At 36.6% G+C, this 72,089-nt stretch overlaps 1 protein-coding gene across 1 annotated transcript; it reads left to right on the forward strand.

The window, feature by feature from the left end:
* The first annotated feature begins 757 nt into the window (after window positions 1–757).
* On the forward strand, window positions 758–37,951 carry RAB18 (RAB18, member RAS oncogene family). Its single transcript, XM_043564027.1, has 7 exons — window positions 758–1,006; window positions 5,762–5,817; window positions 25,967–26,028; window positions 30,522–30,594; window positions 31,791–31,909; window positions 31,982–32,048; window positions 35,969–37,951. Exons 1-7 carry the CDS (start codon window positions 939–941, stop codon window positions 36,142–36,144), a joined length of 621 nt encoding a protein of 206 aa, XP_043419962.1. The 5' UTR covers window positions 758–938; the 3' UTR covers window positions 36,145–37,951.
* Window positions 37,952–72,089: the final 34,138 nt, after the last annotated feature.

A 72,089-nucleotide genomic window follows, 5' to 3' on the forward strand; every position in this document is an offset into this window, starting at 1 on the left:
TGGTTATATCCTTAGTGCTCAGGGTGGAGGAAACGCGCAGGGAGTATTCGATCATAAACGTTTTTCTTTGAATTTCTACTCATAAAACCACTTTCACAAGATTTCTCTGTGATTATCATTCAGTTCCACATTAAAAAAAAATTAACATTTATTTATTTTCAAGAGACAGAGTGTGAGCGGGGGAGGGGCAGAGAGGGAGACACAGAATCTGAAGCAGGCTCCAGGTTCCCAGCTGTCAGCGCAGAGCCCCGAGGGGCTCAAACCCACTGACCTTGAGATCATGACCTGAGCTGAAGTCTGACGCTTAACCGACTGAACCACCCAGGCACCTCTCACTCCGTTCTGTATTAATAATTGGTAAGACAGGCAGTCATGAAACCCTTTAAGAATGTAGCAACCAGCACATATTTGAACCTTATCAAAACTATGCAGGCTATAGGTCAGCCTTGTGGGCTAAAGTTGAACATATTTTTGCTTCTATCCCTCATCAGGTGGAGTTGGGGCTTAAGATAATCTGCCTTCAAACACAAAGCTTTTCCTACTGCAATGCAGCTGTTAGGAGCAGCTGCTGAAATAAAAGAGCGTTGTGCTCTGCAACTCAGTCCTTTCCCAAGTACACCACTGAAGGAGGGTTAGGTTAGGACCGGGGGTTACTAACAGCCTACAAAGCAGGGCGAAATCACCCACGGCTCTTCCACTCTGCGCTTGCGCAGAGGAGAAATTAAACTCCCCGGAAAGACGCCTGGGACTCTGAGTTTGCGCAGACGCAGAGCTTCCTCAAGGCGGAACTGGGGCGACCCGGGCTCCTGCAACCTAAACACCCGGGGAGAAAAGAAAGTGGCAGACGTGCAGCGGTGCGCATGCGCGGGCACTTCTCTCGGGTGAAGGGTTGAGCCGGACCGGGCGGCCAGCTGGGCTGAGAGCGGAGGAGGGTCAGGATGGACGAGGACGTGCTGACCACCCTGAAGATCCTCATCATCGGCGAGAGTGGCGTGGGCAAGTCCAGGTGAGGCGAGCCTGCGGGCCGTGACGAGGGCAGCGGGGCTCTGCCTGCCTCCGTGGCCTCTGTCTGCTGGGCCGCGACGGGAACGGTAAAGGCGGCGGGCCAGGCTGGGGGCGGGCTCCGCGGGTTCTTCCCGGCGTCTTGGCCGCGCGGTCCTGCGGCCCCTGTCCGCCCGGCGCCCGCCCGGTTCTCGGCCTGTGCCAGGCCCGACTTGTCTGGATCGCTTCTCCTCGCGTCGCGCCGAGTAAACAATTCCGAGGGCCGCCGCTCGGCCGGCAGGTTTGCTGCCGACGAGCCTAGGGCGTGGCGGGCGGGTTTGGCCCGAGTGAGGCCGAGCGCGGAGCCGGGTCTCGGCCCCCGGGGTCCAGGCTCACTGTCATTCACCCCGCGAGTTGAGTTGGAACTTCAGCGCTTTGGTTTTTGTCAAGCTTTCTCTGAACACGCAGGGCTCTGCACGGGAAGTTTCGCGACGCCTTAGGTCACATTCCTGGCCTATTTTGGTGCACCCCGTTGCCGCTTCTCTGTTTCTTTATGAGTCAGCTGTGAAAGAACTCCTTGGTCTTCTGACCCCTTGAGTAATTCACCTTAGCCTAAGATACTAGTTGAAGCGGCGGACCACCCTTGAGAGTAACGTGTTATTGTTGCCTGGCGTTCTGCCACATCATCTGGAGGTAAAAGAACAAAGTAGTATTTTGTGTTTTCTTTCTTGACTTTTTTTTGAGGGACGATGGTAACGGACGGTAAGTTCGAGTTAAATGTCAGTCAGGGAAGGCTCAGTGGGTGTTGCAAGCGGGGTGTGATTTCATTCAAGCCTTAGAACAGAGTTCCCCAAGGAATGTTATCCTTGCCATCTGATGATTATCATCATCACTGGCTTATATTCTAGGCTGTCTTGATTTTTAAACAATATTCACATTTCGGGAGCTGTAAATAATTCCATGGTTTAGCTGTGCCTCCTGCTAACCGTATCGTTCAAATCACTTCATCAGGTTTTCCTTTTGTTTAGATGCTTACGGGTTTGAAATTTTATTCTGTAATATGTTCTGCAGTTGTATATATTTTTAAAGTATGGCAATGTAGTTTCTAATTTTCCTCATTTAATGTTCTCAGTGTATATTGGAGCGGGGGATTGGCACATAACGGGGAATAAATTTAGGAATCTATGGGCTAGCAAAATAGTACGGTGTGTGTGTTATTTAAAGGTTTCAATATTTTTCATGATCACCATCTATTATATTTGAGGGTTAAAAAGTTAATGTACTGAACATTGTCAAAAGGAATTCTATAGCCTCGTGACCTTTCTTTTTTTCATAAGATGTGACTCTTATTTAGGTTAAGGCATATGAAATTGCTGATTTTGAACTCAAGAATGGTTAAATGTCATTTTCTGCAGTTCAACCCAATACAAGTTTGGTTGGCCCTTTTTTTAATGTATTGGAGGGATGACTATTTAGGCCCTGTTAAAATTTTCTGGAAGGTTAATTGGAGTGTTTACATAATTGAGGTTCTTCCTCTAGCATAAAATCTGTGAAATGGATTTACTGGTTTCCTTACTTCTCTCCCCTCAGACAAAAAACGTGTTTGGCTCTAATCTCCAAGCTTTTCTAAGAACTTAATGGTGAATTTTCAGCTGCTTACTGCAAAATTTTAACACCTTTAACTTCCTCTTTCAAGAAAGGATTGTGTTTAGGGAGAAAGTTGGCATCTGTCTATGTACCTATCTAGATGTAGATATACTAGACAAGCACTATTGGTGTATGTGATATACTATGGAAAACACCCTTGAACACTTTCTGGATGAGAATAAATGACTCTGCTAAAATAGAAGCCTATGCTTTTTCAGGTGAGTTAGTACAAAAACATTTGTCATGGATACAATCTTCAAGGGTTGTTCTGACCAGTAAGTTTCTATGATCTAGAGCTAGTAGAAGTGCAACATCACTTGTATTGTTGCATGACAAAGGACATCTTTTTTAAACATTTAAATTAATTAATTAATTAAAAAAAATTTTTAAATCTTTTTTAAAAATTTAAATTAATTAATTAATTAATTTAAATCCAAGTTAGTTAACATATGGTGTAATAATGATTTCAGGAAAAGAATTTAATGATTTGTCACTTACTTGTAACACCCAGTGCTCATCCCAACAAGTGTCCTCCTTAATGCCCCTTGCCCATTTAGCCCATCCCCCCAGCCAACATCCCTCCAAGCAACCCTCAGCTTGTTCTCTGTATTTAAGACTCTCTTATGGTTTGTCTCCCTCTCTGTTTTTTAATATTATTTTTGCTTCCTTTCCCTTATGTTCATCTGTTTTGTCACTACAAAGAATATCTTAACCAATTCAAATTAGTGGGTTATTTTTCCAGTTTATTTCAGACTGTTGGAGTATAATGAGCATGGGTGATAGCAGTCAGATCAGGATTGTGAAACTGGTGCTGCCACTTGTGTGACCTTGTGTGTGATACTTGAACACTCTAGGCCTTCATTTCTTCATTTGAAAAATGAGGTTCGAATGGAAATCCCTCAAACCTTAACTGATGTTAAATGTATGAGATTCTTCTGTGGCTCACAGTGGGGAAGTAAAGAAGTAGCGAAGTGTTTCAGAGACTGGAATGGATTATAGAGACTTTGTATTATCTAAATTGCTGTCTCTCCTCTCCCTCTTGTATCCCCATCCTTTTTGGCCAATTTCATTTGTAAATTAGGAAAGGCAGACTAATTATGATCACACTGTTTATTGGAAACTTGGTCTCCTCTCAGTGATACAGTGGTAGTTACTCCTTCCATCTCTCGCTCTGTGTGGAGGGTATTTTGCTCCTTTAACTTTGAAAATATGAAAGCTTAAATATACATCCTTTAGAGCTTTGGTTCTTAATCATTTTCTGGTTGTGGATTCTTTAAAAAATCTAATGGAGAAATAGATTCTCTGCCTAGAAGAAAGCAGAGCATAGAGTTTAGAATACATTTGCAGCTAACAGTGTACCCCTGGCTAAGTTCTGCTTATGTCGAAATGTGTTGCTTTGTACCATATCAGTTCCCTGTCCTTCCTGACAAAATACCATTAATGGCAAGTGTTATTGTAAGGATTAGCAATTGTGTAAGAAGAACCGCTGGCTCAAGTGTGTGGCATATTGTTGATGTTCAATAAATCATAGCCAATACTGTTGTTATTATTGTATTGTTCTGGTGTTGTGATTGCTACTACTACTCTACAAGGTTCTTATGTTTTTGTAATATTTCTTTGGTGACTGAGTATGGATACATGCCTTTTCCATTCTAAAATTATGAGTAACTAAATTTTTAGTGAAATCTTCACTTTTATTAACTTAAAATTTAATGTTGGGGAGAGAAGATTTTTACAAGTGCAGCCTTTTAAGATCCTTGTTAGTGCTGTCACCTAACTCATGTTGGAAGTAAAAACCGTACAGTCAAGAGGGTTCAATGTTAAGTAGAAAAATCTACAATTTGTTTCACTTTTGTGGTGCTGGTTTAATGGTAAACACGAGAAGGCAAAACCAAGAAAAGAAGTGTTAATCCCTTAACACCAGATTTTGAATACCAAAAGGCCATTATGTGTTGCAATATACTCTGGACAAAAAAAAAAAAAAAAAATCTCTAGCTGCAATAATTACAACCTGTAGAAATATGTATATAATTTTTTTTTCAGTTCAAACATCTGATAGCTATTTCCTTGATCTTACTAATGCATACAGGTGAATAGAACAATCTAGTCCTATTGTTGGAGATGATGTGAGGGAGGATTGATTAATTTCATAAATCCAGGGCTTTAAGAAAAGCTTAGATTTTATTTTTGAAGAGCTTTTAATAACTGGTACTTTACCTTACATTAAATAAGTAATTCTGGGAGATATATAATCTTAGAGTACTCCTAATGGTGTCTTTTGCTTTTATTTCATCTCTTCCCTTCTAGTTTCTTTACTGTTTCCTGGATTTAGTCCTTATCTCTCACCATAACCATGGCAGTTGTCTTCTGTTAATTTTCTTGCTTTTTTTTTTCCTGTCATTACTTTTCTCTACATTTTCAAAATGTAAGAGCATTTCTTGCCATTTTTTTTTAAGCTTTCAGTAGCTCCCTGTGGCCTACTTGATTTCATACACCCTACTTAGCATTTGCCAGAATATAGTTATTCTGTCTCTGGTATGATCTGTCTACCCTCACTTTTTGCTAGATCTTTTCGTCCCACTTAGGTAGTAGTCCTACTACTTGTTACAAAATGATAGATTTTCTCACCTGTATGTTTTTACTTGAATTCAGAGTGGATTACACATCAGACTTAAACAAAACATTAATTTGTTGTATTCCAAGAGACTTATTTTCCCCCCTTTTGTCCATGTCACAGTATAATGTTTTTGCCGATACTGTTTTCTCACAAGGACGTACCAGTACAGTTCAAAACCAAAACCAAAACACAGCCCAAATCTTTTCACACTTGGGAATTATGTAGGGGAGCATGGGGACTATATTAAGTAAACTATTTTGCTCTTGGGATTCTTTTATTGCCTTTTCAATAATTTAATTATTGGAATTAAATTATTATAATAATAAATAATTAAATTATTTTCAATAATTTAATATACCTGTATTGAAGCAGTATTTATATACCTGCACTGAGGCAGTATTTGTGGGAGCAGACCAACATCATCTATTCTTATTTGTGTCTAATTTGTAACAAAATGTAATACATGGTTAAGAAAAAAGAGAAATTTCTAATCTGTCTTTTTAACATCTCTTTTAGCCTGCTCTTGAGGTTCACAGATGATACTTTTGATCCAGAACTTGCAGCAACGATAGGTAAGCCTGTATTTAAAAATTCAATAGAGGGGCGCCTGGGTGGCTCAGTCGATTAAGCATCCGACTTGGGCTCAGGTCATGATCTCACGGTTTGTGGGTTTGAGCCCTGCGTCAGGCTCTGCTGACAGCTCAGAGCCTGGAGCCTGCTTCTGATTCTGTGTGTGTCTCTCTCTCTGCCCTTCCCCTGCTCACGCTCTCTCTCTCTCTGTCTCTCAAAAATAAATAAATGTAAAAAATTAAAAAAAATTAAATTAAATTAAAAAAATTCAATAGAAATGCCACATATTTTCTTGCCTTCAGTCTGTTTTATCTGATTCCTTCTAGCCTTCATCTCACCACCCCATTGCTTCCATGTCTGTTGCTTTCATGTCTTCTTTATCTTTCAAGGCTCAACTTGGTTTCATTAAATTTCTGGAGCCTTTGTAGATCTCACCAAGCAAAACTAACTTTATTTGTTGGTTCATGGCACTTTGTTTTATCACTGTGGATATTATGATTATCTGTACACACATTTCTTTCTTGTACTATGCATTGTCTTTTATTTAGCAGCATATAATTATCTGAATATTTATTGTATGCCAGGCATTGTCCTGAGAGGTCGGGTTATAATGATGAATAATGCAGACTTGGTGTCTCTCATCATGGACCTAACAGTATCACCTACTAGTAGACTGTGTTGCCTTTTTAGCGTTTGCTACAGTATCTTGCATATGTTCTGAACTCAACAGGTTTATTGATATTAGTTGTTAAAGATTGTTAGAAGCAGTAATACCTAAGTGGCTTTTTAAAATGAAATTTAGATTGCCTGAAAGTGGTTTGCTACACTAGCTTACTAGAATACATGAGAAAATAGAGCTAAATATTTTGGTGTGTCACGGGTTTAGGGAGTAGATGACAATAGAAAAGTATCAAGAGACAGCGTGCAGTATATGAAAGAGCTGAGTCAGAGCAGGATAGTAGTCTTGGCTCTGCCTTGAACCAGTTGTCTAGATTTTGAGCAAGTCCTTTAACTTCACTGTTTTCAGAGAGATAATACATTTTTCTTACAGCTCTAAAATTTCATGATCTGATGAGCAGAATGTAGTAAATACGATCCTAGCATTATTGTTAGGGAAAATGAGTTTCTCTTAACTGGCTTTATTTGTTTTCATTTATTGTGTGTGTAGTTATTTTTGTTTCCTTTTTTTTCAAATGTTAAATAATTTCATACTTAGAGAAAGGTTATAAAAATAGTACAAGAATTTTTGCATAGCCCCAAACATTAATATTTATGCTTTAAACATATGCTTTGTCATTCTTCCTTTACATACACATACCAGTATTCTTGTTTTTTTTTTTTTTTTAATTGAGAATAAAAATGGAGATATGATTAACCTCTAAATACTTTGGTGTGTATTTCCTAAATGAAGATGGGTACAATTCTACTCTATATAGACAGATTTCATTAATTGTCTCCCTAATGTCTTATTTAGAAAAAAAAAGAAAAAACTATGTTTTGTTTCTGGTCCAGGATCCAGTCCAGGATCACACACAACTTAGTTGTCATTTCTCTCCAGTCTTTCTTTGTCTTTCATGGCTTTGACATTTTTGGAGTTCTTACAGGTCACTTACATTGTAGAATATCCTTCAATTGCATTTGTCCAAAGTATCCTCATGGTTAGATTCAGGTTATGCCTTTTTGACAGGAATTCTTCAAAGTGTTTCTCAGAGCATGGTGGATATTTGTACCATTCCTGTGATGGGATTTAGGTTACTTAAAGTGACAAATGCCAAATTTCTTTACTATGAAGTGTCATTCTGTCATTCTAACTGTGGTGGTTATCAAACGGTGATTTTTCAAGTCCCATCATTCCATCTACATTTCTTATTTACAATTCTGTAAGGAGGAGGTCTCTTTTTTGTTTCTTTCTATCAATATGTACTCACAGTGCCTCTAAATGTTTAGTCAGTTATACCAAGCATTACTTAGCTTTTGTGTGGCATATTAACATTTACCGATTTACTTTTATGTGTGTGAAAAGGAGTCATTTAAAACACTAGTAATTTAGGGGCACCTGGGTGGCTTAGTCGGTTAAGCATTGAACCTTGGCTCAGGTCATGATCTCATGGTTCGTGAGTTCGAGCCCTGCGTCGGGCTCTGGGCTGACAGCTCAGAGCCTGGAGCCTGCTTCAGATTCTGTGTCTCCCTCTCTCTGTGCCCCTCCCTGGCTCACGCTCTGTCTCTCACTCTCTCTCAAAAATAAAATAAAAACATTAAACAAAATTTAAAACACTAGTAACTTAAAATCCATTTTAATTTGGCTTTTATATATTACTTGTTCCTTTAAAAAATTGGTAGTAAAACTTCATTTCACTCAGAACAGGCCTAACAATGGATAGTGAGGAGAAGGGTAGTAACTGGCAGGAAAATAAATTTGCCTAGAGTTAAAATTTTACTCAGGGAATGATCCATATATAATATAAAGCCATCTGTCCTCATTTCAAACCCGATTGGAATCTGGGGAGTATGATAAATTATGTGTTGTCCTTACTGTTAAAAAGACTTTGTCTGCTTTAAAAACAAATACTGAGGTTGTGGCATACTGATGAGTATATACATAATTTGTTCCCCAGATGGGCCCTGGGTCTTGAAAAGTATCTTTTACATTTAGGCATCAGATTATTTTCTGCCTTAGGTTATAACTAACATACACGTGAGTTTTTAAAATAAAAGCAATTAGCCCGTTTGCTATAATGACCTTGTAAAAGGTCCACATTGTGGAAAATTAGTATTTTATCAATAAAATAGTAAGGAAAGCATACTTTTATCTTTCAGTAATATGGTGAGACACTCAAGTTTTTGTCTTGTATAACATATCCTTTTAACATATTTGTTAGATTTTGAGTCTGAGGATGGTACAATAAAGTTGGCATTTTCTTTTTTTCCTTTCTGGCAGTTGGCCAGAGTAACAACAAAGAGAGGGAAAAAGTAAAACACATACGCTGTATCCCACTGAACTAGAAGAGAGCTAAAAACCCTAGGCCACAAAATAGGCGGAATGTCTGCCAAAAGCAGCGAGAATAAGCAGGCTGCATGTGGGAAGTGGAGCGAGGATACCACAGCTATAGAGCTTGGAACCAGCAAGAGATGCTTCATGAAACCGAGAGGCCCACCCTGAGATGCAAAACCAAAATCCCTTGTTTGCAAAAGCAACATGGGCTTTTAAAGCTGATGGCAGGAGTTTCCCTGTACCTGATTTGATTCTAAGAAGTTGGGGAGATGAAGCCAAACAGTCTTTTTTTTTTTTTTTTTTTGGCATTTTTCTGTCTCTGTAGCAGTGGGGAAGAGATGTCTTTGCATCCTGAAAACCTGAGGGCTGCCTGTCTCCAGTGGCTGTTGAGAATTTAAAAAAAAAAAAAAAAGATTCTCATGTAAAACCCTGAATCAAGACAAAGTTTTTCTGGTCAAGAACTGGAGTCACTATGGCCTTCTTCATGAACCTCTTACAAATAGCTTATCCAAAAAACCCCCAACCTCCTTTAAAGATGAATTAACAAAAGGATTTCAGCTGAAGGCCACTCCTACCTTTCCAGAATCAAAAAGGAAGAAAGTAGCAGAAAAACCAAGGACAGATAAAGCATACTCAACAGAAAAAATACTTCTGTAAGGGAGTTGAAAATCATGTCCAACCATTTTGTTAATATAGAACACTTTTTGGGGGCGCCTGGGTGGCTCAGTTGGTTGGGCATCCGACTTCAGCTCAGGTCACGATCTCGCGGTCCGTGAGTTTGAGCCCCGCATCGGGCTCTGGGCTGATGGCTCAGAGCCTGGAGCCTGCTTCAGATGCTATGACTCCCTCTCTCTCTGCCCCTCCCCTGTTCATGCTCTGTCTCTCTCTGTCTCAAAAATAAATAAAATGTTAAAAAAATTAAAAAAAATAAATAAAACACTTTTTGGAAGTATTTACCACTGAGAGCACAAAGCAGTGATAGAAGAGGTCAGGGAAGAGATAGTGTAGCCGCATGAGAAAATGCAATGTAAGCTGATTGAGCAGAAAGAAAAATAAGGTAAGAAAATAAAACCATCGCTGCAATGAAGGTGAAATTAGAAGGATCACAAGGGACAGTAGAGACTGTGGAAAACAAAATAAAGGACAGGGAAGCTAGAAATGGAAAAAGTGGGTGGAATTTATCAAAGTGAATAAAAATGTTAAAACACATTAGAGAAAATGATGTGGAAATCAGGAAAGGAGATTCAGCATATGTGTATTTGAATCTTAGAAGAAGAAATAGAATGAGGCAACAGATACAAAGGTATAACCCAAGGTAATTATTTCTGACATAAAAATAAATACACAAAATTGTAAGAATATATTGAACAGGTTTTTTGTTTGCTACGTAGGGGTGTTTGAAAGAAAAAGGCATAAAGTTTCTTTTTCTGCTGTGGCAAGGCCATATGATGGTACTTAATCGGCTGCATAAATAGAACTAATTGAAATGGTAAGCATCGGTTAGATCTTGAAGAAATTAGTTACCTTAATTTCATATAATTTGATTACATGGGCAAAATTGGCTTCATGTTAAAGTTTTTATTTTTATTTTTAATGTTTTTTAAGTTTTTGTTTTTTAATTTACTCTGTTTTAGGTAACTTACCTTTGAGTAGAAAAAGTGCTTTAAGTAAAACTTTTTTTCAAATAAAAAAATTAGAAAATTTAAAACGAGTTCTCTACTTAAGATAGCTCACAAACTGTTCCTTAATCTGGTTGTAAGACATAATTGCTAAAATATATGAAAATGGTTTGAGGTTTGATACATTTCAATGTAGACAAATTTTGGTTGTGATTGGTTGACTTAGGTCAGTGATTCTTATTACTCCCTTGTTAAGCTTTTAAAAATATTAATGAGTGTGCCCTCATATTACCTGTGTTTGGCTTCTAAGGACAAGCGGCCAAATCTGTTCCATCCACAAGTTACCTTATGGTTTGGGCTGACTTAACAAAATGACAATTTATTTAAAATAGTGACTTTATATATCTTGTTTAATGCCATAACACAAACCTGTTAAATTATTTGGAAATATTAGGTAGTTAGAAGAAAAATGTAACTATTCTGTTTCATGTAATTTCATTCAGTTAAACATTTTAATTGGAGTAAAGCAATAAAAAGGGCTCTAGCATTTCTGTATTTAGAATAATGACAAATGGTCTTCATCATATGTAAATAATTTCTTTTTTCCTCTTTTACTAAGGGTTTTATTGGGAGAGAGTATGACTTTTTTCATATGCCTTGTCAGCACTGATTAATGGTTGATAGACTTTTTAATACAGAAGGGTCCTTGCTTTCCTAGATAGGTCTTCGCTCATATATTTGACATATTTCTGGATTATGTTGACTAATAGTTTAGGAGTTTTACATCTGTTTTTGTACACAAGATAGTCTTATTTTTTAAAAAACAGAATTTTATATTAAAGTTGTATTGGTTTATAAAATGAAAGAGTTTTGGTTTATAAAATGAAAGAGTTTTCTATCTTTTAAAATTGTCTTTATTAGCTTCAATATTGGAACTATCTGTTCTGTAGAGGTTACATTTTACCTGTGAGTCATTCTGATCCTTCTCCCTTCTTTACCATTCTAACCTCTTCCAGTTTTCTATTTCTTAGGACAGCCTTGGGAGTGGAACTGGGAAAGCCTCCCAACTTATCTCTTAAGTTAATTGTTTATGCTTTTCCTTCATTTCTAAATTTGGATGTTTTTGTAGTCTGTCTTTTCTTAGGAACATATTTATTTAATTGTTCGAGAAATTGCTTCATTTTTTTCCTTCTTCTTACTTTTCTTTTGGTTTATTTTGTTAGTTTCTTATGATGAGTATTAAGTTGCCTTCTTTTCAGTCCTTATTTAATAAAGATATTCTTGAAGAACAAGTTTGCTGTGCCCCGTAGGTTTTAGTAGGGTGTCTAGTACTTTTTCATTGCACGCTAGATAGTCTGAATTTTCAGTTTAGCTTTCTTTGAACATTTGAATTTTTTTATTTTTATTTTTATTTTTTAAGTAGGCTTCACGCCCAGTACAGAGCCTACTGCATTGTTTGAACTCACGACCCCAAGATCAGGACCTGAGCTAAGATCAAGAGTCAGATGCTTAACTGATTGAGCCACCCAGGTGCCCCAAACATTTGAAATCTTTGATTTAGGGATGTGTTTCCTAATTTCCAGGCTATTTTGTTGTCACTTTATTTCTTATTTATTGGGTAATGATATTCATTTGGAGTAAGACCATCCAACCCTCTACCAGCTTCCTGTCCATCAGCAGGAGTCAAGTTGGGGTCTTGGAATTCAGCCTACTTCTCTCAGAAGACCTTCCTCCACCCCCCTACCCCCCCGCTTTCCTCTCAAACATTTTTAAACTTCCTATTGCTTTTTGCCCTAAAATCATTATTGTTTGTCCCTCTCTGAGTAGTCATCACAAAAACCCCTGGCCTCCCACGTTATTCTTCATCTCCCAGACTTTAATCTTCATGAGGTTTTGTACATCTTCATTTCTCACCCCTAGCTTCCACTCTTTCTTAACTCTTAAAACATATTTACTCTATCCTCTGGGTAGCAGAGCACTTCCCTCGTTTCATTGTTGATACTTTTAAAGTTGTTTGTAAACTCAGATTTGGAGATCTAGGTCCTTATAATCTTGTTCCCCATTGGATCCTTAAAGCTCTTATAGTATCCCTCTTGATGTCCCCTTCCCCTGATGTCCTCCACCCTCCCTCCCACCAAAAAACTAAAACCCAGGTAAAGCAGCAAGTTTTATATTCCTTGATGAGAAGGGGGAAATTGACTTAAAGAGGTTAACCTCCTGCCTATCTAGACGTCACCTTCTAGACCTCAGTAAGAGAGCTGAGACTGAACCCAGCCTCCTAACTTCTAACTTCGTAATCTTTTAATCACAGCATAGTAATACAGAAATAAAAAGGATCAAACACAGGTTTGATTAATAAATGTGAATAGATCCAGGCCTCCTAATAATTTATATTGTCAAATGGAATTGAGGAGTACTTAAATAATGAGAGGTTGAAAATAAAGGGATGGGCCAGGCAAATGTAAACAATACAAAAGCAGAGGCAGTACTATAAGGTAATTTAAAGTAGAATTTAAGGTTAATGCACTGGACATAATGAAATAGGACAGTTACAATAATAAAAGGCCCAATTAATTAGCAGTGTAGTTATAACAGTCTTAAACAAGTAGGCACCAAACATAGATGAGATATATATATATAAAACCAAAACCTATTCAAAACACAAGGGAATAGTATGATGAGAATACAGTTATATTAGGAGATTTGTTATATCTTTTTCATAAATCAAAAGACACAAATGCGGCCATAGGGAAATAGCATAACGCAATCAACAAATCTTTTTTTTTTTAAACTTTTTTTTTTTCCAACGTTTATTTATTTTTGGGACAGAGAGAGACAGAGTATGAACGGGGGAGGGGCAGAGAGAGAGGGAGACACAGATTCGGAAACAGGCTCCAGGCTCTGAGCCATCAGCCCAGAGCCCGACGCGGGGCTCGAACTCACGGACCGCGAGATCGTGACCTGGCTGAAGTCGGACGCTTAACCGACTGCGCCACCCAGGCGCCTCTCTTTTTTTTTTTTAAAGATTTTATTTTAAGTAATTTCTACACCCAACATGAAGCTTGCACTTGCAACCCCAAGATCAAGAGTTGTATGCTCTACTGAAAGTCAGCCAAGCACCCCTTAATTGACAAATCTTTTTTTTTATTTTTTTATTTTTTTATTTAAAAAAAAAATTTTTTTTTTCAACGTTTATTTATTTTTGGGACAGAGAGAGACAAAGCATGAACGGGGGAAGGGCAGAGAGAGAGGGAGACACAGAATCATAAACAGGCTCCAGGCTCTGAGCCATCAGCCCAGAGCCCGACGCGGGGCTCGAACTCCCGGACCGCGAGATCGTGACCTGGCTGAAGTCGGACGCTTAACCGACTGCGCCACCCAGGCGCCCCAATTGACAAATCTTTTAAGTGAAGAAGTCATTACTTTAAAAGCCCATGGAAAAATTTTACAAAATTAGTGTTAGACTTAGCACCAAAGTAAATCTTAAGTAGGAAAGAAGCAGAAATAATACATGTTCTCTGATAATTTATTCTTTCAGAAAATATTTTTGATATGTTCTGTTACTAGCATATATTTTTTAAAAGTTATCCCACAGTAATACTGACTTTTTTGGGGATACAGGTTTTTTGAATTTTAACGTGTATTATACAAATTTGTATAGTCATTTAACTATTACCACAGTCAAGATATTAAGCAGTTTCATGATCCCCCCCAAAAAACTATTGCCTTTTCAGTCTTATTTTTTCCTTGCCTCTAGCCCCTGAAGACTGCCCCTGCTCAGTCTTCATCACTATAATTTTATCTTTTTGAGAATGTCATGTAAATGGAATATATTATGCAAACTTTTTAGACTTTTTTCACTTAACATAGTATCTTTGAACTATATCCAAGCTGTTGCACATCAGTCATTTGTTTCTTTTTTTTAACGTTTGTTTATTTTTGAGAGAGAGAGAGAGAGAGAGAGAGAGAGAGAGAGAGACAGACAGCATGAGTGGGGGAGGGGCAGGGAGAGAGGGAGACACAGAATCCGAAGCAGGCTCCAGGCTCTGAGCTGTCAGCACAGAGCCCAACGCGGGGCTCAAACTCACGAACCATGAGATCATGACCTGAGTTGAAGTTGGATGCTTAACCGACTGAGCCACCCAGGCACCCCGTCATTTGTTTCTTTTTATTGCTGGGTTGTATTCCATTGCATGGATGTTGCAGAGTTGATTTATCCATCCACTTATTATAGGACATTGGATTGTTTCCAGTTTTTGATGGTTATGAATAGACCTGTTATAAACATTCAGGTACAGGATTTTATATAAGTATTAATTTTTATAACCTTAGAGTAAATAGACCAGTAATAGGATTGCTGGATCATATGGTAAATGCATGTTTAACTTTCATCCATTTTTTAATAGAGTGATTTCATCATTTTACATTCCCACTAGTAGTGTATGGAAGTTCCTGTTCTCTGCATCCTCCCCTATTACACTTAGCACAATCAGATTTAAAAATTTTAACCATTCCAATATGTATGTCTTGGTAATCTCATTGTAGTTTAATTTGCATTGCCTACTGATAAATGATGTTGAGTGTCTTTAAAGTTCATATTTGCTAGCTAGCTATCTGTATTTTGAGTGTGTGTGTGAAGTGTGTAAATCTTTTGTTCATTTAAAAAATTTTTTTCCTTATTGTTGAGTTTTGAGAGTTCTTTATTCTGCATGTAAGTCCCTTATTACATGATATGTGCTTTGCAGATATTTTCTTAGTCTGTGGCTCCTCTTGTCATTCTCTTAACAAATTTCTAAAAGCAGAAATTCGTAATTTGATGAAATTCAATTTGTCAGTTTTTTCTTATCAGTAGTGGTTTCAGGGGCGCCTGGGTGGCTCAGTCAGTTAAGTGTCCCACTCTTGATTTTGGCTAAGGTCATGGTCTCATGGTCATGATATTGAGCCCTGTGTCTGGCTCTGCCCTGGGCATAGAGCCTCCCTCCATCCCTCTCTGTCTCCCTCTCTCTCCCTCTGCCCCAGGTGTGTGCACTTGTGAGCTGCCTGCCCCCTCAAAAAAAATGATGGTTTCAGTGTTGTACCCTTTTGCTTAACAGAGGGTTGGAATGATTTTCTCCCTATGTTTTCCTCTAGATGTTTTACAGTTTTATGTGCTACTTTAGGTCTGTGCTTCATTTTGATTTAATTTTTGGGTACAGTATAAAACATATATGAATCAAAGTTCTTTTTCCTCCTCCCCTCCCCCCTCCTCCTCCTCCTCCCCTATTGTGTATATGTTCTAAAATCATTTGTTGAAAAGACTGTCCCTTCTGTACTGCATAGCTTTTGGACCTTTGTAAAAATATCAGTTGTTTATATATGTGTGAGTCTGTTTCTGGGCTCTGTCTCATTAATTTATTTGTCTTTATGTCAGTGCCTTACTATCTTGATTTCTGTAGCTTTATAATAGATCTAGAAGTCATATATTGTTGGTCTACCAATTTTGTACTTTTTTCAAAATTATTTTGGTTATTCTGGTTTCTTTGCATTTCCCAATTAATTTTTATAATTAGATAGTTGATTTACAAACAAAAGCTTGCCAGGATTTTTGTAGGGATTGCAGCTGAATCTATATAGAACAATTTGGGGAGAATTAACCTTTTAACAATATTGAGTCTTATGATCAGAGAACAAATTAAATATCTCTGTTCATTTAGGTCTTTTAAAATTTCAGAGTGGTTATATGTTTTTTACATCTTTTGTCAGATTTAGCCCTAAATATTTAATAGATTTTTATTAAAAGATGGTATTAAAATTAAAAAAATCCTTTGCTAATTGCTAATATATAGAAATACATTTTTAAATGTTTAGTTTGTACCTTCCAACCTTGCTAAACTTGCTTAATAGTTCTAGGAACATTTTTTTTTTAATCCCGTATATTCCATTGAATTTCTACATCTTTTTCTTTCCCATCTGGATGACTTTTTTATTTCTTATTGCCCTGACTAAAAAAAAAAAAAAAAAAAAAAAAAAAAAAGTTGAGAGAAGTGATGAGGGTTGATATCCTTCTTTTATTCCTGGTATAAAGGGGAAAACATTAAGTCTTTTACTTTTTAAGTGAGATGTTAGGTGTATTTTTTTGTAGATGCCCTTTATCAGGTTGAGAGATTTCCTTTCTGTTTCTAGTTTACTGAGAGGTTTTATCAGGAATGCATGTTGAATTTTGTTAAGTACATTTTCTGCATTTGTTGAGATGATCATATGAAGTTTCTTTTTTTAGTTTAATGTAGTAAAGTCCACATTGCTTTTTTCAGTGTTAAATCAACCTTTTGTTCCTAAGATAACCCCACTTGGTTATGTGATGTGTTGTTCTTTTATACATATTTGATTTAGTTATGATAAAATTTTATTTAGGATTTTCATCTGTAGTCATAAGGGATATTAATCTATAGTTTTTAATTACATATATGTATATATAAATATTTTTATTTGAGAGAGAGAGAGAACCCATGAGTGGAGGAGAGGGGCAGAGGGAGAGAGAGAATCTTAAGCAGGCTCCATGCTCCGCACAGAACCCAACATGGGACTCTATCCCATGACCCTGGGATCATGAGCTGAGTCAAAATCAAGAGTTGGATACTCAACCTCCTGAGCCACCTAGGTGCCCCTATAGTTTTTTAACTTTAATGTCTTTGGTTTTGGAATCAGGGTAAGGCACAACTCATAGAGTGACTAAGAAAGTATTCACTCTTCCTCAGTTTCCTGGAGGAGTTTGTCTAGAATGGATTATTATTTAAATGTTCAGTAGAATTCACTCTGGCCCTGATATTTTTTTGTGGAAAGGTTTGTAACTATAGATTCAATTTCTTAAATAGATTCAGGGCTCTTCAGTTATCTATTTTATTTTTCATTGCGGTAAACTATACATAACACAAAATTGACCGTTTTAACCATTTTTAAGTTTACAATTCAGTAGCATTAAGTACATTTGTATTGTTTGCAACCATCACGACTACCCATTTTCAGAACTTTTTCATTACCTCAAACACTAGGAACTCTTTGCCAGTTAAACTATAGCTCTCACTCCACTTCCCCTTCAGTCTGCAGCAACCTTTATTCTGCCTTCTATCCTTATGAACTTGTCTATTCTAGGTCCCTCATATAGGTAGAATCATACACTATCTGTCCTTTTGTGAGTAGCCTATTTCACTTAGCATAATGTATGTAAAGTTCATCCATTTTGAAGCATATATCAGAATTTCATTCCATCTTATAGCTTAATGTATCAGAATTTCATTCTATTTTATGACTGAATAATGTTCCATGGTATGTATAAACCACATTTTGTTTATCTGTTCATCTGTTCATGGACACTCAAATTGCCACAGCCTTCTGTTGTGAATAATACTGCTGTAAATATTGTTGTGCAAGTATCTGAGCTCCTGCTGTCAGTTCTTTATACCCAAAGAGTGGAATTGCTGCATGATGTGGTAATTCTATTGTTAGCTTTTTGAGGAAACATCAAACTGTTTTTCACAGTGACTGTACCATTTTACATTTGACTACTTACTCGTTTCTTTAATTTCTTCCAGTAGTGTTTTGTAGTTTTCAGTGTGAGTCTTAAAACTCTTGGGTTAAATTTATTCCTAAGTATTTTCTTTTTGGTGCTGTTGTAAATGGAATGGTTTTTAAAAATTTTCTTTTTAGATTCTTCATTGCTAGTGTATAGGAATGCCACTAATTTTTGCATGTTGATCTAGTATCCTGCAACTTTGCTGAATTCATTTATTCTAACAGATTTTTTTTTTTGTTCGGTGTATGTGTGTGTGTGTATGTGTGTGTGTGTATAGGATTAGGATTTTCTACATACAAGAACATATCATTTGTGAACAGAAATAATTTTACTTCTTCTGATATGGGTGCCTTTTATATTCTTTCCTTGCCTATTTGCTCTGACTAGGATTTCCAAAACTGTGTATAATAGAAGTGTTGGGGGTAGATGTCCTTGTGTTGTTCTGATCTGAGGGGAAAAGCTGTCAGTCCTTCACCAGTGAGTATAATGTTAGCTGTGAGGTTTTTTGTTTTTTTGTTTTTTAAGTTTATTTATTTGGAGAAAGAGAGAGTGCACAAGTAGGGCGGGAGGGAGGAGAGGGCGGAAAGAAAGAGAGAGAGAGAGAATATGAATATATCTCAAGCATACTCTGCACAATCAGCACAGAGCCTGATGAGGGGCTCAAACACAAACCTCAAGATCATGACCTGAGCTGAAGTTAGACACTTAATTGATTGAGCCACCCAGGCACCCCAGCTATGAGTTTATATAGCCTCTAGCATGTTAGGGAAATTTTTTTCTGTTTCTAGTTTGTTGAGTGCTTTTATCATAAAAGGATGTTGAGTTTTGTAAAAATCCGTTTTCGTCATGAATTGAGATAATCATGTGTTTTTCCCCCCTTCATTCTATAATGGGATATACTAATTTGATTTGCTTGTATTCTACCAATCTTGTATTATAGAAATAAACTCACTTTATCATGGTGTGTAATGCTTTGAATAGGCTGCTGAATTAAGTTTGCTAGTATTGTGTTGAGGATTTTTGCATCAATATTCCTCTGGGATACTGGTCTGTAGTTTTCTTCACTTGTGGCATCTTTCTCTGACTTTGGTATCAGAATAATGCTAGCCTTATGGAATGAGTTTGGAAGGGTTCTTTTCAGTTTTTGGAAAAGTGAGGAGGATTGGTGTTAACTCTTTAAATATTTGGTGGAATTTATCAGTGAAGCCATCTGGTCCTGGCCTTTTTTGTTGTTGTTGTTGGGAGGTTTTTGATTACTGATTCTATCTCTATTAGTTATGGGTCTCTTCAGATTTTCTTTAAAGTCAGTTTTGTCAATTGTGTGTTTTCAGGAATTTGTTCATTTCACCTAGGTTGTATATAATTGTCCATAGTATTCTCTTAATAGCCTTTTTTTTTTCTGTAAAATTAGTAATGTCCCCACTTTCATATCTGAGTTTTGTAATTGGAATCTTTTGTTTTTTCTTTGTCTAATTAAAAGCTTGTCCATTTTGTTGATCTTTTAAAAAAACCAACCCTTGGTCATTGATTTTGTCTATTGTGTCAATTCCCCATATCCTTTATCTTGGTTCTGATCTTCATTAATTCCTTCTTTGTGTAGTTTGCTCTTCTTTTCTAGTTCTTCAAGGTATAAAATTAGGTTATTGATTTGAGATAATTATTTTCTTATAATGTATGTATTATAGCTATAAATTTCCCTCTTAGCACTACTTTTGATACATGTCATAAGTTTTGGTATATTGTGTTTTCATTTGTATGAAAGTATGCTCTAATTTCCCTTTTGATTTCTTCTTTGACCTTTTGGTTGTTGTTTAAAGGGTGTAATTTAATTTGCACATGTGTGTGAACTTTCTAGTTTTCTTTCTGTTACTAATTTCTAGTTTTATTCCATTGTGATGAGAATACTTCATATGATTTTAGTCTTTACAATGTATTAATAATACTTGTAGACAACATATAGTCTGTCCTGGACAGTGTTTCATGTGCACTTGAGAAAGCTATTTATTCTTTTATTTTTTATTTTTTTATGTTTATTTATTTTGAGACAGAGAGAGAGATGAGAATGGGGGAGGGACAGAGAGAGGAGACAGAGAATCCTGAGCAGGTTCTGCAGAGGGCCCGATGTGGGGTTTGATCTGACAAACCGTGAGATCATGACCTGAGTTGAAATCAAGAATCAGACTCGTAACCGACTGAACCAGGTGCCCCCAAAACTGTTTCTTCTCATGTTGTTGAGTAGAATGTTCTATTGGTTCTTACTGGTTTGTATTGTCATTCAAATGCTCTATTTCTGATTGGTCATCTATCTGATTGTTGTATCCATTATTGAAAGTGGTGTATTAAAATCTCCAAGTAGGGGTGCCTGAGTGGCTCAGTCAGTTAAGCATCCGACGTTGGCTCAGGTCATGATCTTGGCAGTTTGTGGGTTCGAGTCCTGTGTCGGGCTTTGTGCTGACAGCTCGGAGCCTGGAGCCTCCTTCAGCTTCTTTGTCTCCCCCTCTCTCTGACCTTCCCCCACTCATGCTCTGTCTCTCTTTCCAAAATAAATCACATTAAAATAGTAAAAAAAAAAAAAAAACAAACAACCCTCCAACTAATGCTGTATTTCTTCCTTCAATTATGTGAATGTTTGCTTTATATATATTGGGATCTTTTCTTTGGTGCATATGTTTATAATTGTTACATCTTCTTGATGAGTTGACCTTTTTATCAATATATTTTGTCCTTTGTCTTTTGTAATAGTTTTGGTTTTTTTTTTTAAATTTTTTTTTCAACGTTTATTTATTTTTGGGACAGAGAGAGACAGCATGAACGGGGGAGGGGCAGAGAGAGAGGGAGACACAGAATCGGAAACAGGCTCCAGGCTCTGAGGCATCAGCCCAGAGCCTGACGCGGGGCTCGAACCCACGGACCGCGAGATCGTGACCTGGCTGAAGTCGGACGCTCAACCGACTGCGCCACCCAGGCGCCCCTGTCTTTTGTAATAGTTTTTGACTTAAATTCTATTTTGTCTAATATTATTAAAGCTACTCCTTTCTTGGTTACTGTTTGCATGGAATATCATTTTCTGTCCTTTTACTTTCACCTTAAATGTGTCTCCAGCTTGAAAGTGAGTTTCTTGTAGACAGCATATAGTTGGATCTTTTAAATATATTTATTTGTGTATTTAGCTAGTATTTATATATATAAATTTTGATAATCTCTTCCTTTAACATAATTACCGATAAGGAAGGATTTACTACTGTGTGTCTTTATATAGAGTTTTTGCCCTTTATTTCCTCCAGCACTGTCTTCTTTTGGGTTTAGTTAATTTTTTGTAGTGATATTTTTAGGTATTTTGTTATGATCTATTTCTTTTTGAGTCAGTTCTGGTAGTTTTAATCTTTCAAGGAAATTGACATCTCATCTGTATTGTCAGGTTTATTGGCATGAACTTGTTTATAACATTCCCTCAGTATCCTATTAACCTCTGTACAATCTATAGTCATGTGATGTCATTCTTTTTAATGGTAATTTTTGTCTTTGTTTCTCCTGATTACTTTGGCCTAGAATTTATATTTATTGATTTTTCCTTATAAAACCAACTTTTGGTTTCATTGATTTAAAAATAAATTTTTTTTAATCTTTATTTTTGAGAGAGAGAGAGAGAGAGAGAGATTGTGAGCAGGGGAGGGGCAGAGAGAGAGGGAGACACAGAATCTGAAGCAGGCTCCAGGCTCCCAGGTGTCAGCACAGAGCCCCACAAGGAGCTTGAACTGACAAACTGTGAGTTCATGACTTGAGCCAAAGTTGGATGCTTAACCTACTGAGCCACCCAGGTGCCCCTTGTTTCATTGATTTTTTAAGAAAAAATTGTTTTGCAGGTTTGATTTTATCAGTTTTGTGATTTGAACTTTACTATTTCCACTCTTGTGTTTATTTTCTATTTTATTTGCTTTTTAAATTGCCTTAATTTGGAAGCTGAGGTCACTCATGTAAAATAATTTTTTCTTTTCTCATATAGTGATTTAGTGCTAATAAGTTTTCCTGTAAGTGTTGCTTTAATGACATCCCACAAAATTTTGATGTATGTTTTTCTTTTCACTCAAAATGTTCATTTGAAATGCTTCCTATTTCCCTTTGAGCAGTTTGTTATGATGTCCCTTAGTATAGTTTTCTTCATGTTTCTGTGCTTGGGGTTCATTGAGCTTTTTTGATCTGTGGGTTTATTCTTTTTATTAATTGTGAAATATATAGGACCATTATTTTTTCAGATCTGTCTTTTGACTTTCTACTTTCTTGTCTACTATAGTTGCCTGCTTATTGAAATTATCTCACGGATCACCGATGCCTTCTCATTTTCTTTGAATTGTCTTCTCTCTGTGTATCCTTTTGGATAGTTTCTGTTGCTGTGTCTTCATATTCACTTATGTTTTCTTCTACAATGTTGAATTTTTGTTAATCTATCCCATGTATTTTACATCTCAGACATTGTCATTTCATCTCTAGATGTTTGATTTGAGACTTTTTATTTTACTTTTATTTATTTATTTTTCTAATGTTTATTTTTGAGAAAAGGAGAGAGAGATTGTATGGGCAGGGGAGGGGCACAGAGAGAGAGGGACAGAGGATCTGAAGTGGGCTCTGTGCTGACAGCAGAGAGCCTGATACAGGGCTCCAACTCAAAAACCGTGAGAACAGCTTAACTGACTGAGCCACCCAGGCACCCCGATTTGGGTCTTTTTAATCTCTCATGTCTACTTAACTTTTTCAACATGTGCTATACAGTTAAAATAGTTTTTAGTTTCCTGTTTGCTAATTCTAACAACTTTGTTGCTTCTGAGTCAGTTTCTGTTGATTGCTTTTTCTCCTTTTGACAAGTCAGGTGATTCCATTGATAACAGAGGTGTGCCTAAAAAAAAAGATTACCTTAAAAAAAACTGAATTAAGTATTTAATTAAAAATGCAAGCCCAAATGAACAACAAGAAAAAAGCCAAAATGGTAGTTCTTCTGTGAATATTATGATTTATAGTAAGAAATATATATTTGGTTCCTGGCACAGAGCTTTTAAAACTCTTTGATTTTCTTAACTGATTGGAGCAGTCTTTGGTTTTTCTTTAAGAAGCCCCTTGCAAGCACAGCTGAGTTTATGTTAATACTGTGACTTCTGGAAAGCCTTTAAGTGTGGAGGCTGGTTGCCTGGAGAGGGAGTTGGGATTTTCAGTCCTACTGTGTTCTTCCCTACCTGAGGGGAGGGAAGAGGGGACTGGAGATTTTATTGTCACTGAAAAGCAATACTGAATAATAAATAAATAATAATAAAGCCTTCCTAAAAATGCTAATGAGAATTTTGTTTTGGCAAACACATGGGAGTTCTGGGAAGATGGCACACTTAGAGAGGGCATGGGAGCTTTGTGCTACTCCCCCTTATTTTGCCTTACTCCTCTCTCCATCTCTTCCATGTGGGTTATATCCTTTTATAATAAAACGACAGTCTAGTAACTAAACTGTTTTCCTGAGTTCTGTGAGCCACAGATTAATCCACTCAAGGGAGGGGATTATGGGATTGTGGGAACCTTTGATTTATAGCCAGATAGTTGGAAGCACAGGTAACAACCTGGATTTGGGATGGCATCTGAAATGGAAGCAGCAGGCTTATAGGACTTAAAAGACTTATAAGGACTTATAGTTAGCCCTTACCCTGTGGGATCTGATGCTATCAGACTGAATTGAATTGTAGGACATTGATGTCCCTGCAGAGTCAGAGAATTACTTGTAGGAAAAACCCTCACAATATCTGGTCATAGACATGTTCATTGTTGTAATAGAGTAGAGGAGAAACACAGGAGTGTTTTTTGCCTAGACATTCTGCTTTTGGTATCAGCTTTTTGTCATCCACATGAGGAAGTTGAAAAGATAGTTTAATCAAATCTAGTAAGAAGCTGGCAAAATCAAATTTATTAAAAAGATTCTCACTATGGCCACCAGTAAAAGCAAATTAAGAGCCATTTGTAAAACAGAACCACCAGACTTGGTGAAGAAGCAAGCAGTTTGAGCATATGAAAGCTAAAGAGCTCAGTATCTGAGTATGAGATTCCGCAGAGGAACCAAGGAAGGATGAAATGGGGACTTGAAGGGTCTGGGTCCAGATGAGGTACCCTTTCAGGCTACCTGTATGGGCATTGTTTCCTAAGGATGTTATCTGTGACTTTCACATTTAATATCTCAGAAAAGTAACTTTGAGACTTTTATTAACACATAAATTATACGTATGACAGAGACTGTCATTAGATTGTCAGTTAACACGAAAAACAGGAAACTGTAAAAGAGAAAGAGGAGATTGGGAAAGGGAAGGTAAACAAACATTCTGCAACAGCGAGTTTCTTTTCTTGGGTAGATTAATTAGCCAGTAGCTAGCAAAAAGGCCAGTCTGCCCTTGAACATGTTGTCTGGAGTAATTAGGGGAGAAAAACGTTCTTTATTCTCTGAAAAACTGTGAGAATTTAGCTGTAGAATATATATGACAGGTTGTCTCTCTGTAATGTCTACCAGTGGCCTTTATTTTAGTACCTGCACCAAGTCAGAGCCATTTCCCTCATTTGAGTTTTCTCAGGTTTTGTTTTTAAAGCAATATGAATAAAATGGAAATAATTTTATATATTTTTTCATAAATGGCATAGTATAATACTTCTTTACCTAGAAACATGGTGAATACAAGATTTTTTAATATGAGATTTTTTTGTTTGTTTAACTGCAAAGAAACTTCACACTTCGGTTTTTCCTTGGGCTGTAATTGTCACTGTCCTTTAATTGCCCATGATTCTAGGTTTGGCTTTATCAGCAACTTTATCACCCGAGCCCAAAACACCAAACTTTTTTTTTTTTTTTTTTTTTTAATCTTTGGTATACAGAAAGAGCTGGTGTAGTGCACATTTTGAAGTGTATTTTTATTATCTAATTTGTGTTTGTAGTGGATCACCAGAAATCATCCAGGAATTACTAATATGTCTCCATATTGGTGAAAGGTATTCTAGGAAGTAGTATATGAATGAGGGTGCTGTTCATCTTAGTTGTGCTGTTCTGAATTAATTGTGACAAGCTAATACGATCTTTTGAAAGTTTCTTTCCAAGCTTCTTGAGCTAATGCTTTCCCTCTGGCCAGTGGGGTAGACTGCACGTTAATTTTGATACTCTTTAAAGACATGTGGGCAGTTACTGTTCATTTAAGCCAGATGGCATGTGTCAACTCCTTTTCCTGGAAAGGGGGAGGGTTTGGGGGGGCGGCTGCTATGGTAAAACCTTATGTGTCTTCTTATGGAGCTCTTCTCTTTACATAAATTAGTACTTACAGAAGATTTTCATAGCACTTTGAGTACTCCTCTTTGACTTAGGAAGTTTCTTAGCAGATTGGGCCCAGATGTTTTTGTGTGTAAACTCTCTTTTTGCAATTATGCAGTAGCAAGTGATCATCGATAAAGTCATATAGAATGAATACTGTTTTTTTGGATAAAAACAAAACAAAGAATTCATAAGACAAGGAATAGGGGACTTTTTATTATATTTTTACCAAGATGCCTGCAGTCAGAATCTGAGTTAGGGGATTGGCTCTTGATAATGCAGTGTAGATGCTTTTGGAGCCCCTTAGAAAATTGCCCTGATCCAGAATCAGCCCAGTAGTCTTCTCTACATTAGTACCATGGATTCCAGGACTTGGCTTTTATTGTGCATTGTTAATCACCATACTGCATTGAATTTTATTTTTTCATTAAACTTTTAATTTTTTTCAAGCAAGTACAAATAGGTGAGTGTTTGAATTCTGCAAGCATTTAGCATTTGGTTTTCATTTATCCTGATTAAATCCTAAGCTGCTGAACTTGAGTGATACTTTTTTTTAAATTTTCACATCCATGACTCTAAGAATTAGAATTTTCAGCTTTCTGGTTTTCTTGGTAGTTGATTTTAAAAGTATTATTTTACTGAGATTCTTACTAGTATTTTCATTTTTTTCAAGGTGTTGACTTTAAGGTGAAAACAATTTCAGTGGATGGAAATAAGGCCAAACTTGCAATTTGGGTAAGAGATTTATTTATTTATTTATTTATTTATTTATTTATTTATTTATTTATTTATTTTTTTGGGTAGGAGTTTTAAAAATGTATTTAATATAAGTATTCAACTTCTACTTTTTAAAGAAGCAGAAATTGATGTGTGTAGAGTTCTAGAGGTAAATGAACAATTGATATTAAATATCTTTTGGGAAATTTGATATTGATTAAGGGATAAACAATAAATAGTATGGCTTATAATTGGATATGAGATAGATACTTGTTTTACTTAAATTTTTAAAGTATATAATCCCTTAACATTTAAAAGCAGAATAAAGTATAGAAAAATCATCTTGTCTGCCAGAGAGAATTATTGTTATTGAATCTGTTTCTTTAAAGTTTTAAGAAGACAATATAGACTCAGCTAACACTGAGGCAATTATTTGGGAGAAAGGGATGAAGTGATACTTAGGAAAACATAATTTTTTCATGTTTGTTAGTATAAATATTTATAAAAACTGAGCTTGCCAACTTTGGATTTATTTTTTAATATTGATTCCCAGTCTTTCTTTACTTACTGGCTTCTTTTTATCTGCCCTTGAATCCAAACATTCTGATACATATTGCTTTCCTAACTAGACCTTTTTGTGGTAGTGCTGACCGAATAAAGTAGCATTAACTGTCAAAAACATCCAAGATGCTCAGTGTCTATGTCTGTCTGCCTGTCTTTTCCCTCCTCCTATCCACCTACTACCTACCTATGTATTTACCTACCTACCTATTTCTATCTAAATGATTGCTAATACATATTTAATATACTAAATATATTATACATATAATTTATAAAAATATACTCTTGTGTATCTGATTCCCACATATACTCTAATTAAATATAGAAACCATTTTTATTACATGTGATAATATTAGAACTGGTCAGCAGTCATCACATGAGATGTACTTCAGCATGGTGATTAAATAGTAAATGGACATCAACTACAGATCGAAACAACAAATTTTCATGCATTGTATCATCTGATTCATCTTCCTGGCATTCTCTGAATGGCATATTATTTCTAACACAAGTTTTATCCTAAATAACAACTAACTGTGTGTATCTCATGTTTTCTTGTTAATTTTTTTCTAACATACAGTACTTTACACGATTGGTAGCCTATTTGCCCCTCTCCCTGATATCAATCAGAATAGTAATGTCTAACAGAAAACAATTTGGCATATGTTGGACTAGGCCATAGTGAAATATATTGAACAGTTTAATTAAAAATGCTGGCTTCAGGGCGCCTGGGTGGCTCAGTCAGTTGGGCATCTGATTGGGCTCCGGTCATGATCTCGCCGTTCATGGGTTCAAGGACTGTGAGGGGCTCTGCGCTGACAGCTCGGAGCCTGGAGCCTGCTTTGGATTCTGTGTCTGCCTCTCTCTCTCTGCCCCTCCCCCACTCATGCTCTGTCACTCTTTGTCAAAAATAAATAAACATTAAAAAAAATTTAAAAAAAAATGCTGGCTTCTTTCTGTTCAGAAAAAATATGCTACAAATATTTGTTTCCAGTTTGTCGTTTACCTTCAAATCTTGTTTAGGATGAGTGTGTGGGGGCGGTGTGGATGATGAGGGGAGAGATGTTCTTGCCAGACCAAGGTGTTAGAACTTATATGGTCAGACCAGTTATTTTTCTTCATGAATCTGGGTGTCGTGTCGTATTTAGGAAGGCCTTCTCACTCATTAAAAGAAATACATGAATCCATTGTTTGCTCTAATTCTTCTGTGGTTTTATTTATATGCATAAAATCAGTTCCCCTCCCATTTGGATGGCCCTCTCAAGATCAGTCAAATAGAATAATCAAGTATAGCCCTGTCCTCATTGCTCCTGAAAGTGCTGCACACACATCATGGCCTACTTGGCACCTCTGATGCTATTTTTCTTTATATGCTGCTCTCGCTGCCACTCCCATATTCTAATACTTGGCCTTTCCAGATCCTCCCTAACCCTTTATCCATTTCTATCTTTAATAATCTCTCCTCTCACATCAGAGAAGAAAACCACAGATAATAAGGTCTGCTTTTCTTATCTTACAGAGATGTCATTACAGTTATTGCAGATTCCTGTCTTGAAAACAAACACAAGCAAAAATCTTAACTTTTGACTATTTAAACGTATACATTTTATAGTTATTATAACTCCTGATCCCATACTATGGCACAGGGGTTTTGCCCAAATTATCATACCTACTTAAACATCTTTATAAGTGAATCTAAAAAAATTAAGACTCTAAACAGCTGGACTAACTTAAATATTTGTGTATTAAGTTGTGCAGTATTTTAACATCAAAACTTTTTTTTTTTTTTTTCTCTAGGATTTTATTTTAACTAGAATTGCAGTTGTGATTTTTATGTTGTGTTTCATCAAGGCAGTTATTGAACTTGATCTCAGTGAGGACCAAGGGGGCAAAATTCATAGTCAAACGCTTTCTGCTAGTTCTGGAAATTAATTTATTGCAGCATGCATACGGTTTCATTATGCAAACAGAATTTTTCTCTTATAACAAAAAGTCTTGAGACTAAAATATTTCTTGCATGGTCCTTGCCCTAACCTATGTCAGATTATCCAAATTATAATCTGCTTTAGATAGCAAGTGCACTTCACTTTAATCTTTGTGTTATAATTTTTTATTATGTATTATTATTATTTTTATTATTTGTTAACTGTTTATATTATTGTTTTTGAAAAGTTGACTCAGTCTGCAGATTGAATAACTTTAAATATCAGAGGTTTTGTAAGAAACTTAGGAGGAAAGGGAGTTTTTGTAAAGAGAGATCATTTTTATCTCAAATTTATCTGTTTAGAAAGTTTAATTTTGTTATCTTTTTCACTTCAACATGGCAGGGTTAGGGGCAGTTTCTGTAGTGGTAAGAATCTGGAAGTAAGGACAGTGTACGTTTACGGAAGCTCATCTGGAGGAAGGGAAGAGTAATGGAAATGTAAAGTGGTTTACTTTGAAAGTTATTTTCATCTTAAGTTTCTCTTCTGGGGCTAAAATTACTCATATACTCTCTAGCTATTGCTCTTGTCTTAAAGCAGTCTGTATTTTGACCAGGCAAAGAAAGTAGGTAATTGCTGGTGCCTGTCATTGCTGGTTTAAAATTCCTCTCCAATCTTATAAACCTCTTAGAGGTTATTAACATGTTTTATATCTGAAGGAGCTTCTGCTTGCCCCATAGCTAAGCTCCAATTTACAGCCATGGGGCTGGCAGCTAAGGTGATGTTTGATATATGTCTTCACTTTTCTTCAGGTTATTTTATATTAGCAGACTGGAAACTTTTTCTTAAAGGCCAGATAGTAAATATTTAGTCTAATCCTAAAGCAGGCATGTGGCAATGCGCAAGCAAATGGGCCTGGCTGTGTTCCAGTAAAACTTTATGTAATAAACAGGTGGTAGGCTGAGGGAGCCATTTGTCAACTGCTGTTTTGAAAAATCTTAGGTACCTTGAAGCCACAGTCCAAGGTGGTAGAAAAAAGACGGAAGGAACCAGGCCCAGAAGTACAGACTTGTTAGTTTTTTGGTTTTTTTTCTTTCAACAAAAGTTGAGCAACAATCCTGTGGCAAGAATTGCTCTAGGCATGGGGGTTAAACTGGTGATTAAGCAGACGAGGTCTCCTTCCTCATGAAACTTAAACTTCCTAGCTAGTGTACATCTTGTTTATCACCCCTGAGATGTGTCAGAAACATGTGATAACAAGTGGCTTGGTTTTATACATTTTCCTAAAAGAAGATAAATAGAAAACACTTGAAAAGTCCAACCTAAAATTTGCTTACCTAAAATAAGACACTCCTGTAATTCTCTTTTAATTGATTCTATGTTAGAATCACTTGGGAAGATTTTAAAAACTTCAGTCTTACTTTAGACCAATTAAATCGGAACCATTGGGGATTGGACCCAGGCATCAGTATTTTTGATTTCCCAGGAAATTTCATTGTGCATCTCGAGTGGAGAGAACCATGGCTTTCAATGAAATGTGTTTCATATATGATAAAAATCTTTTTTTTTAAATTTTTTAATGTTTTTATTTTTGAGAGAAAGAGAGACAGTGTGAGTGGGGGAGGGGCAGAGAGAAAGGGAGACACAGAATCTGAAGCAGGCTCCAGGCTCTGAGCTGTCGACACAGAGCCTGGCATGGGACTTGAACTCACAGACCATGAGATCATGACCTGAGCTGAAGTCAGATGTTTAACCGACTGAGTCAACCCAGGTGCCCCTCATGTGTGATAAAAATCTTTAAAAAGAACCTCTTTCCTTAGATGCATTTTTTTTCTAGAGATGAGTCAGTATTTATTAGTTTTATTGTATGTAACAATTGTCAGTAAGAATACATCTTTAAATTTCAAGTTTTACATGAGCTTGTGCATAGATATTATTTTTAATAATGCTGTTTGACTTTCTACTCTTAATACATTGAAGATCTATTATATTTTGTTTTATTTAATAATGACTGATTGTCACTTTTAGGATACTGCTGGTCAAGAGAGGTTCAGAACATTAACTCCCAGCTATTACAGAGGTGCACAAGGTGTTATATTAGGTAAGGCTTTACTTTAAGATACTATTGTTATTTTATTATTGCAGTTTCTGATTTTCCTTGTCTGTGAGGGTCAGCAAGTTTTTATTTTTCTTCAGGTTCGGGGTACCTTTATGTAACTTGAAGTCATGTTAGCTTCATTTAATATTAATGAATATTTAAACTTTCAGAATTTCTTTTCAGTCCTTTGTCTAGCAATTAAAAAATAAAGATCAGACTATTTGGTTTTAAAGCACATGTTGATGTGGACATAATTGAGGATTAATCCACATGTAATTGGTCTGTCTTAAGATTGTCACCAGAAACTGATCTTCAGTCCGCATTGTGTTGACATATGCTGTAGTTTATAAAAGAAGATGGCTAGTTTCTTGGTGGAGTCTGTTTTATTAGTCCTAAAAAATATCACAAATCACTTGTCACTGTTGATTCATAATCACACAGAATTTTTAAAAAGTCTTAAAAAGTACTTGTTATTGATAATCCTGGGAAACTTTTTAAAATAAATATTGATCAGTTTTAGGGAGAACATAGCTTGTGAGGTTTTTGTTTTATTTTATTTTATTTTATTTTATTTTATTTTATTTTATTTTATTTTATTTGGTTAATTTAACAGCAACTCTTATTTTGGTTCAGCATCTTTAAGTTTAGAAGATACTTTAAATTAATAAGCTCTTTATATATTATAATGCAGTGTGATGTAAAATGAAAGTGATAACAGGGAAACAAATAATCCTATCTATTAACTTTAGAAATTTTTTCAAAATTGCAAATTCTGTTCCTTGTGATAAATAAATTAACAGGGTCATAGATGTTTAAAGTCATATAAAATGTTGTGGTATTTTGCCACAGATTTGAATCTAAAATGCTTTTTGTTTTTTGGATAAACATCTTCTATTGTTATGAATGGGAACAGCTGTTGTTTTGCTGAAATTAATTTTCAGTTACAGCACAGGATACAATTTCATTTCTCTCAGTGTGTGTTAATAAAATCGAAGTGTGTGTATGTATATGTATTATTGTTGTTTAATACACTTGTTTCTTCCATCTGAGTTAGTTGGTACTATCTGATGGTTAAGAATTGAAGACTTAAAAACAGACTTGCTTATATAATAACATTGCTCTTAGTCACATATCAGAAATGTAATGTCATTGCTTCTTATTTTAAATGCTTATTTAATGAGTGAGCCTTTTTATTTCAGTTTATGATGTCACAAGAAGAGACACCTTTGTTAAATTGGATAATTGGTTGAATGAATTGGAAACTTACTGCACGAGAAATGACATAGTAAACATGCTAGTTGGAAATAAAATTGATAAGGTAAGAAGTCAGACAGTTGGCATTTTGACTACATTTTAGTAGCTTGTCTTAATCTTTGCATTTATATTTTAGGAAAATCGTGAAGTCGATAGAAATGAAGGCCTAAAATTTGCCCGAAAGCATTCCATGTTATTTATAGGTAGGTGTATGAACATTTATCCTTTCATTATTAATGAGGAATTTTAAAATGATGTTTCTGCTACATTTTTTCTCTTTATGACTGTAAAATGTATGTACTTAGTTCAGTATTTTCTTGTGCTATAAAATCTAACTACAGAGCCAGTTTCTTTTTTCCTTCTGTATAAAAGATAGGATCACATTATGTAAAGTCGTGTAGGACACAGATCAGTTGTCTCCGGGTATAATAGCATTCGGTAAAGCCAGGTGCCCAGTGCCATGGTTGTACCTTGCTGGTGCTTGTGTTGGTGGCAGTGGCACCACCTGGAAATTTGTTAGAAATGCTTCATTTCAGGCCCAGCCCAGCTTTTCTGTATCAGAGACTGCATTTTAACAAGATCTTCATGTGATTTGTATGCAATTGATATTTGAGAAGCTTGGTAGAATGGGGGTTGACAAACTACAACATGGGCCAACTCTGGCCCCACCATTTGTATTGGAACACAGCCATACCTACCCAGTTATCTACATGCTGTCTTTCGCTGCATTCATGCTTCAAGGCAGGGTTTAATAGTTACAACAGAAACCATATGGCATTCAAAGCCTAAAATACTTACGACAAAAAGTTTGTTGACCGCCTGTTTGGAAAAGTGGACTGGCTATATCACTGTGGAGGTTTTAACATTTTAGGTTTCCTGGGCCTTGTCACATGTCTGAAACTGGGCCTGGAAGATGTTTATAGACACCCTAGTTGATTCTGTGTGAAGGCAGCTTTAAGAATTACTGATGTAGCTATTCCACTGTGTTAGAACCTTTTAGGAATTAGGAAATGGAAACGAAGAACATCGTATATAGATAGAAGCAGGGTGGTATAAATGGAAGGTAATGGGGAAATTTAGAAAGGAATTGAATACTACCTCTTGTGCTTACTTGCTGGGTGTCCTTCATTTTGATATATTAGTTCAATAAACATTTATTGAACACATATATAACGAGCAAAATGGACAAACTCCCTGCCCTCATGAAGCTTACATTCTAGTAGAGGAAATAGACTTAAATAAGTAAGCAGCACTATGATGGAAATAAAACATTCTAAGGGGAGGAAGTATGATGGGGGTAGGAGGAAATTAGGGCAAGTTAAACTTTGAGATAGTCCCATTTGAGCAAGAATCCATCATATGAAGACCTAGAGGGAGAACATCTCAGGCTGAGACAATAGCACATATTTCCTGAGGTAGGAACCAGTTTAGGTGTGTAAAGGGGCAGGAAGAAAGCTTGTGGGCTGAAGGAATGGTATATGTTGGGGGAAGGGAGATGAGATAGAGGTCATTTGGGCATCATAGGATATGGTATGGAAGTGGATTTTATTCCAAGTGTGAAAAGCAGGGGAGTAGTGCTGTGATCTGATAATTCTTTAAAAAGGCTTGTTTGTATAGAAAATGTTCCATGAGGAGCAGAAGCAAGAGGCTCATCATTCTCTTACAATGGCCCAGATGAATAATGCTGTTGACTTTGAATATGGGAGCGGTTGTGGGTCGTGGAAATTTGGCAGATCCAGAGGATATTTTGATGGTAAAGGTGGTAGGCTGTATAGATAGATAGATTGGGTCTGGAGGGTAAGGAAAGAGAGCCATGAAGGATAACGTCGAGTGTTTGGCATGAGCAGATAGGTGGATTGTGCTGCCGTTAACCATGTGTGAAAGACTGAGATAAGAACAGGTTTGGGAAAGTGAGTAGGGAATCAAGAAATCTGCATAGTATAAGAATGGCCTGTTTTTCAGATAACTAGTGGACATGCTGGTCATTGGCATTCAGCTGGTGTTTAAAGTCATGGAACTGGAGTGCCTGGGTGGCTGAGTTGGTTGAGCATCCGACTCTTTTGTTTATTTATATTTATTTATTTAGATTTTTTTAAAATGTTTATTTATTTTTGATAGAGACAGAGCACAAGTGGGGGAGGGGCAGAGAGAGGAGACACAGAATCCGAAGCAGGCTCCAGGCTCCGAGCTGTCAGCGCAGAGCCCTACGCGGGGCTCAAACTCACAAACCGCGAGATCATGACCTGAGCCTAAGTCAGATGCTTAACTGACTGAGCCACCCAGGCACCCCAAGCATCCGACTCTTGAATTCAGCTCAGGTTATGATCTCACAGTTCGTGAGTTTGAGCCCTGCGTTGGGCTCCACCTGCTTGGGAATTCACTCTCCCTTTCTCTCTGCCCCTCCCCTGCTTGTGCGCTCTCTCCCTCTCTCTCTCAAAATAAATAAACTTAAAAACTTAAAAAATAATAAAGTCATGGAATTGTAGTGATCACAGGAAGAACTGGATAGAAAACGGCTGAAAATTGAAGCCTGGGGTACTCCCAGCAGTTAGCGGTCAGCAGAAAGAGGAAGTGTCAGCAAACAGGTTGTGAATGATGTAACCTTGAGAGGAGGAGTGTTCAGCATCCTGAAAGTCAAAAGCAGACAAAGTATTTAGTACAGGAAGAAAGTGACCAGGTGTATCAACTGCAGCAAGATGTCAAATAAGATAAGATATTCGATCTGACAAGATAGAGTGTTGGTATTTTTTAAAAGTTTCAATGGAGTGGTGAGAACAAAAGCCTAGATAGAGTACAGTTGACCCTTGAACATTGTGGGGTTAGGGATGCCGACCCCCCACGCCGTTGAAACTCTGCATATAACTTTTGACTCCCCCTGAAGTGAACTGCTAATAGCCTGCTGTTGACCTGAATGAAGCCTTCCTGATCGACAGTCAGTTAACACGTAGTTTGTTATGTGTATTACACACTATGTTCTTACAATAAAGTAAGCTAGAGAAAAGAAAATGTTGCTAAGAAAATCATAAGGGAAAATACCTTTACAGTACTATACTGTATTTAGAGAACAAAATCCATGTACAAGTGGAGCTGCACAGTTCAAACTTGTGTTGTTCAAGGGTTGACTAGTTTGAAAAAAATTGTGAGGTAAGAAAGTGGTAACAGCTTACGTAGGTAACTCTGGATGACGATTTTGCTTTGAAATAGAGTAGAGAAACTGGGTGGCTACTGGAAGGCTCTGTGGGCTGCAGGGCAGGGTGGTTGGTTGCTTGGTCAGTAGTAAGATGGACAGTAATTTTGGTAGGCTTTTAAGCTGACTGATGTGATCAGTAGTGGGGGTACATGATTTTTCATTGAATGAGAAAGGATGGGATCCCAGGAGCTAGAAAGGGGGTTGCTCCTAGATGGCAGCACAGCATTTCATCCAGTGTAACAAGACTGAAGGCAGAGCCCAAGGCTGCAAATGCAAGCAGGCTCGTTCGTCCCTTAGTGGGATGATCAGTAGCTCCTGTCAGGTTGTTTTTATTTTTGTCAACATAAAGTTATGTGATGAGCTGAAATAGAAGAGTTTTATGATGAAGGAATAAGAGAGTCCCCTCAGACAGTAAAAAAGGTAATTACTAGGGAAAGGTAGGCTAAGGAGCAGGGCTAAATGTGCACATGAGTTTCATGAGCATAAATGTCAAAGGAGACTGGTGTCCATGGTTGTATGTCATTTATCCAACCGCCAATAGCTGCTTGGTTGCAGGCACAGAACAACCGGATGGTTCAACTTGGAGACTAAGTTTCCTTATTCTGAAATGGGAATAATATCTGCTTTGGGGCTGATTTTAAGAGCTAACTGAAAAATTAAGGAGGAACTTTGGCATCATATATGAGTAGGGTTTTACAATGTGCAATTCTGTCACAAAATTTTGGGCTTATATACTACTGTTGTTATGGATAGAATTTAAATAGCTCAACTTTGAGAGTTGGTAAATTCATGAATATTAAACCTGTGGGGAGAAATTGCTCATGACTTGTCTTTTTATATATTGTCGGCTGATATGCCATAATAATTTCCCAGAAAAACATAGGAATATGACCAGAAAAGAATATACTATGACATTTTTTTCTCGGATTTCAGAGGCAAGTGCAAAAACCTGTGATGGTGTACAGTGTGCCTTTGAGGAACTTGTTGAAAAGATCATTCAGACGCCTGGACTGTGGGAAAGTGAGAACCAGAATAAAGGAGTCAAACTGATACACAGGGAAGAAGGCCCTGGAGGCGGAGCCTGTGGTGGTTACTGTTCTATGTTATAAACTCTGGGAAACTCCCATCTCTTGCATATTTGATCAGATAGTGACATCTTTCTGTATATAAACTCTTTAACTGCTATTTTAGGGACCTTGCAGTTTGCACATATTTGTTTTGTATCATGGCAGTAAATATTTGCAAGAAATCCCACTCATCGGCTTTCCCAGGTAAAATGTTATGGTAAGCATGCACAGTTTGCAGTCTACAGTTTTTTATGTAACATAAAATAGGTGTACTTTTATAAGTACATTTGATTTTATGATTTACATTTATCATGTGATAAAAAAAATCCACCTATTTAGTATATGTTGATACAAGGTCTACTTTTGGTCTCCTCTTTGCATAAATACTCCTCTATCAATTACCGAATTAATTGGTATGTAGAACTCCTAGAACTACTAGGAGATATTCAGGTATCATCAAACCTGGCAAATTTCCTTTCAGGAATAACAAAGAGCATGATTCCACAGCTTTTGTAGGATGTTTGCAGACAGATTCTCTTTTAGTACTAAGCAAAATTCTCTTTAGAGGATGCAATCCAGGCCAATTTATAATTAAATCTCTGTTTGTTCTGATGATGCTTCTGAAATAGCACTGATATGTTAAGAAGTTTGGTCTTACTTTTACATTTTCTTCAATGAGTAGCTCAGTTGCTTAACTGGAGTTTTAATTCTGTGATATGTACATTGGATTCTGACTCTTTGTGCATCATTTTTGGTTATGTGGTGTTTGGCAAAATGGCAATAAGGTTTTCCCCCATTTTGGTTTCAGAAGGATGAGGATAGTGTGTTTATGTAACTCATGTAGTACTTAACCACTTTTAAAACCAACACCTTTTTCCATAAACGTTGATGGTGTTTGTCCAGGTACCTCAATTGTAGCTCGTGTAATGTTTATGAACATCTGTATCTTACGACTCCCCTAAATGGCTAGTTGATTCAAAAACCTATTTCTGTGTGTTGAGGGTTGGGAAAAAAAGAACACTAAATGACCATTTGAGAAAGACATATTGCTTCCAGATTTTGATGTGTGTGGGAAAATACTGTTGCAATGAAAATCTTGGTAATTTACTGTAACAAGTAGCCAATAGTTTATCAAAACCAACTTGTCCAGACTAATAAATCTTTTCCACAGTATACAGTTTTCTAACCTCTTGCTATTACACATTGCATATTTTTTTTCACTCGTATGTTATTTAACTTACATTGATATCTGCTGTTTTATGCCCCTGAATACGTTATTTGTCCTTTCAGGCAGGTTACCATGATACCCCCTCAGTAAGATTTCTGATACTAATTTCTGGGTACAAATACTAATTGTATAGAGTTGCAGGTGATACTTTTTGGGGGTCACTTCTGCAATACTCGTGATAGTGGATTTACTTCAAGTTGGGTTCTAAAATGTACACCTTCACTTAAGAGAATCTTACATTCTACTTGGTTCACACTTCCTAGACTACATTACATGTGATTAAAGGTTTTATACGTTATATATGTATTTACTAAGTATAAAACATTTACTCCTTTACTGTTGGAGAAAGGTAGCTAACACGTACTTATAATTTGTTTGTGTCACATTACAGCTGTAGATTTGTGTATTTATGTAGTGTTTGTATTGACAAGACATTTATTTCTTTGTGCTTTTTGCTCTTTGAGCTATATAATAATCTTTTTGTGTATTGGATTGTCCTGTTGATTTGGTCAAAATTTGGATACATATGAGTCACTTACTTTTAAACACTAATTTTGTTTGATAGAATTATATTGTAAACTTTTGTAGTTTTTGAAATAAATATAGCCTGCTTTCCCTAGATGCATTTGCGAAGGAAGTATTCTACATCTCCCTGTTACTTTCATTGGCTGAGGAACATCTGAATGTAGTCTGACTCAGATTCTATTCTGTCATATGGCTTTCACTTTACTATTTTGTTGCAAGCTTATTGTTTCATAGTGGAGGCTTTCTTTTTCTTTTTTTCCAGTATTTATTTTGAGAGTGAGCGAGTGGGGAGGCGCATAGAGAGAGAGAGGGAGAGGGAGAAAAAAAGAATCCTAAGCAGCCTCTGTGCTGTCAGTGCAGAGTCGGATGCAGGGCTTGATCTCAGGAGCTGTGAGATCATGAGCTGAAACCGAGAGTCAAATGCTTAACTGACTGAGCCACCTAAGCGCCCCAGTGGTGGAGATTTTCTAAGTGAAGTAGTTATAGCATCTAAAATTGGACACTTAAATAGCTGAGGATTTTGTCAGTTCTTCATTTTCACATCATTGGAAGTAGTTTAGAAGTGCCTTTTGCAGATGGTGCAAATTAGAACAGTTGGAATACAGTGTTTGGGGTTCTAGGAGTGCTGACACAGATCTAAGCAAATAAATAAATATTTAATTTATGTTGAGAGTAATAGTTAACATTTACTGAAAGCTTCCTTGGTGCAAGGTGCTGTTCTTAGTGCTGGATTAATTCCTTAAGCCTCGCAGCAACCTTAAGAGATTGGTTGGTACACCTGTTATGCCCATTTAAAAAATGAGGATAGTGAAACCTAGATATGTTAGGTAACTCCCCAAAGATCACATAGCTTAATCAGTGATGGAGCTGGATTCCAGTGAAGGCATTTTTTATATGTCTATACTCCTAACCACTGTTCCTTTTGTGTGGCTGTTTACTAGCTTTTTGTTTTAACACAGCAGGGTTAAAGGAGTTCCCTTATTTTTTAAAAATCATTCTTTTGTTATTTACTTTATAAAATCTGAACTACTTCTATTAAGTAAGTTCCATTGGTATAAACTAACCAGGTAAGTCATTTGACCTAAAAGTTAAGGTAGGAGAGTGGGTAGTCTTTTAGTTCTTTGGCCTTCTCAGGATTGAATGAAAATCCCTGGTTTAGGAAAGATACAAAGGCAGGGGACATGTGGGACCTTAACTTTTTAATTGGCCCTGAGAAAAGAAATTAAATCTGGGAACAGTCTTTTGCTCAAAATTGAAATCTGGGGGGGGAGGGGGGGAGGTGTTTTCATTTCGAGTATGTAGTTGCCATATCTGCAGATGCACACTTGGTGTTGACTTTCTAGTTGAATGCAGTGGCATTGAACTTGATTTTGATTCATTGTACTTTTCATACTCAAGAAGTATATGTGATTCTGTACAAGTGTGGGACTGGCCCCATAGCTCATAAACGAATCCTTATATCATTACTTTTTCTGTCTGTGAGATGGCACAGACCTACCTCATATCCATGATATCCTTAAAGATGTTTTTTAATGTTTTTTATTTATTTTGAATGAGAGAGTGAGGGAGCATGAGTGGGGGAGGGACAGAGGGGGGCGGGGGATAGAGAGGATCCCAAGCGCTTTGTGCTGTCAGTGCAGAGCCCAACACGGGGCTTGATCTCATAAATCATGAGATCATGATCTGAGCCAAAATCAAGAGTGTCGGATGCTTACCCATAACTGAGCCATCCAGGTAACCCCCCCCCCCACCGCCCGCCCAACATAGTATCTTTAAACACAGTTTATAGTTTTTCTGATTTTCAAGTAAACTGGTATATTCCTCTAGGTCCTTTCATTTGTAGGTCTTCCCAGTATTCAAATATTATGCTTCTGTATCTTGGGTTCCATTTCACTAGTCATACTTCGGAAGTTTTTTATCTTCCAAAAAGGGGGGATAAAAGCATTTAATGTTTCCAGAAGACATTCTAGTTCTGACCCCAGCCACACCTTGGGTTATTAACTAGAGATTCTATCCTGGGTTTTGTCTAAGAATGTTGAAAGAAGTGAATAAGAAGAAGTAGGCTAAATCAAGACTTGGAGCTAAGGAATATAAATACAGATTTACCCAGATCTCTTTTTTTCCCGTCCAAATGGGAACATCTCTTCGGAGGGGGAGAAAAGGAGTCAACTTCTGTTATGGGGCTCTAAATTTTCCTATTGTTATTAGCTTTCTGTTTCATATTTAAGAATCGGTGTTGTTTCTGGTTGTGGTATAAAGTTTGGGTGCCTCTTAGAGCTGTTTTGTTACACACACATTTCCAGTTGTGTGAGCACCTATTGTCAGTCCTGCCCTCCCACACCTCTCTCACACACAAATGGTACTTTTTTTTTATTATTAGCCTGATAAGCAACAGATTATTTAATTTTATTTGTATTTTTTTGATTACTAGTGAGATTAGGCACTTTTAGTATTTTATTGGATATTTGTATTTTCTTTAATTCCTTGCTCATGTATGCCAACCCAGCATTCACTTCCATGTCTTCTTTGGATAACCAACTTTCTCCCATCATGCATGTGGTTTAGATGGGATTGCCACACCCCCAGCTCCAGCTAGAGTTGACCTGGTTATCTTTAACCAGTGCTACTAACTCTCCCTTTCCCCCCAACCCCCCAAAATAAATGGTTCAGGGATAGTCACCTGACCCAGTTCAGGCTACTTAGATACAAGATATTTGCTGAGGCTTCCTTAGGACCTGCTGAAAGAAGATACCTTCTTGGAGATAGTGCGGTGCAAAGACTCATGTTTTGAACTTGCTGCAGCTAATTTTTTCTACTACAAAAGAGTCAGCCTCAGGGCTGTACCAAGAAAATGAGAGGGAGTCTTAAGTTGGAGCCCTGATGCAATTTGGAACCTCTGGATCAAGTTGGACCTGAAATCAGATTTGCTTCTGGACTTTTTACTTATGTGAGCCAATAAATTCCTTTTGTGTTTTAAGCCAATTTGAGTCGGATTTTCTTTTTTCTTGGAACCAAATGTATGCCACATGAGTGTATGTGTTCTTATTAGTAGGGGCTTTTTGTACACTGAGTTCAATATGTTGATATTTATTTGCATAGAGAAGAAAGAAGTAAAACTATCACTTAAAGAACCATTACTCTTAAATAACTTAGTGAGGTTACTTTCTCATGTATTTCTTTATAGATATAGACATATAAATGAGTTATATTCATACATGTGATTTTAAGGACTTCTTTGTTTCTAAGGTCTCCTGTGTTTTGATTTAGTTTCCTCTGTCACATCGATACTCAGATGAATACTTACCTCTCTCCCCGCTGAGGGAATCAGTGTTACCTGGCATGTATATACCCTTTTTGCATTTCTCCATGCCTCCGAGTTCTCCTCCAATGCAAAAATATGTATATACATTGTCACACAGAAATGGTATCATCTGTGTATTTCCTCCTATTTCCTTTCTTACCTAACTGTACATTGTGAAAATCACTTCAAACCAATTTATATGCATCTAACCTCTATTTTAGTGATTGTGCAATGTTACTATTCCGTGGTATGGATTACCACTATTTAACCACTCCCGTGGAAACGGGCGTTTATATAGTTTATTTTTTGCCCTTGCAGATGGTACTGCAATAAATATCCTATCCACAGATCTTGTTGTTTCTGTGGGATATGTATCTAAGAGTTGGATTCATGGGTCAAACAAAAATGTGTATTTTTAAGGTTTGATGTATTTTATTGATGCCTTTCCAAAAATTTGTAACCATGAACATTTCTACTAGCATTTCCCAGCATCAGCAGGAAGTGTTCTCAAGTTTTAATTTTTGTTACTTTGCATTTGCAAGGTGTAACTTATTTTAGTTTGCATCTCTGTAGAGCATTTTCTCATGTGTGTGGGCCATTTGTAGTTGGCCTTCTTTTGAAAGGATTATTCATATTCTTTGCCAGTTTTTCTGTTCAGTTTTTGTGGTCTTATCTGATATCAGCTCTTTGTATAGTACAGATTTTAACCCATATGTGTATGTTTTAAACATTTTTTCTGACCTATGTTTTTTCACTTTGATGATGTTATGATTTTTCTTACAAGTTATTTTTTTATATTCTGTACCTTCTGGGTTCCCCAACTTTCAGGTTGTACATGATGTCTCCTTAGCGTCTTCTGAGATTGTTTTATTTTGAACTATTAAAAACTTGGAATTATTTTTGCTTATGACTCAAAATAGGGAGCCATCTTACTCCATATGGATAGCTGGTGTGCCTACACTACACATTAAATTTTATTTTCCCTACTGAGCTGAATTACCACTTTTGTCCTAGATGAAATTCTGTAAGGAATCTACTTTGGCCTTCTGTTTTGGGGGTCTCTTAACCTTGGAAAGTTACATATTTCAGTGTAATTGGTTTTCTTTAATCCTATGTATATCATTTTATACTTTAAAAAACATTCTTAAAAGACTCTGCAGGTTTCATCCCACTGTCTCAGGTGCCTGAGTTTTGATGTTAGTGGCTCTATAATGTGTTTTTGGCTGTAAAGCAAGTCCTTTCTCACTCTTTTTCAATTTGATTTCACATATGAGTCTTAAACATCACTTTATCCTTTGCCCATTTTTTTTTTTTTGTGGATCTTTTTTTTTTAATAAAGTTTTTTTCTAAAATGTGATATGGATAGTAATCCTTTGCCATTAATATGTATTGCTGAAGTCTTTTCCCAATTAGTGGTTTCTCTTTTGAATTTGTTTGAAATGTATAATTAAAACATTTTAAGCCAAAAATTTAGTCATTTTTATTATTTTTTTAAAACTGGGAATCTAACTGGAATCACATATTTCTATATTAATGGTGAGAAAACTGATTAATGGTAAGACTTGCCATTAAGAAACATGGGATATCTCTCTGTCTATTCAGGTTTTTTACTGTTTTAAAATTCTACAGTTTTCATTGTATATGTCCTGAACCTTAAAAGTTATTCTCAGGATTTTTTTTTCCCCATTAGTGTGAATAGAATTGGTTTTCTTATTTCAGAATCTATGTAGTCGCTTTTTCTGTCTGTCCAGGTGCCTAATCAGTTTGATGCTTTGGTTTAAACTAGTTTCTTTGATTTCTTAGGTAAAGTAACAAAAATGTAATTTATTTTAAAATATATATTTATTTAGAAGAAATTGCAGGCACCTTGCTTTATTTTGATGTTTTGAATGTGTGCCCTGACAAACTGTTTAGAGGAAACCTCCCATTTCACACCAGTTCTTAAGGCCTGCACACTTCAGCCTTCTGTAGAGGCCACTCATGCGTAGCTCCTTGGCCAGTAGCACCCAGATCTCCCAACTGTCACCAAGCCATAGCTCTTGGATTTCCATGGGCCAAGCTCTCCCTGGGATCCACCAGTTTCTGACTTTTTTCTAATGTACTAATAGTGAGACTTGGCTATTGTTTCTGTTGCTGATAGCTTCATGTGTCGTGAGATTCATAAAATTGGGAAGATCGTATCTTATTTCTCCACGCTGAAATACTTAATTTTAAAAAGGGAAATTGCCTGTTCAGTGTAGGTTTCCTAGAAGTCAGTATGGCGTAATGGTTAAGAATGTGGCAATTTGACATCAGAGTAGTCTCTTATTCCAGCTTATAGCTGTTATGATCTTGGGCCAGTTAATCTTTTTGGGTCTCAGTTTCTTCATATTGAAAATGGGATAATAGTCTCCACAGCTTCGTAGGGTTGTGAGCATTAAATGAGCTAGGGAATATAGAGCTTGGCATTGTGTGCTTCAAGAAGTGTTAGCTGTTACTCATAGCATATTCCGGTTACTTAGCTGCCTCGGTTTTTCTGTTGTTCTTAATCAATTTTTATAACTCACAGAAAACAATACTTTTTTTTGAGATTTAAATTTTTTTCTGAAACAAAATAGGACATACTCATTTAAAAATTATTTTTCTCGGGGCGCCTGGGTGGCTCAGTCGGTTAAGTGTCTGACTTCGGCTCAGGTCATGATCTCACAGTCCGTGAGTTTGAGCCCTGTGTCGGGCTCTGTGCTGACAGCTCGGAGCCTGGAGCCTGCTTCGGATTCTGTGTCTCCCTCTCTCTCTGACCCTCCCCTGTTCGTGCTCTGTCTCTCTCTGTCTCAAAAATAAATAAACTGTGAAAATTTTTTTAAAAAAAATTATTTTTCTAGGGGTGCCTGGGTGGCTCAGTTGGTTAAGTGTCCGACTTTGGCTCAGGTCATGATATCACAGTTCGTAGGTTTGAGCCCCACATCAGGCTCTGTGCTGAACTCTTGCTCAGAGCCTGGAGCCTGCTTCAGATTCTGTGTCTCCTCCTCTCTCTGCCCCTCCTCCACTTGCACTCTTGTCTCACTCTTTCAAAAATAAATAAAAAATTATTTTTCTAGAGTTACAGTTTCTCATTCTGTGTGTGTGTGTGTGTATATGTGTGTTTTCCTTTTTTCTTTTAAAAGCATTTTGTCTCTGTGGTCTTTTAAACAGGCAAACAGTAGTCTAGAACAGTGAGCTGGAAATAAATGATATAATGATTTCTAGGTAGATAAATTTCTACCTAGGTAGATTTCTAGCTAAGGGGCCTGTTGAGAATACTTATGAGTTCCTTTTATTGCGAAGGCCTAGATAGCGACAGCAGGCCTCACCTCAGGCCTCACAACATCCTATGTGTCTTGGCACTCTCGTCTACACACACCACAGGAGCTCCGAGCATTCACCTTGCTGTGTCAGGAAATAGCATAGGCTTCTGCCACAAGACATATGTTCTTTTTAGATTCATGTTCCTTTAGCCATATTTTCTTCGCTAGGAATTTTAAGCTAGTTAAATATTCCCACGTGTCACACTCATACCACCTATTTTAGGTTAAACACAGCCAACATCTAAGTTTTCTGTAAAGCAACACTAGCCTTGTAGTACTAGATAGATGTACATTTATAAACTGGTCCATTTACACTTACCTCTCACTTTACCTCTCACAGCTCACTTTATATTAATAGAAATATGATTAAATCACTCTTACAAAATGATTTGAGTTCCAATACCAGTAGAACTACTAATCACAAACCTGCTAAAGAATATAAAGCTTCATTTACATTCTTTGTGTCCTTAGGTGTTATTTCACTATAGATGTATAATCAAGTGTTCAGATTACTTGAATACTTTATGGTTTTGTTATCTATTTGATAGAAGTTCCTTTGTTCCTATTTATATTCAATTTTATGGCTTTTTTTCATCGGTGTTTAATGTAAGGGCTTACTTTTTTCATTCCTTTTAATTTATTTGATTTTTTCCCATTCCTATTGATTCCATCCTGATCTCACACCCTTCTCATCTGTAGTCATTATCACTAAGTTCTGGTTTATTCCTCCTGTTTCTTTTTATAAAAATTATGCAGTATTCTTTTTTTCCATCTCCTACACAAAGGGTAGCATATTACATACATTCTTGAATTTTGCTTTTTAATGTGAACTAAAGAAATCACTCCATATATCATCAGTCTGGGACTCTGCCTCATTTTTTTTTTTTTTTTTTTTTTAATGGTTGTAAGTCCATTGTGGATTGCAGTTAATTCAATGAGTGGCCCATGAATGGATGGTGAATAACTGTGTTTGTTTCATTTCTCTGGATAAGTTTCTAAATCAATTTTTAAAATCTTATAGTATATTTCACATAATATGAACAGTATCCATTTTGGGGATCACATTTTGATGAGTTTTAATAGATATATAAACTTGCATAATCACTATCACAATAAAGATAGGGGACATACCTATTACGAAAAGGGTCACTTGTTTGTAATGTTTGGCTCCCTTCTTCCTCTCACCTCTGCTATACCTGATGCTTCCTGGGGCTTTCTCTCTGGACTCCAGACAGATTGGCTCTGGTCTCTATTATAGTCTTCACCTGTGTATTCTACACTTCCTTTTTTTTTTTTTTTTAACTTTTAAAAATGTTTTATTTATTTTTAAGAGAGAGGAGGGTCAGAGAGAGAGGGAGACACAGAATCTGAAGCAGGCTCCAGGTTCTGAGCTGTCAGCAGAGAGCCTCTTTTGTGGCTCCAATCCAACGAACCGCGAGATCATGACCTGAGGTGAAGTCGGCTGCTTAACCGACCAAGCCACCCAGGTGCTCCTCTAGACTTCCTTTTTCTTTCCTTTTAAAGGCATTGTCTTTTCTCCATTTTGCATAAATGCAGAAATATGAAAATATGCTTCAGTGCCTTTACTATTAGGACTTGTTCTTCAATTCCTTTATTTTTAAAATGTTCTTGGGAGGGCATAGAAACGAACGTGCTTGGGTGTATCTCCTAAACTAAACCAGTCATTGGTCTTTTAACTAGTGAGATCAACAAGGAATTATTGATACAAAAAAAAAAAGGTAGAATCAAAGGATGGGGATTCATAATGAGGCCAATATTTTGGAATGGATATACCAAAGCAAGTAAGTGGGAAAGCTGGGCAATGTCAGATGCTTGATTTAGAGATTTGGGAGTAAAGCAAGATTATAACCATGTATGAGTACCCGAGGAAGTGGAAGAATAGAAGTTGGAAGTGAGGAGGTCAAGATGCCAGGTGGATCATGTATGTTTTTTTCAATCAGTAGATACACAGTTGAATCTATTTCCAGGTTCTATTCTGTTCTGACAGTGTAGTGCTATGCCAGAATCAACAGAATATTGGTTTTGCTTTACAGAATATTTATAAATCAAGCTCTGCCCCTCACTACTTTTTTTAACAACTTGTTTTGCCAATCAATTTATCCAGTTACAAAATAAAATCCTTTGGAATTCTGACAGGAGCGGTGTTAAATATATATATTAATTTATAAACTGACATTTAAAAAAGCCTTGCTATCCAGATCCATGGCATATCTTTCCATTTATTCAGTTCTTATTTTACATCCTTCAGTAAAATTTTAGAATCTCTTTCATATATATCTTGTAGCTACCTTTGTTGATGGCATTTTGTCATGTTTATGTTCCTACATTGTATCAAGGGGTTTTGAAATTTTTCATATCTCATTAATTGTTTTCAGTAATAAAAATAATTAATGCATATATATCTTATAAAGAGCATCTTACTGGGGCGCCTTGGTGGCTCAGTCAGTTGGGCGTCCGACTTCAGCTCAGGTCATGATCTCGCCGTTCATGGGTTTGGGTCCCACATAGGGCTCTGTGCTGACAGCTCAAAGCCTGGAGCCTGCTTCGGATTCTGTGTCTCCCTCTCTCTCCACCCCTCCCTCGCTTGCACCCTGTCTCTGTCTCTCTCAAAAACAAATGAAACATTTTTTAAAAATTTTAAAAAGATCATCTTACCAAAATTGTTATTATTACCAATCTCTTTAGTGTTTTTTATTTCCTAGTTTCATAATTATGTGTGAATAAAGATAATTTTGTTTGCTCCTGATTCTATGACAATCATTTTGCTATTTTGCCTTTAAATGTACTATTGTTGTTTTATTTCAAGGTATAGTCTTTCTGCTTTAGGATGATGATGTGACTTCATTCTTTTAATATTTTACTTCAATCGTATTTGGAATGGCAGCTGAATTTTTTCAAATTCTTTTTTTTTTTCCACCATCTAATTTTGATAGCAGTGAATCGTTTGTTCCTTGGTTTAATATAAGAGTTCCTGTTACAAAACCATCCTTACAGTCTTGGAATATATCTTACTTGTCTGAATTATACTGTTAAAAAATATTCTTCTGGGGGCGCCTGGGTGGCGCAGTCGGTTAAGCGTCCGACTTCAGCCAGGTCACGATCTCGCGGTTCGTGAGTTCGAGCCCCGCGTCAGGCTCTGGGCTGATGGCTCAGAGCCTGGAGCCTGTTTCCGATTCTGTGTCTCCCTCTCTCTCTGCCCCTGCCCCGTTCATGCTCTGTCTCTCTCTGTCCCAAAAATAAATAAACGTTGAAAAAAAAAATTTAATAAAAAAAAAATTCTTCTGGATTCAGCTTATATATTTATAACTTTTACATCTGTAAGCTACATGGACCATGGCTTGTGAATTTATTTGTAAAGGGCAAATCGTACATATAATTATGCTTCTCCCCTCCACCCTGTAGACTTCTAGGTGTTCCACTGTGTTTTATGGGAAGGGATTCTGTGAGCACAAACTCTGTGGCGATCCAGGGAGACCGTCTAATAGAAAAATGACTCCTAGTAGATCCGTTTACCCTAAATTTTCAAATTTATTGCTATTGAATTGTAAGATCTCTTAATTTCTTCTGTAGTTGGGGATATACCTTATTTCTTACATTTAATTGTATATTTTTATTTACTCTCCCCCCAACCCCCGCCTTGGTTAGACTTGGGTATTTAATCTACTTTATTTGTATTTTCAAAGGACAAGATTTTATTTTATTTTTACTTTCTATTTTAAAATTTCATCCCTTGGTTTTTTACACTCTTTGTTTTGGAATAGTTACAGATTTGCAGGTTGTTGCAAAGATAGTGCAGACAGGTCCCATGTACCCTGTACCTGGTTTCCCCCAACAGTTACACCTCACATGACTATAGTACAATATCAAAACCAGGAGATCTACATTGGTGCAATTCATGTGTAGATATTTCTATGCTATGTTATGCGTGAGTTGTTGTAACCACTATATTCAAGATACAGACAATTCCACCACTGCAAAGCTCTCCCTTGTTCTATCCCTTTAGGCCACCATTGCCCCCTTTCCCCCCACCATCCCTGACCCCTGGCAACCAGTAATTTGTTCTCCATCTATATAATTTTGTCATGTCAAGAATGTTATATAAATGGACTCATACAGTATGTGACCTTTTAGGATTAGCTTTTTTTCACTCTGCATATGCCCTTCATCCATCTAAGTTGTTGTGCGTATCAGCAGTACTTTCATTTCTCCTTGCTGAGTAGTGATAACATGTTTGCTCTAAAATAGTTTGTTTACTCATTAACCTATTGTAGGGCATTTTAATTGTTTTCAGTTTAGGGCTACGCTGCTATGAACAATTGTCTACACTGTGTGGATGGAAGTGTCAAGGAGTGTGGGTGTGCTGTCATTGTCCTCGATTCTTAATTCTCTGTGACTTTGTTTTCGTGTATTATAGTTTTTAAAAATGTTCTTTAATTGCATACTTATAGGCAATCTTTTTTTTTATTAAACTTTAAAAAAATGTTTATTTCTGAGAGAGACATACACACAGAGTGTGAGCAGGGGAGGGGCAGAGAGAGGGAGACACAGAATCTGAAGCAGGCTTCAGGCTCTGGGTGTCAGCACACAGCCCAATGCGGGGATTGAACCCATGTACCGTGAGATCCTGATCTGAGCCGAAGTCAGACGCTTAACCGACTGAACCACCCAGGTACCCCTATAGGCAATTTTTTTTTAGCAATAGAAACATTTAAGCCATTTTCTACTGTCTACAGTTGATCTATTTTTATATCAAGTATTCTTTTTATTTGTAATGTCAGTTTTAGTTATGTCTTTGGTTAAGAACCATTTCAAGGAGTGTAGCTTAATTTCATATTGTAAGAACTTTGTTTTGTTTCTTTCCCTGTAGGTTATTTTTTCATCTTCTTACAAACTTCTACTTTTCAACTCAGTTATAGTTAGAGAATGTGGAACATAAAAATCTCTCTACTTTTTAGAATTCATTAGGGTTTTCTTGATGGCCAGGAATTTGATTTCTTTTTTCTGGTTGGTTCCTATTTTATCATTATATTTTAAACTTGCAGTTGGGTAGGCCAAGACAGCCAAGGGCAAGAGCAGTTCATCTGGCATGCTACAATGAGACAATCTGTTGGGGTTGCTCATTTTGGGGTATCTAAAGTCTTTCTAAGTAGAGGAGAGCTGTCATACAAAGAGGGACCAAAAGGTACTTAGTCCTCAAGCCAGGAAAGATGGAGACCAAGAAGAAATATAATTACAGAAAGAGAAAACACTACTATCCACTGTCTCATAGATGCCAGGTCCTTTGCTTGGCTTTCACTTGTATTAATCATTAAACCTTTCAATGTGTTCACCACACTGTACTGTATGGAATATATTATATTAAAGCACATGTATTAAACATGTTTATAAGAGTACTACAAAAACAAATCATTACCCTCTTAGAATCCGGTGAGTAGGTGTGAAAATTTTTATTTTATAGAGAAGGAAGTGGAAATTCAGATTAAGTAACTTCCAAGGTTATAAAACTAATAATAGACTTGGGATTTTGATTGATTTTTAAAAATATTTCATGGATATAAGAAATTTAGTGTATATGATTTATAGAAAACAAAGTTTATACATATGCATCTATTAAGTAAAGCATGTTGTGTCATTCACATCTTCTATAGCATTGTTATTTTGTCTACTTGAGCTGTCAAGTTCTAGGTTGTATTATGTATATTACCATGATAGATGATTTTATCAAGTTCCTGTAACTCAATAAGTTTTAGCTTTATGTTTAGTCCATAAAGAAACACAATGTATATATTCTTTATGATTATATCTCTCATCATTACATAATATTCCCTCTTTGTCTTATTTTGTTAGTTAGGGTCTTGAATTTTGGCTAATCTGATGATAATATTGCAACCATATAGTATTCTTATGTGCTTATTTCATTGGATTTTTTTCCATCTTAGTAGCAAAGACCCTAGATAATGTAGATATGTTACAAAGAATAACATGATGAATGCACATTGAAGTCCTACTATTTGTGTGGGAGCATGTATGCATATAGTATAATTTAATTTTGGAAATTATAAGTTCTCTATAAATCAGCCTTGGTGATAATATAAAAAACAAATATTTATCATTAGATTTTTGCTACCAAGTTTGGAAAAACTTGAAGAATATGTAAATATAGGAATTCAGATTTGTTTTCAAACTGTTTTCTTTTTTATTTTTTTTTTAAACATAGGGGCGCAGGTGTCCCTTTGTTATCAAACTGTTTTCAGCTTTAAGTGAGCCCAGAAGAGTAGGGGACTAGGTTGGGATCAAAGGTAAGTGAACAAACTTGTAAAAAAATCTTACTTTTATACACCACTTTCATGGAGAAAAGGAGCTGGTTACAGCATTCAAAGGGAAGGACACGGAAATACCAAAACCCACTTAGTTCCAAATGGTTAAGATGCAATTATTGGAAACCCCATTTCAGTCTCCACTGATTTGTATCATTGTGTAAGTTATATCTCAGGTGTGTCAGTTAACTAGATGGGAGGAATATTTTCATCATATGTATACACATCATAATGTATGCTTTAAATATCTTACAATTCTATTTGCTAATTATACGTCAATAAAATGGGGTAAAAAAGAGCTTTTCTTTTTTCCAAGAATGGGTCTTGACTTACAAAGGATAAAGGATAAGTATTACAGTTCCTAGGTTAGTCTTTGAAAACAGATTGAAGTAAATTCAGGAGATTCTAAAACTGTATCAAATTCTAGATTCTGTTTGAATTTAAAAGAAAACCAATTGTATTTTGGATGAGTGGAGGTATTTCCACTCATACAGCATCAGATGTTTTGATAAACATGGGAATGTGATGGAGATGCAGTTACCAGTGAAAAAGTAATGGTCCTCCTTGCATAACCAGTATTAACTTTCTCATTCACACAAGGAATATTTTAATTTTTAAAAAAATTTTAAGAAATATTTTTAATTGCCTACAACCTAGAACAAGACAGACAAGTTCCCTACGGAATTTATATTCTTGTGGGATGAGATAGAAAAAAAATTACATTTAGATTTTGAGGTCATGGAGCGCCTGGGTGGCTCAGTCAGTTAAGCGTCCAACTTCGGCTCAGGTCACGATCTCACGGTGGGTGAGTTCGAGCCCCGCGTCGGGCTCTGTTCATACACCTCGGAGCCTGGAGCCTGCTTCAGATTCCGTGTCCTGCCTCTCTCTCTGTGCCTCCCTGGCTCATGCTCTGTCTCATTCCGTCTCTGAAAAATAAATAAATATGAAAAGGAATTTTAAAAAAGATTTTGAGGTCATTTTTTTATATCAATATCTACACTATAGCATGTTCTCCCGCCAAAAAAAGAAAAAAAAAAAGTGCATTGCTTTGCCACTAAGACTTCAAAGTTTCTTGGAAATGAATTCATTTTTGCATTGTAACTCTTGAGCTTGACCATTTCTGTTGCTAGGATCGCATGGCTTGGGATAAGACCCAAGACCGGGGAGAGACAGAATACACAAAAAATAAGAAGGAAAGATTGTAGATTTTCAGTCAGGATGTTGCAGGGAAGGTGGATATGGACCACAAGGTAACTTCAACTTAGCTCTTCTCTAAGTTTTGAAATTCAGCTATTAGATTTGTAAAGTGTGTGTTCAAGGCCTAACTGTAGCCAGTCACGTCAGACTACTTCTCTGTATAGTCATGTTTGAAGAACAGAATTTGATGATCTATCTAAACCCAAGTAACAATAACTTAAAAGAGATTCTGTATTTTATGCCTTTCATATGTGTATACTATATGGTCATCAAAAACGGAATCAGTTATTTTTAAAGGAATATTATACATCAAGAAGGACGTGAACTTTCTATAAGAAATGTTTGTGGTTATCTTTAAGAAAACAAAACAAACAAACAAATGAACAAAACAGCCCATTAAAAGAGAAAAGGCAGGATGTAAACGTGTGATGGCAGAATCGATACCTCTAACTGAGATCTTCCAGTTCTCCATGAGGTGGCAGCAGCTCTTCAGTTATCTGAGAAATCCTGTAGTGAAGGTCACGTTCAAACACTCAGACTGTCCAACTGAGAATTTTTACAGGTTGTGCTTTTTTGTTGTTGCCAGATTTCTGTCCTTTCTTCACCTTCGCTCTCTCTCTCATTCTTGGTTTTGTTTTTTTTTTTTCTTTTTTTTTTGGCAAAGTTCAGCCATGGATCACCTTTTTATTAGATCTGAGCCTTCCTGTTCTGAAATGGCCTACTTACGCTGAAGTCAATAGGCAGATTTCACAACAGTCCTCGGGGCCAAATTACAGTTCAGCATCTACAGAGGTTGGCTTGGCTGGAGACTGAGAAAATGGAAACGTAATTGATCCTGCATTTTAAGGGAGAGGATTGCTTCCTTCCTATGATATGCCTTTATCTTTTTTTTAAAGAGAAGTTTCAGGGGATTAAATAGAGGCATTACAGATAAAATGTGGATGCCACCAATGTCTTGTAAAACACTTTAAGGCTTTGAAATTATTTACTTTTATATTTTTTTGCTATAAAATCATTTTAGAGATTAAAGATGAGATTATATTAGTCTTTTTGTGTGGATGGAACTATTTTCTGGAAATACTCAGTTAAAGGATTTAAAATTGCACTTCATTTTCCACCAAACTTAAAACTAAATTGTTCGATGATTTGGACTCCAGTATTTTGAATACATTTAATTCTAATATGCTTCCTTCTCCAAATGTTTTGAATTATAAGACAATTCTGTCATTGTATTCTTCATCAGAATCTGGCACTACCTTTCTTTCTCTGCTTACTTTGCTTAAATGACACTATTTCTGGTTTGAGTAACGACAGACATGCTTGATATAAATATATGTTCATCATGGTAAAGTCATTTTTAGAAAGTTCAGAAGTCTTTTTTCCACTAATGTTCTTGATCATGCTTGCCACTTTAAAGGTGTTGGTTTTATTGATAATGTCTACATTTATAAAAATTTTTTTTCAATGTTTTTATTTACTCTTGAAGGAGAGAGAGACAGAGCATGAGCGGGGGAGGAGCAGAGAGAGAGGCAGACATAGAATTTGAAGCAGGCTCCAGGCTCTAAGCTGTCAGTACAGAGCCCGATGTGGGGCTCGAACCCACGAACTGTGAGATCATGACCTGAGCCGAAGTCGGACCCTCAACCGACTGAGCCACCCAGGCGCCCTGATAACGTCCACATTTTTATTAGTAACATTTCTATTTCCTTAACTTTTACTTCTGTATTAATTCTTCTCTTTACTTTTAAAAAGTAAACTTTACTTTGTATAGCACTTGTAGGTTCACAATAAAATTGAGCAAAAGAACAGTGATCCCCTATACTCCCTGTCCTGCATATACACAGCCCGCCCCCCCCCCATCAACATCCCACACCAGTTATTTTCCATTTCTTGATTTCTAGTTTAATTCCAGTGTCATCTGAGAGCAGATGATTTCTTTTCTTTCAAATTTGTTATGGTCTTTTTTTTTTATGGCTCAGAAGGTGTCTGTCTTAATCAGTGTTCCACATAAGTTTGAGGAGAATATACAGCTGTCAATTATAACCAGTTGATTGGTGGTTCTGTTGAGTTCCACTATGCTTTTAATGATGTTCTGCCTGCTGGATCTGTCCATTTCAAATAGAGAGATGTAGAAATCTTCAGTTACAGGGGTGCCTGGGAGGCTCAGTGGTTAAGTGTCTGACTTTGGCTCAGGTCATGATCTCAACGTCTTGTGGGTTTGAGCCCCAAGTCAGGCTCTGTGCTGACAGCTCAGAACCTGGAGCCTGCTTCGGATTCTGTGTCTCCCTCTCTCTCTGCCCTTCCCTGCTCATGCTGTCTTTCTCTCTCTCTTTCTCTCTCAAAAGGAAATAAGCCTCACAAACAAATAAACAAAAAAGAAATCTCCAACTATAATCGTGGCTTCATCTATTTCTCCTTGCAAAACTATCAGTTTTTGCATTATGCATTTTGATATTGTGTTGTTAGGTACATACACATTAAGAAGGCATTTGTTATGCCTTCTTAGAAAATTGACCCCTAGGGGCGCCTGGGTGGCACAGTCGGTTAAGCGTCCGACTTCAGCCAGGTCACGATCTCGCGGTCCGGGAGTTCGAGCCCCGCGTCAGGCTCTGGGCTGATGGCTCAGAGCCTGGAGCCCGTTTCCAATTCTGTGTCTCCCTCTCTCTCTGCCCCTCCCCCGTTCATGCTCTGTCTCTCTCTGTCCCAAAAATAAATAAATGTTGAAAAAAAAATTTTTAAAGAAAATTGACCCCCTTATTATTTAATGCCCCTATTTATCCGTAATAACTTTCCTTGCTCTGAAGTCTGATCTGTCTGAAATTAATATAGCTACTCCCATTTTCTATTGATTAGTGTTAGTGTGGTATATCTCCATTCTCTATTAATCTCTCTCTTTTTTTAAGATTTTATTTTTAGGTAATCTCTATACCTGATGGTGGGCTCAAACAACCCTGAGATCAAGAGTTATGTACTTTACCAACTAAGCCAGCCAGCCGCCCCCATGTCTTTATATTTAAAGAGGGTTTCTTGTAGATAACATATAGTTGGGTCTTGTTTTTCATCACACTGACAATTTCTGTGTATTAATTGGTACATTTTAACTTTTGGCAGTCAAAGCTATTATTGGTACAGTTTAATGTCTGCTATATTTGCGACTGTTTTCTATTTGTTGCCCTTGCTCTTTGTTCTTGTTTTTCTTCTCTTTTTCTTTCAAGAATTTTTTTTTTAATTTTTTTTCAACGTTTATTTATTTTTGGGACAGAGAGAGACAGAGCATGAACGGGGGAGGGGCAGAGAGAGAGGGAGACACAGAATCGGAAACAGGCTCCAGGCTCTGAGCCATCAGCCCAGAGCCTGACGCGGGGCTCGAACTCACGGACCGCGAGATCGTGACCTGGCTGAAGTCGGATGCTTAACCGACTGCGCCACCCAGGCGCCCCTCAAGAATTTTTTTTAATGTTTTTATTATTTATTTTTGAGGGAGAGAGAGACAAAGTGTGAGTGGGGAGGGGCAGCGAGAGGGGCAGACACAGAATCCGAAGCAGGCTCCAGGCTCTGAGCTGTCAGCACAGAGCCCCACACAGGGCTTGAACGCACAAAGCGAACCGTGAGATAATAACCTGAGCCAAAGTCAAACACTCAACTGACTGAACTACCCAGGCACCCCTTCGTTCTATTTCTGCCTTCTCTGGGCATAATTGAATATTTTATGTGATTTCTTTTTCTCTTGTTTCTAAGCATATCAATTATGCTATTTTTATCTTTATTTTCGTGAGAGAGGGAGACAGCATGAGCGGGGGAGGGGCAGAGAGAGAGGGAGACACAGAATCTGAAGCAGGCTCCAGGCTCTGAGCTGTCAGCACAGGGCCTGATGCGAGGCTCAAACGTATGAACTGTGAGATCATGACCTAAGCCAAAGTCAGTCGCTTACCAACTGAGCCACCCAGGAACCCCAAGTTTATTTATTTTTGAGAGAGAAAGCACGAGTGGGGGAGAGATAGAGAGGGAGAGAGAGAATCCCAAGCTGCTGATGGTGTGGAGCCCAGCGTGGGGCTTGAACCCATGAACCACAAGATCATGATCTGAGCTAAAGTTAGATACTTAACTAACTGAGCCACCTAGGTGCCCCTATACTCTTCTTTAAAAAAGATTATTTTATTTTAAATTTCAGTATAATTAACATACAGTGTTTTATTTAGTTTCAGGTGTTCAGTAGTGATTCAACAATTCTATGCATCCCTTAGAGCTCATCACTTTTGTTGTTGTTTTTAGGTAAGTTCTACACCCAATGTTGGGCTCGAACTTACAACTTCAAGATCAAAAGTCTCATGCTCTACTGACTGAGTCAGCAAGGAGCCCCAATTATAGTTCTTTTAAAAAATGTTTAGTGTTTCCTCTCGACTTTGCAGCATACACTTAAAAGTGTATATTTGTATACAAGTGTACAATCCAAGTCCACCTTTGAGTAACTATACTACTTCATGAGTAGTACAAATATTTTATAAAAACAAAATATTTCTAATTCTTTGCTCTCATCCCTGTGTCACTGCTGTCATTCATTTCACTTATAAGTATACACAAAAACATGTATAATCAAATACATTGTTGCTATTATTAGTTTGAACAAACTCTTCTATTAGAACGAATAAGAATAAAAAAATAAAAGCTTTTATTTACCTGCAGTTACTCATTCTCTGATGCTCTTCCTTTCCTTATGTAGATCTTAATTTCTTTAAACTCTATACTCAATGTGGGGCTTGAACTCACGACCCCAAGATCAAGAGTTGCATGCTCTATTAACTGAGCTAGCTAGCCACACCTGTAGGTCTTAGTTTTTGACCCACAATATTTCCTTTCTTTCTTAAGAACTGCTTTTAACACTTCTTGCAAGACAGATCTATTGGCAACAAATTCTGTCAATTTTTGTTTTTCTGAAAAAGTTTCTATTTTCTCATCACTTTTTTTTTTGAGAGAGAACGAGAGCACATGTGGGCATGTGTGCAAGCAAGTGGGGAAGGGGCAGAGGGAGAAGGAGAGAGAGAAACTCAAGCGGGCCCCATGCCCAGCACAGAGCCTGACATGGGGCTCGATCTCATAATTGTGAGATCATGACCTGAGCTGAAATCAAGAGTCAGTTGCTGTTAATACTACCCAAAGCAACCTACATATTCAGTGCAATCCCTATCAAAATAACACCAGCATTCTTCACAGAGCTAGAACAAACAATCCCAAAATTTGTATGGAACCAGAAGAGACCCCAAATAGCCAAAGCACTCCTGAAAAAGAAAACCAAAGCAGGAAGCATCACAATCCCAGACTTCAAGATGTATTACAAAGCTGTAATCAACAAGACAGTGTGGTACTGGCACAAAAACAGACACATAGATCAATAGAACAGAATAGAGAACCCAGAAATGGACCCACAAATGTATGGCCAACTAATTTGTGACAATGCAGGAAAGAATACCCAATGGAATAAAGACAATCTCTTCAGCAAATGGTGTTGGGAAAACTGGACAGTGACATGCAGAAGAATGAACCTGGGTCACTTTCTTACACCATACACAAAAATAAACTCAAAATGGGTGAAAGATTTAAATGTAAGACAGGAAGCCCTCAAAATCCTAGAGGAGAAAACAGGCAATGACCTCTTTGACCTTGGCCACAGCAACTTCTTACCCAACATGTCTCTGGAGGCAAGGGAAACAAAAGCAAAAATGAACTATTGGGACCTCATTAAGATAAAAAGCTTCTGCACAGCAAAGGAAACAATCAGCAAACCTAAAAGGCAACTGGTGGAATGGGAGAAGATATTTGCAAACGGCATATCAGATAAAGGGTTAGTATCCAAAATCTTAAAGAATTTATCAGACTCAACACCCAAAAAAACCAAATAATCCAGTGAAGAAATGAGCAAAAGACATGAATAGACACTTTTCCAAAGAAGACATCCAGATAGCTAACCGACACCTGAAAAGATGCTATTTATAGCAGTGCTATCAACAATAGCCAAATTATGGAAATAGCCCAAATTTCCATCGACTAATGAATGGATAAATAAAATGTGGTGTGTATACACACACACACACACACACACACACACACACACACACACACACACTGGAATATTACTCAGCAATCAAAAAGAATGAAATCTTTCTATTTGCACAACATGGATAGAACTAGAAGGTATTATGCTAAGCGAAATTAGAGAAAGACAAATACATGATTTCACTCATGGAATTTAAGATACAAAACAGATGAAGGGAAGGGAAGGGAAGTAAAAATAATATAAAAACAGGGAGGGGGACAAAACATAAGAGACTCTTAAAAACAGACAACAAACTGAGGGGTGCTGGAGGGGTTTTAGGTGGGGGGGATGGACTAAATGGGCAAAGGTCATTAAGGAGGACACACTTGTTGGAATGAGCAGTGGGTGTTATCTGCAGGGGATGAATCACTAGATTCTACTGCTGAAATCATTATTGTACTCTATGCTAACTAACTTAGATGTAAATTAAAAAAAAAAAGTTGGTTGCTTAACTGACTGAGCCACCCAGGTGCCCTCCTTCAACAATTTAAATATTTCACTCTATTATCTTCTTGCCACATGGTTTCTGAGAAGTGGATATAATTCTTATCTTTGCTTATCTTTGCTACTCTATAAGCAAGGTTGTCTCCTCTGGCTTCTTTCAAGATCTTTTTCTTTCTCTTTGATTTTCTGGAGTTTGAAAATGATATGCTTAGGTGTAGTTGGTTTTTGTTGTTGTTTTTTGTTTTTTTGTTTGTTTGTTTTGTTTTTGCATTTATTCTGCCTGGTGTTCCTGAGCTTCCTGGATCTGTAGTCTGATGTCTGACTTTAACTTGGGGAAATTTTCTGTCACTATTGTTTCAAATATTTCTTCTGTACCTTTCTCTCTCTCTTCTCCTACTAGTACTTCTGCTATGTGTATGTTTTACACATATACATTTGTCCCACAGTTCTTGGGTATTCTGTTCCATTTTGTTTTTCATTCTTTTTTCTCTTTGTTTTTGTGTTTTGGAAGTTTCTATTGACATATTCTCAAACTCAGTGGCTTTTTGGTTCTTAGTCTCAGTGTCTAGTCTACTAATAAGCATATCAAAGGCATTATTGATTTCTGTTACAGTGGTCTTGACCTCTAGCTTTTTTGTTTTTGTTATTTTGATTTTTATTTGATTAATTATAAAGGAAATTGAGCATATCTTTTTTCCAATTTTTTTTCATTTTGATAAAATATACATAACGTAAAATTCACCATCTTCACCATTTTTAAGAACAGTATTTAGTGGTATTAAGTACATTCATAATGTTGTGCAACAATCACCATCATTCATCTCCATAACTCTTTTTAGCTTGTAAAACTGAACTCCTATGCTCATTGAATAGTAACTCCCCAGTCCTGGCAACCACCATTCTAATTTCTGTCTCTATGATTGTGACTATTTGAAGTAGGTAATGTTAAGTGGAATCATACAGTATTTGTCTTTTTTTGACTGGTTTGTTTCACTTAGTGCAATGTCTTCAAGTTTCTTTCATGTTGGAGCACATTGCAGAATTTCGTTTCTTGTTAAGTCTGAATAATTCCATCATATGGATATACCACATTATACTTATCCATTTATTTGCCAATGGACACATGGGTTGCTTCCAAGTTTTAGCTTACTATAAGGTTGCTATTAACATGAGTATACAAATATCTTTTCAAGACCCTACTTTCAATTATTTTGGGTATATATCAAGAACTGGAATTGCTAGAAAATATGGTAATTCTATATTTAATTTTTGAGGAAACACCATATTATTTTGTGCAGTGGCTGTGTTCCCTTTACCAATGCATAAGGGTTTCAACACCTCCACTTTGTTTTCAGTGCTTATTTCCTGGGGTTTTTGTTTTTGTTTTTGTATTTGTTTTTGTTTTTGTTTGGATAGTAGCCTCCCTAATGGGTGTGAAGTGGCATCTCATTTTGGTTTTGAGTTCCATTTCCCTAATTATTAGTGATGTTGAGCATATTTTCATGTGTTTATTGGCTATTTGTATATCTTCTTTGGAGAAATGTCTACTCAAGTCCTATGCCCATTGCTGAATCAAGTTGTTTGTTTTTATAGTGTTAAGTTTTGGGAGTTCTCTATTTATTCTGGATATTAATCCCTTATCACATTTTTGACTTGCAAATATTTCCTCTCATTCTGTGGGTTGCCTTTTTACTATATTGATATTGCCTTTTGATGCATAAATTTTAAAAGTTTTCATGAGGTTCAATTCATGTTTTTTCTTTTGTTGTTTGTGCCTTCAGTGTCCTATTCAAGAAATCATTGCCAAATCCAGTGTTGTGAAACTTTTGCTTTATAGTATTAGGTCTTACATTTACATCTTTGATCCATTTTGAGTTAATTTTTCTATGAAGTTAGATAAGAGTCCAACCATTCTTTTGCATGTGGATATCCAGTTTTCCCAGCATCATTTATCTTTTCCCCATTAATTTCTTTGCAACTTTGTCAAAAATCATTTGATCATGTATATAAGAGTTTATTTTTGGTATCTCTATTCTATTTCATTTGTCTATAAGTCTGTTTTTATACCATTACCACACTGCTTTGATTACTGTAACTTTGGAGTAAGCTTTGAAATCAGGAAGTGTGAGTCTTACAGCTTTGTTCTTTTATTGTTATTTTTTAATTTTTTTATTATATTTTTCAGCTATGTTCTCTTAAATAGGTGTTTTGGCTATGTGAGGTCTCTTGAGATGTCACAGGGATTTTAGGATGTTTTATTATTTCTAAAAAAATGACATTGGAACTTTGATAGGGGTTGCATTGCATCTGTAGATTGCTTTGGATTGTATTGACATCTTAATAATATTAGATTTTATAATCCATGAATATGGAATATATATATTTATATCTTCTTTAATTTCCTTCGGCGATGTTTTGTAGTTTTCATTGTACAAATATTTTATCTTCTTGGTTAATTCCTAAGAACTTTATTCTTTTTCGTGTTTATAAATGGAATAGGTTTTATAATTTCCTTTTCTGATTGTTCATTGCTAATATATATAATGCAACTGATTTTGTGTGTTGACTCTATCTATCTATGTAGCTACTTACCGAATTCATTTATTAGTTTTAACGGTTTGTTGTGTGTGTGTGTTAAATCTTTAGGATTTTCTACATAGAAGATCATATCATCCACAAAAATGCTGATTCAAAGGGGCACATGCTCCCCAATGTTTAAAGCAGCACTATCAACAATAGCCAAGGTATGGAAAGAGCCCAAATGCCCGTTGACTGATTAATGGATACAAAAAATGTGGTATATATATATAGATAGATAGATAGATAGATACACACACAATTACTCAGCAATCAAAAGAATGAAATCTTGCCATTTGCAACAACATAGATGGAACAAGATTGTATTATGCTAAGCAAAATAAGTCAGAGAAAGATAAATATCATATGATTTCACTCATACATGGAATTTAAGGAACAAAACAGATGAACACAGGGGAAGGGAAATAAAAGTAAGATAAACGAGAGGGAGGCAAACCATAAGAGACTCTTAAATACAGAAAACAAACTGAGGGGTGTTGGGTGGGGGAATGGGCTAAATGGGTGATGGCAATAAGGAGGGCACTTGCTGGGATGAAGCACTGGGTATTGTATGTAAGTGATGGATCATTAAATTCTACTCCTGAAACTATTACTACACTATATGTCAACTAGCTCGGATTTAAATAAAAATTTTAAAATGCTAAAAAAATAAAACAAATAACTGAAAACATTAAAAAATATAAAAGGAAAATCCATTTTGAGGATAAACTAAAAAAAAAAATCATATCATCTGTGAACAGAGATATTTCTGCTTCTTCCTTTCAATCTGAATACTATATTTATTTATTTATGCTAATTCTCTGGATAGAAGTTAGAGTACTATGTAGAATAGAAGTGGTAAAAATGGGCATCCTTGCCTTATTCCTGTTCTTAGAGGAAAAGATTTTAGCTCTTCAACAGTGAGTATGATGTTCACTGTGAATTGTTCACAGATGGCTTTTATTATGTTGAGATAGTTTCCCTCCATTTCTAGTTTGTTGAGTGTGTGTGTGTATGTGTGTGTGTGTGTGTGTGTGTGTGTGTGTGTGTTTTATCATGGAAGGGTATAGAATTTTGTCAAAAGCTTTTCTTGCATCACTTGAGATAATCATATGGGTTTTGTCTTTCATTTTGCTAATGTGGTGCATTATATCGATCAGTTTTTGTATTCTGAGCCATCCTTACATCACAGGAATAAACACCACTTGGTCATGGTATATAATCCTTTTAATATGCTGCTGAATTTGGTTTGCTGGTATTTTAGAGGGATTGCACATCAGTGTTCATAAGGGATATGGGTCTGTAGTTTTCTTATACTGTCTGTCTGGCTTTAGTATCAGAGTAATATTGGCCTTATAGAATAAACTTGGAAGTGTTTTCTTCTTTTCAATTTTTTGGAGAAGTTTGAGAAGTATTGATGTTATTTGTTCTTTAAATGTTGGTAGAATTCACTAGCGAGGCCATCTGCTTCAGGGCTTTTCCTTGACAGGAGATTTTTGATTACTGAGTCAATCTTTTTACTGGTAATGGATCTATTCAGATTTTCTATTTCTCATAAGGTAGCCTTGGTAGGTTTTATATTTCTAGGAATTTGTCTATTTCATTTAATCCAATTTGTTATTTTACAGCTGTTCATAGTACTCTTTTTTAAAAATTTAAATCCAAGTGAGTTAATATATTGTGTAATAATGATTTCAGGAATAGAATCTAGTCATTCATCACTTACATATAACACCCAGTGCTCATCCCCACAAGTGCTCCTTAATGCCAGTCACCCATTTAGCCCATTCCCCTACCCAACACCCCTCCAGCAGCTCTCAGTTTGTTCTCTGTATATAAGAGTCTTCTGGTTTGTCTCCCTGTTTTCATATTATTTTTCCTTCTCTTCCCTTATATTCATCTCTTTTGTATCTTAAATTCCACATATGAGTGAAATCATATATTTGTTTTTCTCTAATTTCTTGTAGCATAAAACACTCTAGTCTATCCAGGTTGTTGCAAATGGCAAGATTTCATTCTTTTTTGATTCCCAAGTAATCTTCCATTGTATATATCTACCACATCTTCTTTATCCATTCATTCGTTGATGGACATTTGGGTTGTTTCTATACTTTGGCTATTGCTGATAGCACTGCTATAAACATTGGGGTGCAGGTGCCCCTTTGAAACAGCACAGCTGTATCCTTTGGATAAATACCTAGTAGTGCAATTGCTGGGTCATAGGGTAGTTCTATTTTTAATTTTTTAAAGAACCTCCACACTGTTTTCTAGAGTGGCTGCACCAGTTTGCATTCCCACCAGCAGTGCAAAAGGGTTCCTCTTTCTCCTCGTCCTTGCCAACATCTGTTGTTTCCTGAGTTGTTACTTTTAGCCATTCTGACAGGTGTGAGATGGTTTTGATTTGTATTTCCCTGATGATGAGTGACGTTGAGCATCTTTTCATGTGTCTGTTAACCATCTGGATGTCTTCTTTGGGAAAGTGTCTATTCATGTCTTTTGCTCATTTCTTCACTGGATTATTTGTTTTTTTGGGTGTTGAGTCTGATAAATTCTTTAAGATTTTGGATACTAACCCTTTATCTGATATGTCGTTTGCAAATATCTTCTCTCATTCCATCAGTTGCCTTTTAGGTTTGCTGATTGTTTCCTTTGCTGTGCAGAAGCTTTTTATCTTAATGAGGTCCCAATAGTTCATTTTTGCTTTTGTTTCCCTTGCCTCCAGAGACATGTTGGGTAAGAAGTTGCTGTGGCCAAGGTCAAAGAGGTCATTGCCTGTTTTCTCCTCTAGGATTTTGAGGGCTTCCTGTCTTACATTTAAATCTTTCACCCATTTTGAGTTTATTTTTGTGTATGGTGTAAGAAAGTGACCCAGGTTCATTCTTCTGCATGTCACTGTCCAGTTTTCCCAACACCATTTGCTGAAGAGATTGTCTTTATTCCATTGGGTATTCTTTCCTGCATTGTCACAAATTAGTTGGCCATACATTTGTGGGTCCATTTCTGGGTTCTCTATTCTGTTCTATTGATCTATGTGTCTGTTTTTGTGCCAGTACCACACTGTCTTGTTGATTACAGCTTTGTAATACATCTTGAAGTCTGGGATTGTGATGCTTCCTGCTTTGGTTTTCTTTCTCAGGAGTGCTTTGGCTATTTGGGGTCTCTTCTGGTTCCATACAAATTTTGGGATTGTTTGTTCTAGCTCTGTGAAGATTGCTGGTGTTATTTCGACAGGGATTGCTTTGAATATGTAGGTTGCTTTGGGTAGTGTCAACATTTTAACAACATTTGTTCTTCCAATCCATGAGCGTGGAATGATTTTCGCTTTTTTGTGGTGTCTTCTTCAATTTCTTTCATAAGTTTCTATAGTTCTTAGTGTATAGATTTTTCACTTTGGTTGGGTTTATTCCTAGGTATTTTATGGGTTTTGGTGCTGCAGTACTCTCCTATAGTCCTTTTTATTTCTGTAGAATTGGTACTGATGTCCCCACTTTCATTTCTGATTTTAGTAATTTGAGTCTTTCCTCTTTTTTTCTTAGTCCATCTAGCTAAAGGTTTGTCAATTTTGTTGATCGTTTCAGAGAACTGACTTTTTGTTATGTTGTCTTCCGCTATTGTGTTTCCATTGTTCGTTTAATCTCTGCTCTAATGTGTATTATTTCCTTTTTACTGCTAGCTTTGGGTTTAGTTTTTTCTTCTTTTTTCTAGGCTCTTAAATTGTAAAATTAGGTTGTTGATTTGAGGTCCTTTTTTTAAATGTGGCATTTAAACCTATAAATTTCCTACTCAGCACTTTTACTGTGTCACATATATTTTGGTATGCTGTGTTTTCATTTTCATTTATCTCTAAGGGTCTTCTAATTTTCTTTGTGATTTTCTTTGAACTATTGGTTATTTAAGAGTTCACTGTTTAATTGCCACAAATTTGTGAATTTTCTATTTACTTCTGTTATTGACTTCTAATCTTATCCCATGTAGTTGGCAAAGACATTTTGTATGATATCTATCTTTTTAAATCTATTGAGACTTGATTGGTGGAATAACTTATAGTCTATCCTGGAAAATGTCCCATGTGGACTTGAAAAAATATGTATTCTATTGTTGCACAAAGTGTTCTGTGTATGTGTGTTATATCTGGTTGGCTTATTGTGTGAAGTTTTCTGTTTCCTTACTGATCTGTATGGTTGTTCTTTGCAGTATTGAAACTGTGGTATTGAATTCCCCAAATATTATTATAAAACTGTCTATTTCTGCCATCGATTCTGTCAGTTTTTTCCTCATATACTTTAATGGCCTATTATGAAGATATAAGATGCTTAATATTTTTATATCTTTTTGCTCTATTGAAACTTTTGTTAATATACAATGTCCTTTGTATTTTGTAACATTTTAAAGTCTATTTCCTCTGATAGTAGTATATAGCCACTCCTGCTTTCCTTTAGTTACTATTTGCATGGAATATCCTTTTATATCCTTTTACTTTTAATCTATTTGTGTCTTTGGGCCAGTACATTGCAATTCTGTCTACCTGTCTTTCCAATTTTGGAAACAGTGGTTTGCCCTGTGACCTTACTTCTCTGCCATATCTGAGAAGAATTATTGATTTTTCTATTTGTTCAACTTTGTACTTGTTAGGGCAGAGTGGCAAGGTCTAAGCTCCTGACATGCTAGAACAGAACCCTCTACTTTTTTTCAAACTTTTGGTTTGAATGGTAGTCAAACACTTTCATTCTTTCTTGCATTTAAGATTACATTTTTTTACTAGCTCTACTTCTGCATTCCATACTTTTTGATATGTCATTGGTACTTAAAATTTTCTTATCCTTTTAGACTTAGAGCTCTTTATTCTAAAAATGTTTAATTTAGCTTTTCCCCCCAAGGGATAGAATTTTGGTGGAGGAGAATGAGGCTTTACTTTGTTATCAATTTTTGATATTATTGCATTGAGTGTAAACTGTGAACTTAATGTTTTCTCCATTTTGCACTTTTTGTGATAATTTCTTCTGTGGCCTAATACACAGTTGATTTTGTAAATGTTCCATGTGTGTTTGAAAAGAAATAAATTCTCTGTCTAGTTGTTTTAGATGATGGACCATGAGTGTATACTAGGAAAGAAATATAATGGGCACATTCTATGTTCATAGATACTCTGGATTGTTCCCCAAAGAGTCTATAGCAGTTTCCATGCTATATGTGAGAATCTGTTTATTCACATCCTCACCAACAGATGGTATTATCATCTTTTTTGTTTATCACAATGATGGCAAGGGGCACCTGATTAATTTGAATTCTTATCATTACTGAGGTTGAACATTTATTTACATGCTTATTTGACTTGAATGTTATCTTTTTGAATTGCTTTTTTTGGTCCATCTTTTCTTGGATTTAGGGTTTTTCCTATTGATTTGTAGGAGTCTTGCAACTTAGGACAGTTTTTACAAATATTTTCTTCAAACTGTCATTCATCTTAAATTCCATGTTAATTTTGTGTACATCTTCAAGAGCCGGGGGTTATAATATCCTGTTCTATATCTTCTGGTTGAGTTATCTCATCTATACTAATGTCTGCAACTTTTGATCCTAAAGTCTCTATCTCTCACATAGGCCATTTTCCGAAGCTTGAATCACTAAAGCCGACTTTTGAAGATCTCACAGGATCCTTTAACTCAATATTTCTAAAAGTCAGTTGACTATTCTCTACCTGCTTAACCCAACAATTTCCCTCCTTGCATATTCTCTATCTCAACATAAGTGACCCAAGCTATCAAGCTAAGAAGAGGTCCCAGATTCCTTCCACTTACTTTGTCCATTGACAATTTATAGTAGATGCTATCTCATTAATATTTCTAATTTCTTTCCTCTTCATTAATTCTCACTGCTTATCCTTAGTCCAGGTCTTCATTAAATACCTCTCCTATTACAATTATATCCTAGAATATTAAAATACTCTAATTCATCTCTCCGAATATGATCTTCCTCTATTCGACTTAAGTGCCACAGTGTTACTAGAATATTTTTTTCTAAAGGGCAAAAATGACGATGTTTGTTAAAGGAGTTACACATTAGAGACTAAATACTTACACAATCTTTTTACACAATCAAAATTTACTAGGCAAGTGAATAAATAAGAACATATAATCCATAGTCAAGAGAAACCAACCCTGAACAGGCCCAGATATTAGGATTAGCAGACAGGAATTTAAAAACAGCTAGTATGAATATATGCAAAGACTAAAGGAAAACATGGCCAGAATTAGTGAAAGATGGATAATCTCAGCAGAGAAATGAATAAAAAGAACCAAATTGAAGTTCCAGAAGTGAAAAGTGGTATATTTGAAATGAAGTATTTACTGGATGGTCTTAAGTATAGATTTAGAGATGAAAGGAAAAAACGATTATGAGCTGGAGACAAATCAATAGTAAGCATTTGATCCAAAGAACAGTAAGAAAAAAGATTACAGTAAATGGTGAAAACATCAGGCATCAGGTCAATACCAAGTGCTCTCATATATGTGTAACAGCAGTTCCAGAATGGAAGAGAGTGAGAATGGAGAGAATAGTTGAAGGTATACTGGCTGAGAATTTCCAAAATTTAAAAATATCATCCTACTTATCAAAAAACAAAAAAACCCACAAAAAACAAACAAACAAACAAACAAACAAACTAAAAACCCAAACAAAATCAACCAACCAACCAAACAAACAAACAACTCAGGTAACTTAAAGTAAGGTAAATCTGAAGAAAACCCACTAGATATGACATAATAAAACTCTGAAACCAGGGCTGGAGAGAGTATCTCTAAAACCAGAGAACAAGGATACAAATGATGTTTTATTTCTCATCAGACCAAAGGGAGCCAGAGATAATGAAACAACATATAAAATGTTGAAAACAAAAGTATGTTTACCCAGAATTTTATCAGTCTAGAATATCCTTCAAAACTGAAGTTGGAATAAGGAAATTTGGGGGTAAATGAAAACTTGGAGAATTTTTCTCCAGAATACCTGTGCCTAAAGTCTAAAGAAAGTACTCCAGATTAATGTGCCGACAGGTGGAAACTTGGAAACAAGATGAAAGAACACCCAAACGGTAAATGTGTGGGTAAATGTCGAAGACCACCTTTTTAAATTTCTCTTTCTTAAAAAGGCAATGAACCATTTTTAGTAGCAAATAACTATGGTTTATTGACTTCGATATTATTATGGCTTTTTATATGTAGCAATTCACTTAATTCTCAGAACAAAAGCATAAAGTAGATGTCTCCCATTCTACATTTGAAAAAATGGAGATGATCATGACCTGTATAACCCACAGTTGGAAAGGAGCAAGGATGGATTTCCAACCTAGGACTTGCGGCCTCTAAACCCTTAGAGATCACCTGACATAGTTTCCAAATTTGCCTTTAGTTCTTTGATGTCAGAGTCATCTCGGAATATTCTCCTAGTTACTGTGATGGCAATACAACAGAGCCACGCTAGACCAGGGGTCTTGACCATGTCCATTCTAACATATGTGGATCCTTGTGATTAACTCTGGTAACGTCAGGGAATTGTGCCACTAGCTTCTCACGTTAACCTCTTTCTATGAACTTGTCCTTTTGAAATAGTTTTAAATCTACAGGAAAAATTGAGAAAATTATGTAGAGTTTTCCCATGTACCTTGCACGCAATTTCCCTGTTATTAACATCTTATGTTAACATGGTACCTGTACAACTGTTACAATTAATGAACTATTATTGATTCATTATTATTGACTAAAGTGCATGGTTTTTAGTTTTTACCTATCCTTTTTCTGTCCTAATATTCCATCGAGGGTACCACGGTACATTTAGTCATCATGGCTCCCTAGGCTTCCCTTCGCTGTAGCAGGGTCTCTGACTTTCCTTCTGTTTGATGATCCTAACAGTTTTGAGGAGTGCCAGTCAGGTAATTTGTAGGATGCCCCATTGACCCCTCTCTCAGAAATTAATGTTTTAATTTATATGAAAATAAGAATGATATAACAATTGAACAACATCAACCTCTTTTAGAAGACATTATTCCAATAATTGCAGAATATACATTTTATTACTTACTTATTTAAGAGAAAAAGTGAGCAGGGTAGAGGGGCAGAGGGAGAGAGAGAAAGAATCCCAAGCAGGCTGCACAATCAGCATGGAGCCCAATGCAGGGCTCCATCCCACCACCCTGGGATCAGGACTTGAGCTGAAATCAAGAGTCTGAAGCTTAACTGACTGAGCCACCCAGGTGCCCCAGAATATACATTCTTTTAAAAAACACATGGAGTATTCACCAAAATGGGTCATATCCTGGGCTGTGCCACAAGTCTCAATGGCTTGCAAGAGAATGAAATCTTACAGATTATATTCTCAGATCTCAATAGAATAAAAACGAATCAGTAAGACCTCAGTTAAAAAAAGTGATATTTCTCCTGCCTCATGTAAAACTGCTCAGCCTAAATTCCTTCGTAGGGCATAGTTTGTAATTATCCGCCTGCACCCCCGCAACCACCTCCCCAGCTTAGTGAGAACCTTCTGAGTGTACCACACTGGTGTTCTGATAACTCCTCTCACTCTTTTGTCCTCATTCGCCCACTGCTGACTTGCTTTATAGAGCCTCCTCTGCTTTTTAGTTTATGTCTCCCCCTATTACACAGAAGGCAGTTCTCTTGAGAGAGAGAGAGAGAGAGAGAGAGAGATGCAGAGCATGAGCGGGGAGGGGCAGAGAGACAGAGGGAGACACAGAATCCAAAGCAGGCTCCAGGCTCCTAGCTGTCAGCCCAGAGCCCCACGAGGGGCTGAAACCCACAAGCAGCGAGATCATGACCTGAGCCGAAGTGGGATGCTTAACTGACGGAGCCACCCAGGAGCCCCTTGTTTGTATCTTCAAACAAAATGTGTTTTCTGCTTTGATTATGTTTAGGCTGACATTGGTAGGGCCACAGCGTTAGCATTCACCTCACTTATCTGTTTGACTGCATTATCTCCCATTTCTGTGTCATTTTGATTTATATGTTTTCTGTAAACAGCATGCAGCTGAAATTCATTTCATTTTGTAATGTTTATTTTTGAGGGAGTGTGTGCTAGCAGGGGTCGGGCAGAGAGAGGAGACACAGGGTCTGAAGTGAGCTCTGTGCTGACAGCAGAGAGCCCAATGTGGGGCTTGAACCCATGAACTACAAGATTGTGACCTGAGCCGTGTTATAAGCTTAACCAACTGAGCCACCCAGGCACCCCTGAATTTCATTTGTTTCCGGTTTTAGGTCTAAAAATCTCTCTCTCTCTCTCTCTCTCTCTCTCTCTCTCTCTCTCTTTGCTGGATTTAACCCATTTATTTTTACTGCAGTAATTGATAAATTTAGTCTTTATACCTCTAATGTTGGTGTATGCCTCCCATTTATTGTACTTTTTTTTTAACATATCAAGTGACCTTATTTCGTATCCTGTCTTCTTTCTTACCTCTCCCCCATCTTTTCATCCCTCTTACTCTTCCTTTTAAAATATTTTTTTGATTTCAAAGTTATATAACTTTTTCTTCTTCTTCAAATTGGTAACCTTATATTTTGCTGTCAACACTTGACAATTCACCTTTTTTACCTGCCTCTTTTATAGTCTGAACAGTCAGGGATCTTAGCATAGTTCAATACCCCTCTTTGCCTACCCAGCGAATTTACTTTCTGAAAAACATGTGAAATTGTAACTGCAAAGTTGTATTGTTTGAAAACCATGATTCCCATACTTTCAGAGAAATGGCTTCTTAAGTATATGTAATATAGAATAAGATGTCATGATTTTACTGGTTTCTTTACTTTCCATTATTTCTTGAATTTCATGATGGTTTTCTTTCCAAAAACATTTTTTTGGGTTAATTTTTGGTGAAGTACAGCATCTAGTAATTCCTTAAGAATGCGTTCCATGAGGGGTAAACTTTCGGAATCTTTATAATTTGAAAATGTCTTTTTTTCTTCCTTTAAAATTATATAATGGTTTTGTACTTGAATTCTGAATTTAAAATTATTTTACTACAGAGATAATATTGCTCTATAGATTTCTTATAAATGTATGGTCATACCCTGGCCTGCTTATATATTAAAACATTTTTTAACATTTATTCATTTTTGAGAGACAGAAAGAGAAGAAGTGTGAGTGGGGGTGGGGGGCAGAGAGAGAGGGAGACACAGAATCCGAAGCAGGCTCCAGGCTCTGAGCTGTCAGCACAGAGCCGGATGAGGGGCCCGAACTCACCAACAGTGAGATCATGACCTGAGCTGAAGTCAGATGCTTAACCCACTGAGCCACCCCAACTCCTCCTAGACTTTTAGTGGGCTCTTACGTCCGTTTTCCTTGCTTCTTAACATTTTCCCCCTGATTCATTACTTTTTATTTTGCACTCTATTCCAGAAGAATCCCTGAGCTTGCGTCTCCAAGTTACCAATTTAATTACTTATTTCCATTATTTCTACCTCATGTACTGAAGCTTTGTGGACTTAGGGACGACAATTGTTTCCACCACTCCGATCACTTTTTTATACCAGCTTTTGCTTGTGATAGCCTCTCATCTCTCTGAGGATACTAATGATTATTTTGCAGTTTCCTCTGGTCTGCTTTGCAAATTCTGTTTCCTCATGTTAGTTCTTTCTCACGTTGTTGATTTTCCTCAGATATCTGGTAGTTCTTTGGAAATATGTTTAAATTTATGAGGAGAGATTTTTATTTCAGTGCTTTTAGGTGAAAGACATTCCTTCAGCCAGTTGAGAATTCTCATTTGCCTGGAAGTGAATACAGATTCCCAAGGTTGTGCAGGAAAGACAAGGAGGATGTGTGTGCAGGCGGGTTTTTCTTACTGTAAGTGAGACCTGGACCTGGAGGCCATCTAAAGTTTAATTTTGAATACTTAAGAAGACAGCATATAATAATCTAATAGAAGAAACATTACTTCGCTTGTCTTGTGGGTGCAGGGCTCCCA

This window comes from Prionailurus bengalensis, chromosome B4 (genome assembly GCF_016509475.1).
Source record: "Prionailurus bengalensis isolate Pbe53 chromosome B4, Fcat_Pben_1.1_paternal_pri, whole genome shotgun sequence".
Classification (NCBI taxonomy): Eukaryota; Metazoa; Chordata; class Mammalia; order Carnivora; family Felidae; genus Prionailurus; species Prionailurus bengalensis.

What these genes read in the sequence shown, in the direction of transcription:
- RAB18 (XM_043564027.1), top strand. Translation starts at nt 939, where the DNA reads ATGGACGAGGACGTGCTGACCACCCTGAAGATCCTCATCATCGGCGAG. An exon ending in TGCACAAGGTGTTATATTAG is followed by an intron (nt 30,595 to 31,790) that starts GTAAGGCTTTAC and finishes TTTTTATTTCAG; the next exon opens with TTTATGATGTCACAAGAAGA. An exon ending in TTGGAAATAAAATTGATAAG is followed by an intron (nt 31,910 to 31,981) that starts GTAAGAAGTCAG and finishes TTTATATTTTAG; the next exon opens with GAAAATCGTGAAGTCGATAG.